The following is a 72,089-nucleotide window of genomic DNA, read 5'->3' on the forward strand; positions in this document are numbered from 1 at the left end:
AGAATCAGCTACTACTAAAGTTTCCCCATAATTTCCCACTTGCAGGCCCTATTTTCAGTAGCGTATAATGTTTCTGAATGCTTCATTTGGACAAAATTTTCCATGTCTAGTGTCTGCTTTAGGCTGCTTTGTTTGTGGAAAAACTCAGCCAAAATGATTCATTGGTTTCCAAGTAAGAGTTTAGTTAAAAATACATTGTTTTTCATGCAGTAAAAGTGTTCTGATCCCTTTTCCCTGAAGGCACTGAAGCACCCCTCTCATTTGAAACCTGGGGGCTTGGCACAAAAGCTGAAAGGAGGGAGGTACTCGGGTAGTGCAGGTGAGCCTAGAGCACACTAATGAATAGCTACTAAATCAGCAAGCCCTGTAGTCTCACTGGGGTCCACATCCGGCAGATGTCTGAGAAATCTGTTGGTGGGTCATTCCTCCTTTTCCACTCTTACATATCTATTTCTCCTGTGTGAGTGCTGTGCAGCTGTGTGAAAGACACCAGGAAGCTTTGGACTGTGTGCTTGGAATGCTTCCTGGCTGACAAAAAATTGTGGATGCTTCTCTCTCCTTGTCCAGGAGAAACTGAATTGTGGGCATTTGGCAGCAGCTGAATGCCCACAATTCAGTTTCTCAATTGTCAACACCTGGGAAAAGCAGCTGGCATGTCCATGGGCAGCCCCTAGCAGCTTCTGTCTGATTTTCTTGTCTTGCTATTTTTAAAGATTAAATTGCAGGGCGGGAAAAAAATGACATCTTCCAGGTTGCTAAGTCCAGCCTTTTCATCTTTGGTTTGTGCAAGGTGTCTGCCTTATCAGATGCAGAGAATAAATACAGGGAAATATGGATAATGCTAAGAACTGGCTGGCAGGTTTTAAGCAATTCACCAGCTGCTTATTCAGCATATAAAATACATAGTGTGATGTGTCTCATCTCTTTGCACAGAGGGAGTACAGAGGTGTGGTGCTGGTGGAGAATCCTCATAATGCATCAAGGAAATGGGGCACTCCTGGGAGACTGCTGCTCTGTGTGCTTGTATGGCCATACCCTGCACTTCATCAGCACATCCTGTCCTGGCTTCTCACTCAGCTCCATTTTGAATTATTTCCTTCTGTACGTATGTAGGTAAGGGGGTATAAGTGTCAGGAGCTGGGGCAGGACCTTGGGTCAGGTGTCCAGGTACCAGCATCTGGACTGGCAGAGAGTTTGTGTGTCAGTGTGCACCTGTCAGACAGTATCACACTGGTTTAGCTGCTGAGCAGGACAAGGGGCTTCCCTGGGAGTTGAGGGGAGGTGTCTCTGTGTGTTTTTGAACAGCAGCAAATGAAGCAGGGTGGTGGGACTTGGGGGCTTGTCCATCCAGGGGACAACTATCAGAGAGATTCCCATTAGATCTATGCAAATATTTCCCACTGATGGGTCTCCATCACGAACTTCTGGGAGAGGGAACAGGGTTAGGCTGTTTGTGGTGCGTATGGGTTAAGTGTCACTGTTGGTGCTGCTTTATGGGATCAGTCTGTGCATTTGCATGTAATGCATGCCTCGTGTTTGTGCACGTGTTCCTGTTAGGGATACACACCCAATCTTGCCACTGGCTGGACCTGGGGACATGCAGCAGCCCCTCTTGGGATGCCAGATGCAGCAATCCCAAATAGTTATGGTATTTCTAAATGCACAGTAAGCACCCTGTGTGCTAATGGGAAGGTGAAATGGACAAATAAAATATGCACATAAAACTGATAAAAGTATTTTAGTAGTTCCCATTTGGTGACAACTGAAATGTGTTTTAATCCCTCCCTTTCCCACAGCCTACGATTTTTCAAACAGTGATGGGTGTTTGAGGCACTGCTGTCTGTCAGAGAAGCAAGACAGGGAGGGCTGCAGAGCTGGAGTAATTCTCCCTCCGTACCACAAGATGGCAGGACCTTAGTTTTAAATCTTTTATCTTTTCTATTTCTGCCTTATTCATTCTGCTTGGGTTTTTTAATTATTTTTTTTTATTTTTATTTTTTTAATTTTCCTGCCATTTTTGGGTAGCCTGACACTCTCAGATACTGCTATTTACACTGTTAAACTTAGAAAGTGAGTATAAATGATGCATCTTTGGTGAGGAGGTTTTTTCTGCCTAGCAGCTTTGCTTTAGCTGTGGAGGGAATTAAACACTTTAAAAATAATTCTGCTTTATAAGTATAACTTGGTGTAGGTAAGCGCACCTTTCTGATTCTGTTTTTGTACTAATTTTTCTCTTTTTTTCTGGGAATAGGCCAGCCACTGTGAATATCTTTAAACTGATATGAATTACAGATGTAGCAGTTTTCACTTAAAATGTCCCAGGTTTTGTCCCTGGACAACACCTTAGTAAAATGACTTTTTTGAAGAAGGAAGATGCTTAGTGGTTGTTTGGGGAGTTTCTACTTTTGTTAAGGTATTTTCCAAAGTGCACTGAGGTTGCCTGATTTCAGCTCTTCCCCTCTGACCTCTGCACCTGACACTGCATCAGCAGGCAATAAACCAGATGGGGGCTGAGGATGGGGTTCTAATGGCTGAATGTACTTTGGGTCTTCCCTCATTCCTTTCCTACACTGCCAGTGTGTTCCCTCTCTTACCTGGGAGGGCCAACAGCAGGGTTTAGGGCCAGCACAAAAGGGTGTTTAACACCAGCTCTTTGTTTCTTCCAGAGTATTGAAGTGTCCCTTTTATTGAAAAGCTTAGAGCTGATACCATGTGCAGATCTCTCAGAGGGCAGCAGAGAGTGCTATTCAATAAGCAGTTATTTTTTCAGTCTGGTTCTCTGTTTTCCAGGTTTTAAAGCAAAATCAAAGAGGAAACTATGAAAGCAGGGCGGGGCAGAGGTGGGGAGAGAAATATTTTACTCCTTCTGCTTGCAGGAAAGAGCTCTCCCTCCTCTGCAAATTAAGCAGTGTAATAACTACAAGCTGGATGTGATAAAAAAAGAAGATCCTCACAAGTTTGGCAAGTCCATTTCTCCTGCCTGGGTATCTTAGCTGTCCATTGCTTCAAGGCTAGTGGGTGGGCAGGGGGGTGGGTCCACAGCATATTGTGGGGAAACTGGCAATTACCTGCTACCATTCCAGAAATCAACACTTAAAAATTCCTCCTCTGCTGTTATCCCATCCTGTAGGCAGGAGCAGCAGAGAATACTTCAAGTATTCATCACGGCCAAGGAAGCAAAATAACAGTTCCTTTGTGCCAGACAGAGTAAAATCTGTGGCTAAAAAAAAAAAAAAAAAAAAAAAAAAAAAAAAAAGGACAAAAGAAAAGTAAAAACCTTAAAAACCTTGGTAGTAACACCATCATTAGCTGAGATCTTGTGTTACATGTTTTAAGGTAGCAGAGGAATAGAAGGAAAAAATCTACCTATGGCTAGACCAGGAATAATGGAAGAGAAGCCAGAGAAAGGAAATTATAGTGGTAAACCAGCTGGGAACTAAATCCAAAGAAATGAAGATAATGAAGAAATTAAGATACTCCTAGTCCAACAACTACTAATGGAAGGAGAACAGCAATATTTGAAAATTGAGTTTTCAGTGAAAATTAAACTTTGAAGAGGATACTGTATAGATGGATCTATTTTACTCTCCCTGCTGGGTTTGAGGCTGACTAGAGAATACAACGTATTTTTCTAATATGAAATCTTTTCCTCACCTTGTAATTTCCAAAATTTTTAACCAGTTACAATGTCATATGAACATTTTTTTACAGAAAAGTAGAGACACATCCTTAAAAACCCAGTCTGGTTTAAGAAAATCAACCAAACGAACAAAAAACCCAGAAAAGAACAGTTTCTAAGAATCAATTTTGGCAGACAGATATTAGGCCTTTAACATGGTTAGATAGTTACAGAAAAAGGAGGTCCTTGGAAAAGACATGTTTTATCTTTCTATTTACAAGGCAAAGATCTTGCTTAGTTACTAGACTACCTTCTGCCAAGACAGGAATGTCCTTCAAAGTGGACAGTTTTTGCTGAATCTAAGATTACTGTCCCAGATAAAAAATTTCTAGGACATCATATGGGAGATGAAAAACAAGATGGACAGACTTCACATTCTGAAACTCTGGCTACTTGTCTTTTCCAGCCTTCCATAATTTTGTGCTGCCTAATTGTCCTCCCAAAAAAAATCTTTTTAATAATTTCTTCACTTCAGCACCAGTAGACTCTCTGTACTTTTCTGGCAGTTCTCTGTCTCCCTGTGGCATCCATTTTCACAGATTTATCCATCATCACCCTGTCTTGAATGGTTTGAAGATGTATTTCTGGTGATGGCATGGATACACTACTGAACTTGGGACTCCTAAGCTCGGTTCAACACATTAACTGTGAACTCAATTGTTCTTTCTATCCATCATGCTTTTCAACAATACCTGATTTTGAAAATTTCTTAATTCAATGATCTTCTCTCTGTAGCTCAGTTCTTCCACACCCTAGTTAAAAAGCACTAACCTTTGGAGGTGTGTTCAATTGGACACATCTATCTTTAATTTTTTCCCCACGGTCTGGTTCCTGAGATGCCTTTCTCAACTTTCTGACCTGCTTTCTTCTCTGTCTTGACAGGCTTAGAACACTAACTCCTCTACTGCTGAAGGAGGAGGTAGACTCATATAGCTCTATAATGGATTTGTGTCACCTCACATCAGCAGCAAATCCAACCTGTCAAGTCTAAAAATGTTGTCCAGGTTCAGTATTTCACTTACAGTCTCCCAGAGAGGCACAACCCAGGAATAGCTTCTCCCAGATTTATTACATGATGCCACAAATAATGGCCAACACTCAAGCAGCTTCTATGGTTTGCAGAGAATAGTGCAGACTTGTTATATATAAGTTTACTGTATTCCCCAGAAATGCTTTACAAGGTTTTGCACAGGTTATGAAGAAGTTTTCAAACTTTATCCCCTTAAATATCTTAAGATATCTTCTGAAGACAAACTAGTCATGCAAACTCAAGGCAACCTGTGAGAAAGAAAAATATACTGCACAACATCCTTTTTTAGAACTAAGGACATAAACTCTCCATGAAACCAACAGGAGACCCACAGAAATGCTATTTGTCTTAACAAAGTAGGCATTTTAAACATATTTTCTCTTATATTGAGAATGTGTGCTGATAGGTATTTGAGATTGTCACATTATTTTTATTCCTTCATAATACAAAATGTTTCACAGTATCCAGTCAAGCTGAAAGAACCTTTTATTCTCTAGTTCACAGGTTAGAGTAGGGGGAGGAGTTAGCAGCTTGGATTTTGCCAAGTTTTCTCTCTAGAGATGGGAAATTTTTAGTGAAAAAATACTGTTATGTTTCTTAAAAATCACCACAAACAGGGGAATTTAAATCATTATTTAACAATGACGATGTGCTCAGGAAATATTTGCTCAAGCCTCTAAAACTAAATGACAGAGTAATCTTTTTTTTTTTTTTTTCTTTGCCATTATTTTGTAAGAGTTGTAAACTGCAACTAGTCTGTTCTGATGTCTGCAATAAGAGAAGCACATTCAGCTCCCAGATGGTTTCTTGCTTGCTAGGATGCAAGAAGCATTGGAAGCATTTACAAGGTGATATATATGCAACCCATGGGAGGCATCCATAGGAAACGAGAGAGCAGCCTCACAAAAGGCAATTTACTTTGCCAATAACTCTCTGAGTCTCCAGGAGTATTTGCACAATCTGTTTGTGTTTCACAAGAAGAGGTTTCTGTCTCTCAGAGCTCACCTCCACACCACAGTGTTAGTTGCCATTGGTAGTGAAATTGCAATTTGTTGTCCTAGAGCAGATGCAAAGCCCCAAGTTTCCTGTTACATGAGTCTGTTGCATGCAGAGCAAAAAGACATTTGCTTGAAGTAAATATTTTGCTCCTATGCCCAGAAGCAGACTGTAAGTCACATTTTTGTCATCTTAATTTTTTCTAATGTTTGCCTGGTACCTTGCAGTTTTCCTGTAAACTAGAGACACCACAAAACTAAAAATTCAGGTAAATAATCTACTTTGCTCAATTTGACGTACAAACATAAATTGGGTTCATACCTTTTCCCTAGGTGAGTACTCTAAGCACCAGGCCTTAGGTTTTGGCAGATGGGGCAACTGCACTTGCACCATGAGCACTTTGCAGAGGCTGAAGTAGAGAAACTTCATGGCTGTAGCCACCCCCTTTGGCACACTGTGCCTGTCCTAGTGCACCTGCAAGACTGGTGTGGGGATGGCAAATGCTTGTGAGGGCACCTATGACCTAGAGAGACCTCTTTGGGGGTGGAGGAAGTGGGCAAGAGGAGCTCTCTGTGTCACAGCTATCATTTTCTTTTCCCAGCTTTACCCTCTGCTAAAAGGCTCTCTCTCTCTCTCTCTCATCCTTATGAAAGACACAGATGTACCGAAAATCAGAAATGAGAGGCAAAGGGCAGAAAGAATGAAAATTCTTTAGCATTCCCTAGTAATAATTAGTCTAAAAATAGTCACTTTCTGCTTGATGGGAGGAAAGAGGAGAATAAGACCAGTGTTTCTGCTGGATTTTGTCTGTTAAATTTGTGCCCCCATAGCATCTGGGCTAATATGGCCAAACAGGCCTCTTTTAAGTAAGCCAGACCTCCCTGGTGGAAGGAATTAAGCCCAATACAGTTGCATTCCCACCAGCTGGGGCTCTGCCTCTCACCCTTGCACTGGTGCACACTTGCATCCAGCCTAGATGTCACTCTGTGCAGCCAAGGAATGGGCTGACACAGGGTTTGTATGATGGGCCTCTAGGATGGGATATGAGATCAGAGAATGACATTCTCCTCTACAGGGACAAATATTAGAGCTACGTAAATGCCAATGTTCCCGTCTCAGACGTCCTGCATCCTGTTTTTCTACACAGGCAAAATCCCAAATGGCTGTTGATTTAGCTAAGAGGAATATTTGAGGAGAGCCACATGTTTAAATGGAAGTTCTGCAACGGATAAATAATAGACCCAAAAGGGATTAAACATAAATAGTACATCTATAGATAGTCTGCAGGTGACAGGTGACTGGACCATTTTGTGGGAAAAATGATTAAAGCAGAATGGGATTTTCAGCACTTCTTGGAGAATTCAACCTACTAAATATTTAATCCCACTAAAATATTTATGTATATATCTTCTCATTAGAAACCTTCAATGCATATTTTTCACACAAAGAAAAGCATGAATGACATAATAGTTAAAATAACATATTATGCATAATCATTTTTGGGCTCATCGTCTACAAGTCATAGATTTTCTAGTGTACACACATCTTTTCCACCATGGTTTGCTTGATAATAGTATGTACTGTATATGCTTTTAACTGTAACTATTATGAATGCTTTGAGCAGAAACACAAAGAATATATGCTTTACTAGAGCTCAATAATGAGCAAAAACTACAGAGATCTGTGTCTGAGAGCTTTTTCATGTGCAGTGTGACTAGATGTGTGCCTGCTACATGTTTTTCATTCAGTGATACAGACTTGGCTGGTGGCATTTCTCACTTTTATCCTTGTTCGAATTTTCAACAATTTCAGACTGTTCTTTTTACTTGTTTTCTGGTTTAAAGTTTCTTTAACAATGTGCTCACATCTGTCTTGGATTCTTTTATTTAGAAATATCCCAGAAGTTTATCACCAGTTCGTTTTTTACTTACCTGTGAAGCAAAATTTTCCTTTCCATTCCTCCAGAAATCATAAAACACTTGTGGGTTAAACGTGAGTGTTTAGTGTATATGACAGGTCTGCCTGATACGCTGGCAGCTATCTCTCACAGACATCCTTTCTGAGCCAGCTTTGCTTTACATCATCTTGTGCCATACTGGATGGCAAAAACAAACACCCATCTGTTCACGTGTTCTTAGGATGGGTGCCCATGGAAAGGAAATCCCTGCAGATAAGAAACTGCATCAAATCAGAGAACAGACAAAATGGAAAATATTCCTAGGTCTGCTTAATGTTTGTTGCAAATCAAATCAACCTAGGATGGATGCCAGTAATGGCAAATGAGACACAACACTGCATGTGAAAGGGCTCCCCTGTCCAACACAAAAGCTCTTTTCTCATTTCATTCCCTGTTTTTTTCCCTTTGATCCCTGAGGAAAAGCTGTTAAAACATGCCCATCCTAGGGATGGGTTTGAGCATAAGAAAGGCCAAAGACCCTGCCAATTGCGTCCTAGACTCCATGTTATCTTAAATGGAGGATGCCCCTCACTTTTCACATTCAGAACAGATCTGTACAAATAATCACTCAGAAGATTTTTCTGCCTGTAGTTTACCATGATTACTCTTTGTTTTTCAACCAATTCTATTTGGGAGCACAAAACAGAAGAACATACTTCTGCTGGCAGGAAGAAGACACCTACATAGTTACGTTTCTTTATTGAAACTTCAGGAGTTTTATCCCAAAAAACCCATATGCTATTTGGAATACAGTATTTCCTTACCTTATGCAGGACCAAAGGGAAGAATGACAGAATATATCACTGTCCAGGTATATTTAGAACAAATAGCTGCCCAAGAGTGGTAAAGAATTTTCCTACATAGGAGTTTTTCCTAGCCAAGTATAGATACAGCACCAAGAGGATAAAACAGACCCTGTGAACGTTTACCTTCATGGCTCATTTTGAACTCCCTTTATGCATAAGTTCTCTAATGAGGTTTTTATACGTCCTAGAAAATTAATCTATCCTTGATTAAATCTTTCATTTCTACTTGAGACAGTAGCTGCTTCAGTGCCTCTCTCATGTCAGCTATCACATGCATTGTAATGTTGGCTACATGCAGAGGAGCCCTACCAGCTCTGTGATGCTTTCCTTTTCAATTCTCAAATTCAGAGAAGACAACTCCCAAATCCTCTCCTAATCATCCTTCATATGTGCTATTTCTTTGAGTAAAAGCCTGCTCTCCTTAAGAGGAGGAACTGCACAAAGAGCTGGTATCAGTCGCTAACAGTCAATGAACAAAAATGGACACAAAATCATTTTGTCACAGCTCAGGTTCTCAATATGCTCTGGACTCACCACACTGCACAGAAGTGCTCAGTGATATAAAATGTACATAACAAAGGCTGCATGTAACTAAGTCTGCAGAGGTGAGTTGTAGAGCAGGTGTTGCAGCGATCAGGGGAGCACTCTCGGCATCCAGACTAGCTTATTTTTACAGCTATACTCCATTATGCAATACTGAAAAAATTATAGCTTACTGTAACTGCAGTGTGGCAACAAAAACGAACATTTTTTTTTTAAATGTTCAAAGTCCTTTTCTACTGTGTGGCATAATTTCACTGGGGAGCAATAAATTGTGTCTCTTTCAGGAATCTTTCCTACCCAACACCATCTGAGTTGAAAAGTCACCAATTCCCGAATATAAATAAAACAGTTTACATATGAGACAGAAAGGCAACCTCTTCATCAGCAGTTTGGCCTATTGCAATGTTTAGCATGTGCTAACAATAGCTCCTGGCAGGCTCAGATCCCTGTGCATGCTAGAGCCTAAATGTGAGATAAATCTTTATTGCTCCTGCTGTCCAGATCAAACTTTACAAACTGTCCAAATCTAGAAAAGGAGTGCCTACTTCTCACCCAAGCTTTATTCACTGTGCAAATATCTTAAGACAGAAGGAATGCCCTAAGTACGTGGGATTGGGAAAAAGAAATTCCAACCAAGCCAAAGGACTTGTATAGGATTCACTATGGGGAGATTTGGGGTTCTGCCTGTGTTTTCATCCTTTTAACACCCATAGCTCCCATGTCTCTCATGATTTTGCAGTGTGTTGCTCCCAGAAATGTCCCCACTCAGTGAGTCCTTCCGGTAGCTTTATGGCACATGTCAGCCAGACATGCCCAAATAAAAGTTTGCAAGGCCTGTCCATACAGCAGTAATTTCGTTACCTGCAGATATCAAGAACCAAGGCAAAATAATACAACACAGACCAGGCTGAATGTGGTTAACTAAGCTGCTTAGTTAACAAGCTGCTTTTAGTTTATTAATTTTACCCATATATATAAATGACTTCGAAAGCACCATGTGAAAGAGGCGGGACAAAGTATAAGAAAATGGTACAGGAAAATATTTCAATATGCAATGTGTCAGTGTACCTACTGCATTTCATACATATTTTACATTGATAACAAAAAACTCCACAGTTTCCAGAGGATGTACACATTTTGTTTTGATCTGGCAGATTTAGTTCATTAATAAGTAAAAAAATAAATCTACAATAGCAACAGTGCAAACACATCAGAACTTGCATGGCATACAGAACACAGATGAATAAAAATTATTATACAAAGGGCCCAGTGTTTCCTATGGTACTGGCTGTGATGCATACAATACACAACAGGGTAAGGAATAAACCGCAACTTAAACACGAAGATGAACTGCATATTACTGGCTCTGTCTTGTATGGTCGCTCTATTTCAGGAGGTAAAGCTGTCATGCCTTGGATCTGAAATTAAAATAACAAAAAATTATCAGAGCTTTGTCACATAAGATTTTTGCTCTCAAGATAATTGGCAGCTTGCCTGATAGTCTATTGATAGTTTTGTACTTGGGTTGTGACTCTCACTGTGGAACATCAAGCTCAGTAAAAACATGAATATACTGTGTGCCAAATGATCAGTCTGTGTGCATGTCCAACGTTCTCAGCTCAAGAGCAGCAGTACACACTGGCATCCTCTCCAGTAAAGCAAGGTTAGACTTTGGTTGGTTGATTTGAATAAACTTATTTTGCTTTGTGGGGTTGTTTGGCAAGTTTGGTTCTTGTTTTCATCCTTCTGTCAAATAAAAATGGAAATTGGCAGTCTCACTCTGCCATGGGGATATAGGATAATATTTGAATGCATTCATTTCTGTGTGCAAGGCTCACATTTGCACATACAAACCAGCTAAAACTGTGTACATGTTGTTCCACGGAATCACAGAATGGTTGTGGTTGGAAGGGATCTCTGGAGGTCATTTGGTCCCATGTCCCTGCTCAAGCAGTGTCACATACAGCAGTGTCATATTGCTATATACTGAGAATTTTTCACTCTTCCCATAAAACTCAGTGCAATTTCATGGGATTTGATGCAACTACATGTTTGCTGTGGTTTTGACATGAAATTAGAGACATTTGTGTACACTGCTCAGATTGCTTTTCCTAAATTTTCTCCTTACATGTTAAAGAAAAGAAGCTCTGCAGAAAGTAAGCTCCTGGGCACATTTTGTAAAGTTTGAATGCCCACCTGTACAGCATATGCTTGCTTTGGGGACTTCATCAGTGTTGTCATTATTCTGCACTGTAGAAAGAAACCCCAGCTGAATATTGGCTTAATCTTAGCAAACACAACACAAAACTAAAACTGAAATAGAGACCAACTGTATAGAGGGATGAAGGTATTTTCAACTCAGTTCTTCTGCTAAAATTTTTTTCAGCCTTGTAACAACTCAGGAATTGTTTGGCCATTCAATTAAATCTGTTCCCGATTTTGATGAGGATGGTCATTTAAGTGTAATATCACTAACAAGGGAAGGGAAAGGAAAGGGTCCTAATCTTAGCTTTGAAGAGTATGCCCATGTCCTTTGCAAAAGGAAACTATGATTAAGGAAGAACTAAGAACTCCCAGCTCCAGTGAGGTCATTCTTTGACTACATTCTTTAAGTTGTAAGTATTGTTCCTTCATCCTGTAAGATAAAGGGGAACAGCATTTTCCAGAAAGTGTACCATTTAAAAAACCTCAGTCTATCCCCTCTTGATAAAATTTCTGTACTTTTCATCATCTTGTCCTCTGACAAATAATCAGTGAAAGGGTGGTTATGCAACTGCTACTAGCCAGCAGCTGTAAAGGTAAAGAAGTTTAACCAAAACTGGTGAATAGTCACATGTACTGTCTGTCTACAACTATTTTTCACAGGAGGCCTACAATGGGAAAAATAACTCTAGAAAAAACCAGAACCTCTTCGATTACTTATAGCATACAATATTCCTTTGACATCCAATGGGCAGAACAGGCTGACCTATGTAGGAAAAACCCAAGAAAGAACACTGCTGCAGGAGGAGCAATTTCTTCACCACCTGAAAGGACTGTGTGATACACTCTGAGGAAGCATGGGCTATCTTCTAAGATGAGGAGAACAGGGCAGAAGTCCCCTAGAAGGTGTCTCAGAGAGGAAGCCTGATTTAGGGATTTTGAATCATCTATTGCAAGACCCTAATGTAAGTCCCTGACCATGGAGGTAGCCAAGGTAGAACAGATTCCTGGCGTGGTCACTTAACCTGGACACAAATGGCTGCTCTCTGATCAGTCCCAGACCCGCCAAAAGACTCCATCCTCCTATTACTGATGCCAAGTGCTGATTAAAGCTCCAACTTTTCTATTCCTTTTTAAATGCTTCTAGAACTCATGTTATGTGAAAGCACTGGTAAAACATTCTTAGCTTTTGTTATTGTATGTAAATGAAATATAACTGTGTAAACATCCTGAACATGTATAATCAGATATTTATTCATATGCATTGAAACACAGTCAATCAAATTAGTTTCATGGCATCATTGCCTCCTTTTCAACACTCAGACTTACCGACCATTCCGCGTTATCTGTTTTTGAACATCTCACATTCACAGGCAGTTTAAGCACAAGTTGATTATAGGAGAGACCCTCTGATCTGGACCATTTGAATTTGTTCATTGCATCCATAAAAGACAGGTTTTTATATTGCTTAGGACTCTTGATAATGAAAGGCCAAGTCCTAAAGAAAAATAAACAATTAGATTTAAAAAAAAATAGATAAAAACTATCAAGTTGAAATGTGTGAGGAAAACTTTTGGAGAAACTAATCAGAAAAATAAATGCACTACCTACTCTGTATATTATGCCTAGCTCACATTCTCAACTAAGTTCTTTTCTACTGAAAATTGACAGTTTCATTGACTTTGACAGACTAATTAAAGGCTGTCAGCAGGTTAGTACTTGCTGCAAGATGCTTTTAGAAATTAAGGACTTCAAGAGTAATGTTCTCTGATCTACAAACTGAATGCACAGGCAATACAAAACAGATCTTCTGCTGTAAATTCTCCAAAAAAAAAAAAACAAAACCAAAACCAAAAGAAAGCCACTCCCTCTCATAGGTTTGGCAGGCCAGGCTGCCAAGAAACTTTTGCCTTTAGAAAGCTGCTTCCAGATGGCTCTGCCAAGCTCAGGTCAAAACTGTGGTTAGCACAGGAGTTGTTCTGTTATGCACTGGCTGGCAGTAGCAGATAATAACTGGTGTTGTGGACATTCCCTTTGGCATATTCCCACAAGCTGGCTGTAAGGGCACTTTTGGCCAGGGGTGGTTTAGAGACCTGCTGTGCTGCTCTGAAAGATTTATCTGCCCAAGTTTGGGAATCCTTCCCATGAACAATTGGGGAATATCTCATTTACCACCAGCTGAAAACGTGGAAAGAGAATGAACGAGATTTCATGTCTTTCATTTAGTAAAGAAAACTAAAAAAAAGGTAACAAAGGAAAATAATAATAAAAAAACCTATTGTTTCTGCTTTCTCCTTGTTTGACTTTACTGCAATGACCGGAAACAACATGGTGGAGAGATCAAACTTTTAGAAACCCAAAGTCAATACAGTTATTGGAAGAACAAAAGTATGTAAAACTTTATCAAGTAACCTAATTAATACTGTGGTGAGCATAAGTTATCTTTTCAGAACCTTTAGACGGATCTGTATTATCTTGCAGTAGGCTGTCTCCCATTTGCTTTGGAGAAGTTGCCTATGCCAGAGTTCTGCTCCACTTAACATCTAGGCATGGAGACTGCAATTTTGACCTAGTATTTTGGTACTTGGGCCACAGTAGTGGTCCAATCACTTTCATCTCTGCTCCTCATGATTTAAAGCATTGTCTGTGCCACCAGACAGAGGAAGAATGTTTTAAAGTGAGCCACAATGCCATGATCCTACTCCCAGTTTGCATTTGTGTGTAAGTCAAGAGAGACTTTGGAAGAGTCAGTGAAGCAATTCTAGTGTTAGACTGACACAAGAGAGATGAGGATCAGGTCACATATCCTTAGGCTGACAGAGTTTAATGAAACAAGAATTGTGGATTAGGTCATAAATACTAGAGGCATTAATAATCTCCTCTTCTAATTACTATTCCATTTGTGGCAGACAGTCTGCATACTTACTCTATTCAGAACATCTTTATTTCCCCAGGCTAAATGTGCATTTTTTTCCTTAAGTACAGTTATCATGAATGAACACTCAAGAGAGCATACATTTGTTAGAATATTTTCTTTCTAAGCTCAGAAAGACTCTTTTAGATAGGACTTATTTAGAAACTCTGTTCTCCCTGTATTAAAAAGAGATTGTAAATGGAAATAGTGTGGAAAATTATGTAGACATTGATTGCACTGTGACTTCTTTCAAACTCTTCTTCCATGAATATAAATTTTAGAACTAAGACCACTAAGCCTGTATGTAAAATTATTTTGCAATTATAGCTTTATATGGTTTGTTAAGATAAACTGTATAAGCAAAGACAACTTTTAAAATTTGTGATAACACGCTATCATTCTAATCATTTGATTTTAAAATCTTACTATTACCTTAGCTTACTGCAACCAACAATACAAATGTAATTCCCCTTTCACCACAAAATGTGCATTCACTTTTTTTAAAAATTATTTTTCTATATTTCATTCATTTGGGAACTTTCCACTTTTGACTGTTCTCGCTGTTTAAAATTTGCCATTAAGATGCTTTAATTTTAAGCACTATAAGGAACACATTTTGTCCCCAGAATTCCTGTTGACAAATCTACGCAGTGAAATTCAATAACCATGCTCACAAAATCCTTTTCAAAATTATTTCTCTATATATGAAACATTGACATATTTTAATAAATTGATAGAATTAAAGTATTGATATATAGCTTTTTACAGATGTATGTGGTGAAAAAAAGCCCAAAACAATGTGAACAGTATTATTTCCTTAAAAGAAGAAACTTCTTTTCTATCAGAAGAAAAAAAGATGCAAAATAATTTGGCAGGAGAAATATCAGCACAGCATATTGACAAAAAAGTGGCATGAGTGAGCTTATTTCTTTCCTTTCTACCAAAAAGAATGAAAAGTTGTATAAAAATGATGCAAGAATCCAACAGACAGAAACAGAGTTGCTGCACAAATTCATAAACATTTTGCATACCTGACTGGTCTATAGATTTCCTTAACGCCAATGAACTGGAGCTGTTCCATTATATCAGGAATACTCGCACACCGGGTGAGGTTGATTCTCGGGTAATAGAGTAGATATGACAGGCACATCTCATTCCTGGTGCTCAGACCACCCTGAAAATGGGATTTTTCTTTAATCAGGGTAGCATTGGAATCCCACAGATTAAATCACTGACTAGCATTTATATGCTAATGAATGGTGTATCAGGAGGCCAAATCTGACAAGTTTATCTCGTACATGAGGTTATCAAGCAGCAAGAGGTTATTTCAAAATTAATCAATAGGTTCTTAAGTTAAGAGACATCAGAAAGAACAACTGAGAATAAAAGAAGACATATATTATATCGAAGTATACCATCTGAGAAGTTCAGGTTGGCTTTCAGTTACCCCTGAGGTAGTTAGATTTACCATGTTTCAGAAAAGTGGAATAGATGAATGAAAAAAACCTTGTAGGATAATTAATCTGTTTAATAAGAAATTAAGTGAGCTTTGCCTAGTGAAATGGAGGCAGGGATGGAATATGAATCTATATGAACTCAGGTTGTGAGTACATATGCCAATAAAGAGGAAGAAGAAAAAGAATTATTTATGTTAACAGATAATGTTGACTTAAAAAAAAATGAGCATGAATTATAAAATCAGTAATTAGAATAAGATTTCTAGCTAACAGAAGAAACAGATTTTCAAACAGTCCTCCATTGAGAATCATGGGGCAAACAACTAACTTAAAATTAATCTTGGTAAACATCAACAAGATTATAAACTGCATGTTCCTAAATCCTGGATTGGAACAGTTCCACAAGTCTCACAGAACCACAGGAACAGGAATAGAGAAAACAAAACATATAAGCAAGAGTTAGTGTGGTCACCACACAGGAAAACAGGACAAAACCTCAAAAGCCTTCATTCTTGCTCTTTTGCTTTTCATTAAGTAAGTACTGCATGTGCCTACATGCAAGCCATGATTCAGGGAGAAGTGCCCCTTTGCACTCTGGATGCCAGGAACAGTTCTTCCCTCCAAAACAGACACTCCTCAGGTCTCACGTCCCAGAGGCCTGGATCCAGCCACTCCCCAGGAGTAGAATCAGACCCTGGCACAGGCAGCTATTTCCCTCCCATAGACATAGTGGGTTTGGCATCACTCTGTGTGTTCCTAGCCAACTGGCACAGTCCAGCTCATGTCCAAGTAACCAAATTTACTTCACCTCCAAACCCCAGTGACTGCATTGCAATGGCCAATGTCTGGCCACTGTTACCCTTTCAAGCTGCTTCTGGGAGACTCTGCACTGCCATGTGCCAAACCAGAGCTAGACACCCTCGGTAGGGAGGGGTGGTTTCTCAGCTCCTCTTCCCAACCCAAAGGACCTTCATTCTGCCTCGATTCTATGTTAGGCACAAAACTAAACAGTTGTAACACATCCTGGTCACAGCTTATCTAAAAATCAATACATAGGAACTGGCAATTACAACTTCAGAGAAAAATGTGTAACAAGTTCATAAAAATAATTCACTAGAGTATGGAGAATTTGCATGTTAATGCATATTGTGAAGAAAGCACTCCTTATACTAGAAAAGTTTGACTTCTAAGGATTTTTTATGAGGTGACCTGCTTATTTTTATAAACTAATCATATGAATGCCTTATGCAAGAGGTCAGACTAAGATCACAATAGTCCAGATGAATTTAAAAGAATCTATGAAAGGAAAGACAGTACATAATTATGTGTACACAGGCATGAACAAGTAAATTCACTTTTTTTAAAATAATGTTCCATGAAAAAGGTTTTAGTCTCTAATATTATCTGTGTACTTATTTTGATCCACCAAAATATTGCTTACCCATGTCATGCGAATTCGGTCCACAGTACTGTAGTGGCATTCTGTGACCAAATTATCCCCCTGAAATATGAAATTTAGGAATTTCACAGCTCTGAAGTTTATCAACCAGCTTCAGGTAACCACAGATGACAGCAAGCACTTATGAAATAAATATCAGAGAAGTGGATATGACTGTTTCAAAGAGTGAAAGATTAAGTAACTGCTGTATGTTAAGGCCTTGGTATTCAGCATTCATATTATCCCAAATCCTCAGGGATCCCCCACAGATCTAAACAGTCTTATTAAGAGTGTTGTCTGGATTCCTTTTAAAATAGCAATGAAGGTATCCAGTTATCATCTAACTCTCTGGAAAATTATATAGAAGATAATGTATACAAATGATCCTTGCTCCAAAACTCATCCAGTGCTGCTTTACCCAGGCTAATTTACACTGCCAACTTCAATAGAAATATTTGGCAAATGAGGAAAAGAAGGCTTTCCACATCACAAAAACAACTATATCTCTGCCAAGCCTGGGAGTAGAGGAGTGGCAGGTAAAGACTTCACTGCATTGACAGATATGTGTGGGAAAGGCTGAATACTTACCTTCTCAAGCACATACAATTGACTTTTTGGTGTCTTGACAAACTGACCTACTATTTGGTAATACTTTCACTCCATGTACCTAGTCAAGTACAAATCTGAAAATCACCATGATAATCAAGTGGACTTTTTTTTTTTTTTTTTTTTTTTTTTTTTTTTGGTATCATCATCTTCCCTTATCAACCTTTATTATTCTCTAAAAAAAAAAAAAAAACAAAAAAAAAACAGATCACCCTTCAAAGGCTGAGAATTTCTCCTTCCCTACAGGCTATTTCTCCAGATCAAGGCTAGCACAATCTGTACTCCAGACTGCTGGAAGGAGGTGCGTCAGCCTCATGTCAGCCAAATGGAGACAGAGGTTTCTGAAGTAGTGTGAACTGGCACAGCATCACTGCTTCCAGTGGGAATATGCTGTTCCCACCCATGAGGTCTCTGGCTCTCGTATCTCATAGACTGGATAACATTCACTAAAATGGTTCCGTCTGTGAGACTAGATCTGCTGCTTCCAAATGGAGAAGAGAGTGCTACTAGGTGAAGAAAACAAATAACCTGGACTCCACAAGCTGAAAGAATGATATTCTCTCTTTCTATAAGCCCTCCCAAGAGTGTAACAAGAACTCACATGAAAAATCATACTATTAGTTAACTGATTAAATGGTTCTCTGAATTACACCAGAAGATGTATGTAAAGCTTCACTGGTAGTTTTGCATAAGATGAAAACAATGGAAGGCATAAAAAAATGATTCTCTTCAGAGAAAGAATTCCATCTTCTACTCAAGCTGGCTTTTTTTGTCAAGTTGCTGTTACTATCAAATACCCTTTATAGTTTTACTGTTGTCCATCCCCTTATGTTCTTGAATTTTAAGAGGCCTTCTGCTGGAATTGCACGGATTTTCCTAAAAATATTACAGGCTTTCTCTGCAAACCTGTCATCTTCTGCTAGCCCTCTTCCTAAAACCTTCAACCTTCTTTCCTGAAGGAGGTAACACCTGTTTGTCTTTGAAGCCCCAAGACTACAAATTGACTGCAAAGAGTAAATGCTGCACTTGAACATCCAGGTTTTACTGTAGAAATTAAATCATAAAGTTAGCATTTTAGCTTCTTGTCTTTTAAGTACAAATATCAAAGTCTCACAGTGTGGAAGAGGGAGAGAGAAGGGGGCTTGAAGAGAAGCCCCTGAAGGGGGCTCCTGACCATACTTGAAGTTCAGTCATTTCAATGGTCTTTTCAGATCTGTCTCCCTTAGTGGTTCCAATTGTAAACAAATTCCATTTTCTGACATTTTGCATCTGGCAATTTAATAACATGCTTTTTCACATGCACCAGCACATGCTGCTTTGCTGGCCAGATCTGGATCACCCAGACTTTCAGCACTACAATTTCTGTCATCATGTCAAAACTTAAAAAAGATACTGGGTGGAACTAAAGAGTGAATAATGTTTAAATGAGAGACACACAAAAAAATACAGATTCTTCTCATGCAATACCTATACATAACTACAGCTTTATAATTGTAGTCGAAATACTTCTACAAGTTATGTTGCATTATTTTCAGGAATACAGTAGATAGAGTTGTATGGTTTCTTCTTTCAAAGGGTTTTGTTTACAAGTGAAACATCAGGTGGAACATGAGCATGGAGTTTTACTCCCAACAGCAAAAACTGTGAAACAAACAGAAGATTTGGCTGATTTTTAAACATGTTTCTAAGGCTGGATACTTGCTGTGTGTTAATACTGAAGATATGCTACTTGGTCCCACAGCTCTGTAAAGCCATGTGGTGGCATTTCCATTACTCATCTTTCTGGATGCATGAAGATGGCACAGCCAGGCACACAAGCGATTTTCTAATCTGCTTTGTTCAAATATTTGCAATAGCAAAGTTCAAATCAAGTTATTATGGATATCAAACACATCCAAAGAATAGTTTGATTTGGTGAACCAAGCCCGTTCTGTGATGACTCATGTGGACACTGAAACTTTAATGCAATAGTGACTATGTGATAAGTGGAAAAACTACCAGAACATCCAAGAATTCTATGATGCTACTCCAAGAAATTCTGTAGCAAATTTAATCATAAAGGTGAGAAAATGTTAGGCACACGATCTCTTAAACATTTTCAGGAAAAGAATTAAGACTGTCTTACTGGCAAGATGGTTCTCTCTTCTTTCAGGTACTGAAACTCCTGGAAGTTGAAGTCAAACTCATCGTCATAAGCAAGTAGCTTCTGCTCCTCGCCGTTGTGGAAGTGGCGCATCCTGATAGCTCTGCCAGCAAGGTGAGCGTGGAGAAGAACTGCAAACACCTGAATCCCAGCAGGTCTCTCAGCACCTAGAGCCTGGCCAAGAGAAACCAACACCATCAGTGCTCCCAAGTAATGTAATGTAATGCCACCTGCAAACAGAATGAAAATACATTCATTAATGCGTTTTGAATTCACTCAGTTTACTGAAAAATGAGGTCTGGAGCAAAACCAAAACTGTAAGTGAAATTCAGGGTTTATGTACAAAAAAGGCTAGAGTTTTTTCTGTGATTATTTACTCCTAACACACACATTTTTTTAAATGAAAATCAACTGGACTGCAAATAATTCTCAATAGTTTTAAGACTTTAAAGGGAATTGTACTTAAACCTGCACATTATTTTGGTGCTAATGGCTGATAGTAATGAAAGTGGATGTTTATCGTGAAAAAGAATTTCTATGCACTTATGAATGATGCCAAGAGGTGCACTTTAAACTGAGAGATCCTCTACTTTCCATCTTTGAGTGAACTGGTAGTGAAATACTGTAAGTTTACATCTATAACTTTTTCCAGGTAGAAAACATTTACAAATTAACTTTTCCAAATTGACAAAAATCTGAATTCACTCCCATTCTAACTGAGATCCACTGATCTAAACTTTGCACTGAGTATGCTCAACTTTAATTCTTGCTCAGAGCTCAAGGTAGAAATAATCTGTTATCACAATACCTTTCAAGAACAGCCCTATGGTCAGAAACCTCATGATAATGGGTTACTCAAGACTTCTAAGGCTGAAAAATGCCAGGACAATACATAACATTTAACACCGCCAAGAACAAATCTGATTTTTTTTATCTAATTTGGCCTTCACTGTAAACCTTGTTATTAATTCCACCTTTCTCTATAAATGACAAAGTATATGAGACTCTCCCATTATAGAGTCACTACAGATCTTAGACTTCTATTACCTGCAGAGATATTTAAGTTATTTTAATGAAACCAAGTACGTGATAAATGTAAAACCTGTTCATGTCTTCAGTTTCTGTCGTTGGTGTAAGAATACCTTTCAGGCTTTCACTTCATCATTAGAAGCCTTTTTCACATACACAGGTCTGAATTAGCCTCAATTTTTTTATTTTTTTTTTTTTCTCATCTAGCTATTCAGAGTTATTAATAGCTTTGCCATGGAAAGCTGCGCATGCTTACATACTGAACTCAAAATTAAAACATTGCAAGCCCTGTGTCATCCATTACTACTGAAATAAGTAACGCAGCCTGAGTAGTGAGCATGCCAAGTACCCAGTTTAAAAAGACAAAATTTTGGAAGATAACATGTACCACCACATGCCTTTGCTCACATCTTTTGACTGTAACTATCAATCCACCCAAGAAGTTCAAGTGACTCTTCCAGTTATGTCCATGAAGGAAAACCAGTGGATTTAGGCAAGAGACATACCTCTTCCAGACATTCCAGTGTGCAATGACCCTCTGACACAAATTCAGGCATGCCTGGTGGGATATTGTGGAAGAGGCTCACCCAAAGACCAGCTTCAATAACCCCAGCATCATATTTCCTTAAAACTGGAGTATAAATTAGCCTCAAACCAGAGTTATCTATCAAGCCTGCAACAAAAGAACACAGTTAGCCATGGCTAAAACCCACTTTTTTAAAAGAGGAAAAAACCCCAAACCAAATTGCTTCCTTTTCTTCATGCTATGTCATAAGTTTTCTACATGAAAATCAAGGAATCAACAGGAATCAACCTCAATAACATGGAAATGAGTGAAACCATAGGCAGGATGTGTTTTTTTCTCCTTAAGATTTTCAAGCCACATGCTGTCTTCTAGTTGAGAATTTTAGCTATTTCTTCATCTGGGGTAATACCATTAATTAAATTTTCCTTTTGCTTTGGATTGCCTGTTACATTATAGCCTACCTGAGATTAAAAATTACATCCCTTTTACAATTTCTCCAATTAAGGGAGCATCAATTAAACATGAAAATTGCCTTACTAAATCTCAGATTGGTAGACAATACACCCACCTTAAGCGAAGCAGACAAGACAATTACAGAGTACTATGTACTCTGACTCAAGGACTTATCTTGATTTCAAAAATTAATTGAAAGAACCAAAGCCCGCTGTTTGGAAGCTGTGTCAAAATAATACAAACCTATTTTGTTCACCCACATATGTTTAGCCATATGTGTTTATTTGTGCATCTATTAATAATTTATGTTGCCTTTATAATCTAAATGCTTTGAATATTTTTATTAGTCAAGATACACACAAAAAAAGGGTTAATTTTTGTTTGCACAGGAACTACATTCTATTAGTTCATCTATTCATTTTTTGTATTTTTGAATAGTAACTGAAATAATTTCAATTTTGAGACTGAAAAATGCAAAAAACATATGAAATATCTCAGAGAAGGTAAGATGCTTCCTAGTGACCTATATTAGTCTTCTGAAAAACAAAACAGACATAGCAGTGCCTGAAGCCAAATTTTACATCAATATGATATCAGCAGTCTATTTTAAGATAAGCAAATGGCAGAGGGACAGAGCAGGGACTGTTACCCAGTCACTAAAACACCTAAGATGGAGTAGTGCATAGAATTATTAAGGAATAAAGAAACTATGCATAGCCAATTAAGAATGGTAATCAGCCATGTTCTGCCGCATAAAAGGCACATTTAAGGTGATACATCATGTCCCACAACATCCCAACTTTAGCATTTGGGAACCCATAATCATGTCCTTCCTGGAAATATTTGTACAACCTCATCAACTTAAATTTTTCCTTTGTGGTATTTCTGCTTCAGAAATTGTTAGACATTGTTAAGGTCTAAATGTCAGACACTCTTATGTATGACATAACTCTGGTATGTCAGAGTTTCTGATAAACAGTCTCAAAAGAGGCCACCTTTCAAATGAGAAGTGAATGTTAATGACTACAAAACCAGAAACAGTGAAACCCATCCATAAAAAATGTTTGAACTCCTCCTGACTGTGAGCCAAGAGTCACTACCAATCTGAGTCACTTAGGAAAACATTACCCCAGGTCACAATGTGAGGCAAACAGTGCAGCCTTTCACCACAAGACCCAAGCTGGGAAAATGCAGGTGCCAAAACACACAAATGAAGGTGACCCAGTGGCAGGTTTGCTGTCGTGTCAGGAGAACTCATTTGTCCCCACCTGAAGCAGATGGAGCACCCAGGTCTACACTCCTGATCTGGCACAATCTTACACTATGTATTTTGCCAGGGAGGAGAAGAAGCATGGCCTGGATTACAAACACCCTGCTCTGCCTACACTATCCGAATTTTCCCAGGTCTTTTGGGACCATCTGAGCAACGTAAAATTGTTCCTATTGCTTAAAAGAAAACAAAACATTATCAATGTCCAGTTTTTTTGTGCTACTTGAGCTAAACCAACACTATCATACAGCACAGTCAATTCAAACAAAATGATGGATTTAGGGACACAATCAAATCTGACACAATTTTTCAGCATGTGACTTCTTAGGCTTTCATGCAACATTTGATGAAAAAGCATACAATACCAATGACACAAATGAAGTTTATTGTATCCCACACATTGAAAGCAGAGAGTCTGTCACTAAATTAAAAAAAAATTAACTTAAAAGATGAAGATGGAAAATGATGGTAAGGCAGAATGCCATAGCCCACATAGCAAATTTTATTTTAATACATGGGGGTGTAAAGAAAGTCAGTATACTATGCTGCATTGGATTTTACTCAGTTCATATGTAGCAACCACCACAATATTCTCAGGTACAGTGGGTTAATAAACTTCTCTTTCAGAACAAAAAAAGTATCTTTCCCAAAGGCATCTTCAAAATTTCCCTGATTTTCCTGGGATCCTTGGTTTCTCCCTTTTACTTCTTCCAAATATAATTAAATTCAGGAAGAACAATTTTAAAACACTATTATAAATTAAAAGCTTACCTTTTAAGATAAACCGACATTACCCTGTCAATGGTCTAAAACCAGAGCATATGCTTTACAAACTGTTCACAGTTCATGTAGATGTCTATCTAAAAAAATACTACAAAAAAAAAAATATTCAAGGGCAGTGGGAAAAACACAGTGAACCAGGAACTATTGATCAGGAAAAAATAACCCTCAGCTTTTATTTGCTCTGTTTGTCATGCAGTGGAGGGATGAGCACTTGTGTGTAGTACATTCTCTAGTCTGGCATGTTTTAAAGAGTGTGAGGCTACCGACCTTCTGTGAATGATGGATTGTCATAATGCACCTCCATAAGGACGAACAGAGGGTCGGCTGCTGTGCCAATGGATAAGCCAACATGAGGAGGGTAGGTGAAGCCCTAGCAATAAATACACACAGAAATCAATGAAGAGTTAAGGTATTTTCTGCCACAGTTAAAGTTAATTTCTCTTTGTTAGTACATTGACTCCTTCTTGCAATGACACGACCACATTAATGATAAAATTTACAAATATAACTTCTTTTACAGCTTTCTGAACATGGCATTGTGATAAAATTTACCTGTTATGTACTCAATAAACTTAATAACTACGTCAATATAAAATAGAAGATTCCCATGATTCCCAGAGGACAAGGCTCTGAGCAAACTAGTCTAATCTCACCTCTGACCCGGCTTTGAGTAGGAGGCTGAATTAGAGACTTCCTGAGGTCCTTTCCAACCTGCATTATCCTGTGATCTTATGATTATTTATTCTGTATTTATTGTTTGAGCAGAAAAGGAAAAATTCCATTTAAAACTTATAAACATTGCATCATCAAGCAATTAGTCTGACAATAAAACCTTTATGAAAAAGTGAATCAACATTTTAAATGTTCCCAGCTTCTAAAAGCAGTAACTTCCAGGGAATATTGAGGTTGCATGCAATTAACTGGCTTTTTGTGCACAAGTAACTGTATTCTAAGTAAAACGATCTGAACAATAAAGGTGATCTTCATGGCTATGCTTCCACTACCAAGCCGACAGTCCAAAAGAAGTAGCTCTGCATGATGCAACATCTTGTGCTGGACCCACTTGCCCCAAATGATGCTCCTCTAGACAAGCTCTGGTCAGGTCTCATGCACTAAACCCCTATTAATGCTAAAGGTCCTGGGTTCACCCCTGCACATTTATTTTAACTTCATCCCAGGGAGGCCTGTGGAAATTCTCAAACCACTCATGATGATAAACAAAGTGCAGATAACTGGGAGACTTGCTTCAAAAGCTCACTACCGATTCAAACCAAAATACCAGTATCTCCTAAGTGAACTCATCTACCAAATTCACTTCAACTGGAATCAATCTGTACCATTTCATTGTATATAGTTAATATTATAATATTCATTTGACATTCTAACTTTCTGAAATGTGCAATTTAAGATTCCAGTTTTCTGATGCTTGATGGACATTAATGAGTTAATTGTAGTATACAGTAAAAATTATTATCACCTTCATTCTACCTAAGGATAAGCTAAAGTTAGTGAAATGGGTACTTAGGCAAACCTGAATGCAACCCAGATCTGTCAGATTCCTCTCTGCAGACCTTTAACAACAGGATCAGCCTTGCAAAAACCTCCATAGGGCTTGTCAAATAATAATTTATTTATATGAATTCTTAATTTCACTTAGATTAAGATAGTTGAAAGTACAAATACTAGGTCAGAACATAGCTGATGGCAAAAATGCACAAAGCATACACCAGGGATAATGCTCGTAGTGGATTAAACTTCTTTCAATGGGTCCAAGTAGCAGCTCCTGCTTCCTCACACAGCAGCATTTGCAGATGGTTTTGGTCTGCAGGCTGGTAAATTAAGGTTCTAGAAAGTAGCATCACCTCAGCCCCTCTCTGTGCCCAAACCATCATTTGGGTGGGCACACAGTGAATCAAGGGCATAAAGAGCTGGGATTCCTTTGGCAGTCATGTTGTGTTATGTCAGCTGAAAGCATTAACTGAAGTCTAAATTAACATGAAATAAGCTGCAAACACAGCCTGGGGTGAGCATGGAATCACAGCCTGTATTTTCTGTAGATATGCCCCACTGCCATAGCAAAGCAGTCCTTATGCTGTCTCTGCACTAACACAGCATCTCTCCTACACTGAAATGATGTTTCTTTGGACAGGTAGAAAACTTCAGAATGATAAGCCTGAACGGGGCAACAATGAAACCAAGTCCTGGTGAGTCACAAAACTAAATAAATTTATGTACAACTTCATTTGGAGGGTTTTGCCTCTGTCTTTTTTGAAGTCATACACAGATACTGCTTTTCTTTCTGTCATTATCCATAGGTAGCACATACTGGTCATTGCTGGAGGCAAAGTATTTCCACATCAGATGGGACAAGCTGATACAGTGACAGATTTCCATTCTCCACAGCTATTTTTCTCCCCTAGGGCATCAACTCCCTTTCTACTATTTTCATTGTTTTGAGTTGTCACTCAGGATGCCCACTGCATTACACACTTGAAAGGCCAAGAGGAGGTTGAGGACTTACTGATGAGACATTTACGTGATCCTGTACCCTTAAAAACAGACAGATTAAGTAATCACTAATATACTAGGAAGAAATTTCATGATGATACGCTCCCTTACAATGCCCCATGGATGAACCATGCTAGGCAGACATTCATCCTACCTCTCCTCCAATGGCCCATGCAAAAATGACCGTCTCACATGTAAGAAAAGAGTCCGGCATGTTGGGGTGGTAACACTCATGCCCATAGTCCAGAACACTGTCATTCAAATTGCTGCTGCACTGGTAGAGCAGGATATGGTGCACCAGATTCTCGTGGCCTTTCTGGATCAATGGCTCAACCTGTCAATGATAAAATGAAAAGAAAAAAAAGGAAAACATATCTCAGTGTGACTATTTCAACACAGGTGTGAAGACAGGACTAAAAGTTCTATGGTACTTCTATTTTTAAAGGGGAGACTCAATGTTAGATTGTACTTAGCTTGAGATGAAATCTCAGCACTCTGAAAACTCAAGGAATAAAGTTTCCAAAACTTTTATTTTGCCCAAGTGCATTAATAAGGAGCAGGGAAAAAATTCTGCATCTGGACAAAATCTCTTGCTTGTTTTATCCCATCCTAGTCTTGCACTGTCACTTTTATTTCTCCCTGCCCAATCTTGTTTAGCCACATTCCAGCAGGAGAGGGGATATAAACTACTCAGAGGTTTTCATTCCTGTTTCTGTCTCTTTTGTACTATTTCAAATTACAGCTGCCTATAAATTCTGTACATCTAGGGTGAGCCTAGAGGTATACCCCACATTCCTCAGCAGCTCAAAACAGACTTAAAATTTTTTTTGACATCTACAAGAAATTAGAACTACTTTTTTTTTTTTTTTTTACTCTGCTTGGTTGTAAAGACTTTATTAACATGATGTAGTTCTCGAGAGGTTGGGTGCTCCTGCCTGTTTATGGCAGTGATGAGCTGGAGGGCTCTCAGTGGTGCACCAGTGCCCTCAGTTTAATTAGACCACAGAACTTCTGCGTAGGCTAAAATTATTTAATTTCCATGTAAGTGTTCACTCTCTGGTTGGATGGGTGATGTTAAACCATCTCTGTCAGAGATGATGGCCCTGGGGTGAGAATTATTTTGCATTCCATAAAAATCATATTACACAAAATATCAGCATATAGAAGACAGCATTAAAATCAAAGAAGTTTTTCCCTCACTTTTGCTTTCAAAGATTTCATCCCATTTTATCATATCTACCTTCAAGTTCAGTAAGATAAAGATTAATATTTTCACAAGAAAAGTAAAGTTTTGATGATACAGGGTGCCATGCAGTATTGCCTTTCAGTATTACGAAAAAGAAGGTTACTTTAAACAGGAATAGAATATATATGCATCCTAAATTTGCATCCATTTCATTTTGCAAGCACATTCATGTGCTACTGGAGGACAAGAACACGGTAAGCAAGAGCAGTTTATTACATTATTAAAATATTGTCAACACGATTTCTTTCTCTGCATATTGTTCAAACCACTAGATCAATTACAAAAGAGGAAGGGCAGGAGGAAGTAGCCAGAGCCTGTGCGCATCAACGCCACCCTTGCTGACATGAATCTGCAAAGTTCATTGAAGTTGTGCTCTTGAGGAGCTCAGATGCTGCTGAGTACCTGCATGTCCACGCAAGAAGAGCACAAACCACTTCCCTGCACTTAGAAGTCAGTGGAAGGATGCCAATTGATTCAGATGGACCCAAGTTTTATTCTGGAGGCAAGACTGAAATACTCCATAAGGGTTCATCTGTACTCTTCTCAGTAATCCTTGTTTCAGTTAGCATTATTGTCACTGTGAATTACTGAACTACGGAAGTAAAACGTATTTTTGAAGAAGATAAGTCAGTTTTCCCAAGAAATAAGAATATATTCCCCAATATATCAGACTAAATGACAAAGACTCAGAAATCCATTTCAGCTTGATGTTGCTTCTTCCCTCTGCTCCATCATACACCTGCATATTTACCCAAGTACTGCAGAAGCCAAACACAGTCATAACATGGCAGCTTATACATTAAATACCAGAATGTATCTCAAGAATTTTGGAACTCTGCATACTGTATATGTTAGTCAAGAAAATGGTTATGGGAATATTATCCCTATATCTACCCAAAAAACTCATGACTTTTGTCCCAACAAAAAAACTATGTGATAGTTCTGCCTGCTGCTACAAGATCCCAGCACCTGCTGTGCTTTTAATCACTACTTCAAAACCAGCTTCCCCTCAAAACCATGGGACATCACCAAAATTAGAAACTCACATCCTGTCATTGGTTTTTAGTGTCAGTTACCTAAATAATTACAGCACTTCAAAAAGCAGTTTTGTTTGGCTTTCCTAAGTGAGGAAAAGAAAAACAAAAACTAGAACAAATCCTTACACATCTTTCCAATGTATCTTGTAGGAAAACTTAAACTCTTCAGATGCAGAAATAAATAATGAAGAGCAGCAGTGAAGTTATGCCTTTCATACAGTTTTACTACAACTTAATTAAAGAGAAATTCCACTTTCCCCTTCTAAACAGCATAAAAATAAGTTAGAAAGAAAATATTAGAATGATCAAAATTCTATTAAAAAAACTTAGGGAAAATCTCATTAATCCTGCGTTGTTCCAAAGTGTATGGAAATATTTTAATGGCTATTTCCCTAAGGCTCACAGCATTATTTCTTGTTTCATAATATGAAACAAGAGAAGGAAGATGACCAGAGCCCTTAGACACTTCTCTGATCTGAAGAATAACTAACTGTATTTACTTACTAGAATAACTTCAGAAGAAAATTTAAAAATACAATCCCATGCTCTTACTGTAATGTTAAACTGAAGCAGAGGTTTAAATGTGCCATTCTACACCCCAGGTGAGTGCTGCCCTATTTACTCAACTATTAGTCATTTTAGCTTATAGAATAGGTTAGTTATTTAGGATGCCTCGTACTTCCTCTCTGACTTTCCACAAAGAACATCTGTACAGATTACTTTGTTCCAAGCCAAAAATAAATTCCCAAACCTCATTTTTTCTCAAATAAACAAGGCTTTGTTTGCTCTGGTCTCTTACTACATGAGGACACTAAAATGACACTTTGAGCCAAGCAGTAAGATAAGCAATAACTGAATAATTTAGATGGGTTGTAGTGAAAAAGAGAATCCACCTTCATTATGAAGGAACCTGTGACTTTGAAATGTATTTCCTTCCTCTGTCCTTGCCACTTCCTACCAACCTCTTGTTAGCCAAAGAAATAAAGAAGGAAACTGAAGGAAGACTAAAAAGGAATATGCATATAACTACCTATCTTCCCCATTTTACCTCATTCTTTGAGGTTGTTCTGTGGAATTTTCACTGCTGCTGACATGCAAGGAAGACCCATCTGTCAGGGCCCATCTCTCTGCTGTGTTGTGAATAAGCCTGCAGAGATACTGCCCCACCCGGCACCTCGGTGACTTCTTCCCCTGCAGGCAAAGTGCATTTTCTGCTTGACATTTCCTAACTGCCAGAGGCATGGAGAACAAAAGCCCTACATCCACCCCACATCAAAATGCCCAAAGTGTTTGGGATTGCAAAATGTAAGTGCATGCAACAAGAAAAAAACCTCTCCTGTTTTTCATAAAACCTGCAGGAAGAAGATCATGGTTTATTATTCATGATCATTTGCTTTATGCTTCTTCCTCTGCACATTTCTTGAAAGCTTGGACAAAAAGTCTTTCAAACTGAGCATTCTGAAACACATGAACCTGACTTCCACTAACAGAAAAAAGAAATAACAGATGTACTATAAACCTCAAGCACTTCAAAACAGGGTTCCCATGGAAGGAAGCATTTAAAATATATCACATTCAAATGTAAGTGAAGGCACTTCCTTCTGCAACCAAAAGTATGGGTTATGGTCATGGTGCTTGGCTTGTAGTCATCAGGCAGGCTGAGAGACTTTAAAGAGCTCCCTTCATCCAGTCTCTTAGGACTTGTGAAAATGCTGACTTCCAAAAAATAGACAATAAAAAAATTTCTAGTCATTAGAATGTTAAACAAGATGACATGTACTGTTCACCTCTCATTTTAACAAAAGCCCTTATTTTAGTCAACAGGCTGCTATCACATGAATAAAGAAAATGTTTTTATCTGCCAGGGCCAGCTTACTCATCCTCAATTTTGCTTCCTCTCTTCTCTGTTTCCTATTATCACTTTATCTATTGCACAATCTGAACACTGTCATATGTTTTGGTGGTTGTTTTTTTTTTTCCCCCTTATAAAGGAAGCCAAAATTTTAACACAACAGTGCCTTGCATCTCAAGTTGATGATAAGCAGGATCAAGATATTAATGTGTGATGTATTAAATAGGAGGAAAATGAAAACAGTTCAAGTGTTACAAGAAGTTAGATTTCCTACAAGTTCAAAACATCTCCAGAAACCTGGAAGTCTTTCTTGCTTATTCTTGCTTTTCTATTTTTTATTTGTTATGATTTCTTTGATGGTAATAAACATAGTTTGTTCTTTATGCCTGCTTGTGCAAATGATGAAAGTTATTCAAATATATCCATAATCTCACTATAGTGTCCCTACTTAGAAAATATGGCCCACAAAATATCAGAAAATCAAAATCTGACTTTATTCTCATATATAGAAATAACAACAAGTTTCTGATGTGTTTGCAGCAATGTTTCTACACTAAAATGTCAAACAAAATCATGACTTTTTTTTTTTCTGGCTCAAACAGGTAGTTCCATATTAATCTTACATTTAAAAGACACAATGGTACAGTGTATTGCCATGTAAATGATTCTGAATAAGACTGCAGACTTACACAACACCTCATGTGGGTAGACAGTGGTGACACAGGGAAGAAAATGTAATTTTTTTAGTCTCAAAATGGAGAGTAAAAATTTGATTTTTATACTAGCACTGCTACATCTAGGAGAGTTTCTAGTCTGTGGTTGGTTAATTCATTTATATGAAATTGCCATGTCTCTGATTAACTCAGAACAAAAAGTGATGGATGTGAAATTGAGTACTGGCTGATTTCACTTGAAAACTTTGCAGAAGACCAAGTTATAGGGTCTCTGATATCTGTACTCCTCATCAGGAAGAACTATTACATTCTTACTGATTACTTTGGTCTTTGTACTTATTTTGAAAATGTGCACCAAGCACATATATTAAAAAATTATCTTAGAATTTTTTTTCAAATTGTGACATGATTTCTTCTCATTAAAATTCATAAAGATTTTTTCTGAGATTTTTTAAAAATGTAATTGTGAAATGATCAAATATTTATCCAAACCATCATTTTTAGGGTTTTAGATTTTTCTTCACAAAAGCAAACACTTAAAATATTTGGCTTTATAAAGTTGGGTCTTTTTCAGAAAAAAAATAAATCCATGTATTCCAGAAAAAAAATCTCAGTAATATGGCTTTGTTTTCTTATAAATATTCTGAAAGAAAACCACCAGACGTTTGCTGCCTAACACTGCTTCTTGCACAAAACCTGGAGGTGTGCTGAGCTAAAACAAGAGCTGGAAACATGCTCTAAGCTGGGGTAGATGTTGAAGTCCATGACTCCAGGGCAGACCAGGATTTGAAGACTAACAACCAAACAGCTCTCTCATGTTACTAGAAGAGCCTGCCTACACCAGTGTCACATCTGGGACACAGATCTGCGGCAGACTTTCAGCCCAGAGTTAAGGCACTCTGGGGTCAGGCAGGGACCACCCTCCCCATGCCTCCACCCTACCCCATCTGTCAGAAAGCATTAAATTAATGCCACAGAATAGTTTGAGCTGAAAGAGACACTTCCACTGCTCAGCTGGCTGCAGTCTAGCATGGACTAGCTGCTGTAATCTTTCCTGAGATCATTCGCACATACACAGCTTAGTGCTCATTCCTGTTTTCCTCACTGTACAGTCCACATCCTAAATTCAGTCATCACCTCTAACAAATCCCTGTAAATCATCTCTATTCCAACTCCTTCTGAGTTTATACTGTGCCACTTAGAAAGGTGTATATTTTGCTGAATTAACTGCAGGAACTCTGAGGTACCACAAGCATCATAACTGCATAATATAATTATTCTCATACACATTTTTCATACCTTCCAGATGGAGAAAAATATAATCTGAGCATTTAGTGACAGCCCTTGGTTTTTTAAATTCAAATTTAAAAAGAGATGTAGACAAGAAAAAGGCCCAGGAAACAGAAACCATCTCCAGCCCTAATCTTATAATGTGATTAGGTAAGATTTCCCTGGAGGATGGAAATTTTCCAGACTGAAACTTCCATGCAATTTAAGGCATTGAAATTTGTGTGATTTGTACTTAATATGTGTGGAGGGTTGGGTTGTTTTTTTTTTTTTTTTTTTTCCTATAGTGAGATTAAAATATCAGATATCATTTTAGTTTGAAATAAAAATATTACCTGATTGATTGATTTAAGCCATATTGTTGGCATTTGGGCTTAACTGGTTTGGGGTATTCTTCTAAATGTAGAACAAAAATTCTAACATCACTGAGGAGGAAAGGTCCTTACTACATGAATGAAAAATCTTATTCAAAGCACAGATAATTCCTGTTCTTGGTGTAAAAACGAGGATTTGTTTAGTCTGTGACTGAGTTGTTCAACAAAGGCTCTTGTTTAGGTTTTATTAGTATACAGCATTAAGAAGTAATTAACAAACCTCTGTTTTAAGGTTTAGAATTTTTATTGGAAAAGAATATGTACTTTCAGGTAAAATTAAAATGTTGCTGTGCTTTTAGCTTGGAGAGAAGTCTATATATCTAAATTTACACAAATTCTTCTACCCCCATAGAGTGCTACTCATAGTACATCCAGATTTCTGCAGGTCACTCTGCTGAACAACTTAAATATTTTAACTAAGAAAGAGGAATCAAAAACATTATAAACAATAAGCTCAAACATTTAAAAACAAGAGTTAGAGATGGGTTTAGGACTTCTTGTTCTCTCTGCCATCAAGTCCATTCTTAAGTTCTTATTCCTAATTAATTACCTGGAACTCTGCCACTCATAAGGAATTTCAGACTTTAAAGACTTATAGTAATTTAGACTAAATCCAAAGGAAGGATACCTCAAAGAAATAACAACAAAACACTGTTTCTGCCTGACGTATGCCTAAAGATTTAAGATAATGCATTTAGTAATAGTTAAAAAGTATAACCCTGAGGAGAAATCTCAGAAAAAGCTCAGGTCAAGCAAAAACATGTTTCATTTGGTTATGCATCCTGGCAGTACACTCATTGTATTCCCAAGCAGCAGAGCCACTGGCAGTGGTTGTGGTCTTCAGGATGGCCATAGTTTTGCAGCACAGCTGACACACTTCAAGCAGAATTAATTGGCAATTAATCATGAACATCATTACTTCCTTATGAAAACAATATCATAATAAAGTAATATGTAACCAAATATGTTTCAGGCCTAAGTCCATAACAGGTAGCCAATAAAGAGTTTATATTTATTCAAGAGGAACATATAATTTGAATAGTACAAATAAAGTCAGTGGAGGTACTCCCGTTTGTTCATGGAATCACCATTCTTGCACAGCAACATCTATTTCTTTGAGGCACAATGGAAGAGGTTTAAATTCTATTGTAGAACTGCAAAACAATTGCCTTGCTCGTGCAGCTAAATAACATTACACTTTTTCTCCTCCTGCTGGGGAGTGAGTGGGCAGCTTTGCCTGAAGACAGAACACATGAGACTTGAAGCGTGTCCCTTTCTTGTTTTGCACATAAAAAAGGACACTACTAGGAAACACGTTTTCTGAAAATGACATGCTGACTTCTGCGAGGGGCTACCAAAAGGGACTACATGTGAGAAAGACCTTAGGCATTCAGATACTGAGCTCTTAGAGCAGCCACCGACCTGCACACCATGGCACCTTCAGTTTAAAAGGAAAGCAGATGATAAAATAAGAACAAGGCTCATGATTTTGACATGACAGTCTACAGAGCAACTTTCAGGAACTATCGCTCCTAACTCTCTAAAAATTTATATCCACAGAGTTAATATACAAACATAAGACAGCTTACAAAATAAATGCAGTTAAGTAACAATCACATTAATACTATTTCCACATTTTCTCACCCAGAGTCAGATCCTGGTATATCCTTCTGCAGGACTTCATCACCCATCAACACACGAAGGAAGTCACACAACAAAGGCTATTTTCAGACTGCGTGGTTCTTTTAAAGTCTGTATTAAAATTATACCAGAGCAATTATCTAGAAACCAAAACTGTGATTGGCACTTCATAAAAAAGAAAGAAAGAAAGACAGTTTTCTTTCTTCTTTCTTTTCTTTCTTCAGAAAGACACAGTTTTAGTCCCAGCAGCTTAAGACACAGTAATGGAAAGGACACAGCAGTGCAGAGAGATGGGGAAAAGGGGTTATGGTCAATTCATCACACCTTGTTCTTCCCAGTGCTCAGGGAGAGGAGTCTTTCTTCTGCTCCAGAGTAGGATCCTTCTCATGGGTGACACTTCTCCATGAGCTTCTCCAATGTGAGTCCATCCCATGGGCAACAGTTCTCCACAAACTGCTCCAGTGTGGGTCACTCTTCCACAGGGTGCAGTCCTTCAGGCACAGCCTGCTCCAACATGGGTGCTCCACAGCATGGAAACCTGCTCCAGAGAGGGCTCCTCTCTCCACTGGTCTGCAGGCCCCTGCCAGGACCCTGCTTCAGCATGTCTCCCACAGGCTCACAGCCTCCTCTCAGGCATCCACCTGCTCCAGGCTATGCCCCTCCATGGGCTGCAGGTGGATCTCTGCATCCCTGTGATCCTCCGTGGGCTGCAGGGGCACGGCTGCCTCACCATGGTCTGCACCACGAGCTGCAGGGGAATCTCAGCTCCAGTGCCTGGAGTAGCTCCTGTCCCTCCTTCTGCACTGACCTTGGGGTCTGGATAGCTGTTCCCCTTGCATGTTCTCACTCTGCTATTCACTGGCCACAATTACATCTCAACAATAACTCTTTCTTCTTTGTCTTAAATCTGTTATCCCAGAGGCATTGCCACCATTCCTGATTGGCCCAGCCTTGGCTGGCAGCACATGCATCCTGGAGCCACCTGGGACTGGCTCTGCTGGACATGGAGGAAGCTTCTGGTGGCTTCTCACAGAAGTCACCCTGTAGCCCCCCCATCATCAAAACAAAGCCATACAAACTCAGTACAGTCTCCTATGTGTGGAGAGGCCTTTTCTGACCATTGTCTATTTTTCCACTGTGACTAATGTGGAGTTTATGAATCTATGCTTTGTTCATAGATGTGACTACTGTGCATTGCAAGTGAAAGCAAAGATGGAGAAAGTCATAATATCATCTTCTGAAAACTACAACCAGTAGCTGGAGTTGCAGATTAAAAGATGGTACTGAAGAGATACTCCAATTAGATCAGAATAGACAGTTCTGCTCCACTTAAATACCATTGGAGCACTTTAATTTGCCTTATTGAAAATTTGTTTAAGATGCTGCTACAGTGTGATTTTTCTGAATTAGAAGGTTGATCTTCAAAACCAATGCCAAGATGCTAGCAGGACCAAGCTGGGTTTGTTCTGTGACCCATCCAGACAAGCCCCATCAAGAGAGATTTTACTACCTATGAGCCTGCTGTTCTTGCACAAAAGACACTTTTTGTGCTTATTTGCACAAAAGACACTTCGTAACTGCTCATCTAAGGCCCAGTGCTGCTCTGAAGTGCTTTGTTGCCTTCTATGATAAGGAGTGCTAGATGCTTGGGTGTGGACAATTTTCTTATCTTTTCAGTGCATCACCTAGTAATAGGTTTACTTGAAAATCATATATAAAGCTATGGATGATGAAGAAAAAGTCATGACACAAGACAAAATGGGGTTAATCAACAGCAAGGGTCTCCTGAAGATCACCCCACAGATCCTCTCAGAATTGGGAGGTAAAACTCCCAAAAAATTGTACTCTTTACAAAAAATTGTACTTTCCCCTTTTCCATGATTACTTTTGGTCACATTTTAAATTAGAGCTGCTGTCATTTGACTTTCATTTAACCAAAAAAATCACACAGTACATATATTTTCCTAGCACCTGCTGGCATGGTCAATACATTGCCCTAATGGATGGATACTGTTTTTATTTAGAAAGCAAAAATGGAAGAAAATTAATTAAATTAACTTTGACATTCAACTTTGCTGGTGACAGAAATGAAGTTGGTTGTTTTTGCATGCCAAGTATGGAATAAATAAATTATGCAATAACTGCATAATTTAAGAATTCTTATAGTTCAGATTCACAAGTGAAATGAAAGAAAACCTCTGCAAAATAAAAATATGTAAGAAATATAAAGTTTGGTAGGACAGTAAAATCTGTGGTCATATATAATTTAACCTGTGATCACAGAATGGAATAATACCTTAAACAATTTTGCATATGAAATAATTTAGCAGAATATGAAACATTAATGTATTTCTGTTATTTCCTCGGACAGTGCTTGGGAAACTTTTAATTTTCAGCCTGTTCAGTTACATGAATGTTGAGCACTGCAAAGCCTAATGGGCCAATTCAGGCTTGCACCAAAGAGCCAGCCCTGCAGATCAAAGGGCAGATAGCTTACAAGCTCTGCAGCGTAAGACGATTGTTTGGTTGCCAATCTAATTTACTGGGGCTGAAATTGCTTTGTAGGGGAATGCATGGGAAAATATAGAACATTTGTTTATGTCAGGCTGCATGATGCAATCTGCTAGAGTTATCACATTTAGCAAAATGTAAAAGTTCAGGCCAGAGAGTAACAAGCAGTTACTGTCTGGTATCACTCAAGTTAAAAATCAGTGCCCTCATTTAGGTACTGCAGGCTACAAGCTGCCCTTCTGGCTTCCAATCAATCAGTCTCTTAAACTGGAGTCCCTTTGTATTTTCACACTGGGGTCTTTGGTATTACTAAAGCATTCCACTGTCAAAAAGCAGAGTTACCCTTGGCAACAAGTTTTTTGGAGTTTTTACTTCCTTATCAGTTTGCCTCAAAACAGAACATGAAGATTAACTGGCAGCTGCTGGTGTGTTCTAATACATCCCTTTCTTTAATTGAAAAGAGTCTCCCTCTTCTAAGGAGATCAGCAATGGAAAACTTTAGTGCTGATATAAAAATATGTCTAATGTAGCACTTCTCAGCTAATGCTAAATAATTAAGTATTTTTCTAGTTATATGATTAGCCTGTTTCACTAGTCACATTGTAAGCTTAGTGCCAAAAAATTTACACAGGGCTGTGGTTGAGAAAAGATAATTTTTCCCATAGGCAAATTTTTTTTAAAAAGTATTATTTCACAATTTTTGCTTTTATCACAGTCTCTTCTCTCCCCTTACTTTTTTAGTTGGGATATGTCTCCCCTAATTCACTCATCTGGGAGTTACTTATCTAATACAGGCTGGCAGTCTGGGTTCTCTCATCCATCAGTGGAGAGAGATTGAACCATATGTGGGATGCTTGAGCTCATACATTTCTGACAAATCCCCTAGGATGATACAAATAGCTAGTTTTGCCACTGTAAGGTCAATTATGCAGCTGGCTCAGACCCAGAGATAACTCAAGTTAGATGAGAGGAAGTCCATCTCTATGGCTAAAAATTTACTGTCTTTAATATGTTGCCTGAGTATTCATCAGCTGTACTGAAGAGATACTGAATTTTGACCACACAACTTAATCCCCAGTAAGGGGCTTCTTCCCCATTTCATCAGAGCTAAAACCGCTCACACTATTCTCATAAGCAGGTTCAAATAATACATGTGGAAGGATTGCTTTATACAAGAACCAAAACTTCTAAGAGCTTACAAAATGCAACTACTATCCTCCTTCCAATGCCAAATGCCCTCTAAAATTGGACGCCCTACTTAAAAAGTTCTTTTCCAGAATCAGAAATATTTTATGCTCTTGGGCACAGCCACATCACAGCATTTCTGCTGGCATTTCTGACTATACTGGTTTTGAAACAACCTATAAAGTTTAGAAATACAGAAAAACGACTTATTCTTAGAGAAAAGACATGCAGATACAGCTAAGTGACCATAACACCCAATTTGGGGTTTATTTTACATAGAATGTTTTTCCTAGTCTTGGAGTAAAAGTCAATATTTAACATGTTTTTGACTAGAGGATTATTACTAATGCAGCCTGAGGAACTACTTTTCCTGAGGAAAACACAATGTTTTTAAAAGAAATTAAGAAAATATAGGGGGGGAAATTTACAGTGTTGGAACTAGCACAGGCATGCTATGCTGAAAAGCTTCATACACAAATATATTATGGCACGTCTGGCATGTAGGATATACATACCAGTCTTTCACCAGTATATACTCCAAATTTGCAGTTTACACACAGCATTAAACAATTTGTCGGGTGGAGAGGGAGACCACAGGTCTCGAGGATTCACAGAAAATCTAGAGACAGTAGAAGAAACACTGTATCTTAAGGTCTTTCCATTGCAGCAGAAAAAAGTCAAGCACATGGAAGACCTGATGTAAAAGTGAAGACAGAGTAAACGAATCCTTAGCAGATGCAGTTATTTGAATAAGCAATACAGTTATTTTGAAGTGACAGAAGACATGGAGTACTGAAACCTAGAGATAGCAATAAAAAAGAGCTGCATCTATAGAACTACAAGTAGAAAAAGCAGTTAAGAACAAGCCTTGAATATAAAGCAAGAGCTGTATTTACTGAAACACTGGGAAGTATTCCTCATGAATGTGAAACTAATTTTCACTTTCTTGCTGCTGGTAAACATCTTCATGATGCCTGCTCACAGCGAGGAAAAAATTAAATTCAGCAAATAGTCAGAAAAAAACTATCAGCAAATAGTCTTAAACTTGTCAAAATAGAGAGTGTGTCAGCACCCACATATCCACACACAGTGACAAATCATGAAAATCAGACACCTCAACAGTACAAAAATGATAAGATTTCAAAACATCCAGTCTGCTACCACTGAAAAACTAACTTTCTTTTAATTGAATGAACAAAAAGAAATAGAAAACCAGGTAATTTACAAGGGAGAGGATGCTGCAGAGACCCATTTTCGCGGTGTGCTTCCTGGGATGATCACCTGTTTCTGTCAGCCCTGCTCCCATCCCTGGTGCAGTGGTGTCTCTGCGTGTGTTGGCTCTCCACACCCACAGACTTGCACTCAGCATGGCTTTAGCAGAGAGACAAACATTTTCATGCAGAGGTAGGTGTGTGGACCTGCCTGTGTGTCTGCTCTACCAGTGGATCCCACTCTCCCTCCTTCTGAGAGGTCCTGCTGGAGGGGTGTTTCTTCCTGAGGTGTAGTTGGTGAAACCAGAGACTTTTCTTTAGGAATATGATTAAAAGTTACATTCAGCACCAGTCAGAATAATGACATTTACAGAGAACTGCAAATAATCCGAACAAGACATAGTCTTAAACCCATCGCCAGAAAGTCTGGGCTAATAAGCAAAATGCTTTTTTCTACAAAACCTACTCCTGAGAAAGCTGCTGGCTAACTTCTGCATGTGAGAAAAGTGAAAATCCCTTGGGTAGTGAGCCTGAGGCACACACCACTGCCTGAAGCTCAGAGCAGCAGAACAGGCCAATGCACACATAGCTGCAGGAGGAGTTTGCAGACAGGCAGCAGTGTGCTCTCCTGTGTGAAGAGCAGCCAAAGCCCACGACTCTGGGACCACTGCAGGGCCATCCTGCAGACATCTGATTTGAATGCCTGAATGCTTATTACCTCCAAGCAATCCCTTTCATCATTATATTATTTTCAAAATTTACCTATTACACTTATAATTGCTTCTGTTAATAGAAAATGCCCTGGGGGGAAATCCTATAGAAGTTTAATAAATTTTCAAGGAGACACAACTCAGCCAGGTATGCAGCTTAAATCAGTGGAGCAATGTAAACCATTAGGGTCACAAAACCAGCTCAGTGCCTGGTTTTGTTCTTGGATAACTATTGTCACTATTATGCCCGGCTATTGAGAAACTGTCTTATTGTGTTTTACTTCTTAGCTGGCATGTCATTATGAGTTGTCTCTCCAGAAGTTCCTGGAGGCATTAGAAACAGAAGGCATTGTAGGGACATGTAGGAAGACACAATCTCTTCCCTGAAGAGAATGTTGCAAGAAATTTGAAACAAAAGAAGATTTAACAGAGAAGTTCTAAACCTGGCTGCGTGCCCCTTTATTGCAGTGAAGATCTGTTCTCTATTGGTAAATACAGCATAAAGAGAAATTACTTACCCATGTCCTTATTCTACCTATGAGATGAACAGAAGATTACAATTTTATCTCTTGCACAATTTACATATCATGTAGAGCAGCTTGATCAATGAAAATATTCCATTTCCCCTTACCTGTGATTCCTAGAAAGTAACTTGAATATTAGGTAAAGAGAAAAAAAAAGACCTAAGGTCTTACATAATTTATCTTTGATTAATATTGAGATCTCTTGTTTCAGTAATTTCTTCACTTTGTGCAAAGAGAAGAAACTAAAACACCACTGCAGGTGAACCCTAAGACCCAAGTATTATCAGTTAGCCACCTGTGGCACCATTAGATTGTATTTACAAAACATATTTGTAAATAGCTTAAATATTTGCTGTCTTAAAGCACAATATTTTTAAAATAATGCATCTTTTTAGGCATTAAAAATCCTTTTAAATTCAGAATATGAATTCAGAATCTGGTATTTGTTTATCAGAGACAATTAAAAGTCTTGACATCTATCTTTAATGACAGGTGATTTTTTTTTGTTTCCTTCATTAAAACATCATGCTTTCCTGATGAGACAGATATTTAAAAAGTGCTTTATTATAAAGTGCTCAGAGCAATTTTCAAGAGGAAGAAATGACAGAGAACAGTGGAATGTAGGAAAAAATTCCAACTGTGGCTGTTGCACCTACTTGAGACCCCAGATCACCAGCAGATTTACACTTCAGCACAGCTAAACACACACTGTTGATGGCACACATTGTCCAGCAAGTGCCAAACTAAGCAGTTCAGCACTCCACAAAATCATACAGGAGCACAGAAATGGCCAAAGCCAGCTCACATGTACACTACTAAAGTAGATTAAATTATGCCACAGACAAATTTGGACCATGTCTACACTGGTTTTTTCTGTCTGTAAAAATGACATGTGTAAGTTTGTGTGAAAACCATGCTACAGAAGGAATCCAGAATCAACATCCATATAAGTATTTATCTAACCCAGACAGTTTGATCAGGCCAAAGAGTTCATCCACCCTCCCCTTTGTGCAACTCAAACTCTGTTTGCACAGCTAATATCTTCCCCAGTAGCCATAAGCCACATCCTTTGTGTATCAGTAGGCTTTAGGAAATGTTTAATCAGTTTGCAAGAGCACATAGATACAATTCCTCAACAACTCTCTATGTGGCATCTAAAAACATCCCTTATTGGAAAATACTAGTGCCCCTGAAAAGAAAGACTAAGTAAGTGTTTCCACTTAAATCTACTCTCTTTCTGTATTTATTTTTCTTACTCTAAAAAATTTTAAGCAACAATATGAAATTTTCTTGCTTTTCTGAAGATGGAAGATCACTGAGGATTCTACTCTAATTTTTAACTTCATAAAAAATATGCTGATTTGAAAATACGATTTCTAAAATTTTAATATTCTTTATACATTATTGTAAAAAATAAAGAATATAAAATTATTCTGAAAAAAACAGCCAGTGTATTTCTGAGCTAAAATCTTGTTTTAGCTTCAACCCAATACTATCTTTTAAAGACTTAGCAACTGTATGCACAGCCAGGCAAAGCATTTAGAAAATAAATTCAGAAATTATAAATAATGAATACTTCTAGGGAACTTTTTAGCAGAACAGCAAGTATCTACAACTTCCACCAAATTTAACATGGAAAGCTTGATTCTGATACAATCGTTTTGAAGGTCTCTCACTTGAAAGCAGAAAACGAGGGATCTTGACACAAATATTATAACACAATCAAATTCTCCATTTCATACAGTGAAATCTGTCACAGATTTCAAATGTGATTAAAGAATCACATGCACCCAAAGGCAGAAATTTGGGCTTTGCAATTGTTCATTCTGATAAAGTGCAGAAACATAATATTTCAGAGCAATTATAGGTATTTATCAAACAGACACTGAAATCATATGTTTAAGTTCTTTGAATTAATTTAAGATTTCAGTCATACTGAATGCACTGAAAAAACATGACTGACAATTTTAACAAAAAAGAAGAAATAGAATTCTACATTTAATGCATTTGTGGGTTCAAAGAAAGATAAAAACGAAGGCCAGAACTATCTCACTGTGCTATCTTCAGCACATTAGAAAAATAAGCATTTGTTGTTTTATAAGATCTTCAGTATATTGTTTTTGAGGAGAAATGTGAGAACCATCCTTCCCTCAGCACTCTTTAGCTTTAAATTTAAAACAGTTTAAATTTAAAATGCATTATAGGAAAACATGCTTATGCATGTGGGTTTTCAAATCACCTAGGATCCTGCTGAGCATTGTGTGAATGTTTATTCACACATTTTCATTATTTTTAAAATAAACTACAATGTTCATCTCTCTCTCTCTTTTTTTTTTTTTTTTTTTTTTTTTTTTTTTTTTTTTTTTTTTTTTTTAATAATATTTAGCTTTAAACTGCTGAAAATACTGGTATGTGTAACCTGGCTCCACACTGGTCATAACAAGAAAAGTGAATGGAATCAAAGAAGAACCTGGCCCTTTATTTGAACAAACATCACCATTTAATTATTTTTTAATTTAAAATTACTATCTGTTAAAAGAAATTCATTAAATTCCTATATAAAAGTAGAAACTTGATGTAACATGCTTTTAGACAATTGTGCTTAGACCTTGCCAGAAATATTTACAGACAGAAATCATTTTCAACCTTGTTTTCTTAAGGGAGAGAGGATGAAGTAGAAAAGAACTGTAAGAAAGAGGGTCTTTCACTGTGCATGCCAGTTGTCAGGGCACACCTGAGCCACGTTTTGAGCACACATACACAAACATTTGATCCATATTTGTGAATACAAAGAAGAGGTCTTGTTTTCCCTCCAGTTAACAGCAAAAAAAAACCTTCAAAAGTGCAAGAACTGATTTCAAGTGTAATTTTTATATAAATTCCTCCAGATTTTCTGAGTCTTAATCACTCACCTTTGTCACGTGATGCTTTTCATGCTGTACCGGAATCTTAAACATTTGGCACCAATATGTTGTGTCCTTGTCTGGTACAGGCACCTGTCTTAATAAAAAGGGCAAGGACACAGTATTATCATAGAATCACAAAGTGGTTTGGGTTGGAAGGGACCTTAGAGATCATCCAGTTCCAATCCCCTTGCTTTGGGCAGGGACAACTTCCACTAGACCAGGTTGCTCAAAGCCCGTGCCTTGATAACTTCCAGGGATAAGGCATCCACAGCTTCTCTGGGCAGCGTGTTTCAATGCCTCATCAACTTCATAGTGAAGAATTTCTTCCTTATATTTAATATATACATAAAAGTCACACTACCCATTGTGGAAGCCCAAGGCTTTGGCTACCACCTTATTCCCATCTCCACAGAAACCCACAACATGGAGTAACTTACGTCTTTGTTTGTCAAGTCGAAGTACTGCAGGGAGGCAGATGAGACTTCCTCTCTCTCAGGGTTCAGCAAACGCAGACTCTTTGTACCACGATTAGATCCATGGTAATTTTTACCTGCTTCTCCCATATCTTTGTGGTGGTAGGCCCATATTATCCTCACTGTGCTCTCCTGAAAAAACAAAGCAAAATGTGCACAAGGGATAGGAGCAACATCTTCCTTACACAGTTCCTATAATTCCTACAATAGCTGTGACGTAGGTGCATTTAAGCAATGACAATGTATTCCAGAGGAGTCATCTACCTACACAATTTGGCCTTTGAAATAAAAAATGTTTTATACTCAGTGGGTTAATTGGAAATACACAGAAATTAAATTGTTCTCTGATAGATTCCTCCACTAATGCTGTGAACTGAAATCATGTCTTCAAATGGCAGAGCAGACTCATAAAGAAGTGACCGACTAAATACATTACAAACATTTTTACTTATTTTATCAGCAACAAGAATGTTTACCCCTTGAACATTTTCCAGGCTCAGGTCTGCGAAGATGTGAATACCTTCACTGAATTGCTATCCTTAGATACGATGGAAAATTAACATTCAATTGCAGAACAGATTTACATCTTAAAAATCAATCTACAGCCACTGCACAGATCAGTTCTCTGTAAACCTCAGATTCTCAGATTACAATAATGACCCTTCAGACAAAGTGCTACAATAAATCCTGAAATGTCTCAAAATGCTAAATTATACTGAGAATTTGGAGCAGGTGTGCAAACCAGAGATAACTGACTGCCTGGAAAACTGGTGGTTTATACAGGTGGGGTTTGCTTCCTGCATTTTCGGCCTCTCATGTTGCTATAATTGCATATATTGTAAAAACAGGGATAATGAATATAGTATTTTACTCTTGTAGTAATGTTTCCAAAAGAAGGAGTAAACAAGCCAAAGCATAGAAAACCTTGCAAATCTCTCTAACCTATGTGTCATTTCCAATACTGAAGTAATCAGCTTCATGTAATTTAAAACTATGCTTAGAAAATAGTACAGCAATGTCTAGGGCAACAGAAGAATTTACCATGAAAATTATTTTAACATGGAAAACTTCACCATAAAATTTTTTCACTTTTAGTTTTGAATAAAGAAACAAAACAAACAGACCCTTTAAATATATCTTCTCCAAATTGTTTTAAAAATCTGTTTTGAAGATCTATTACAAGTTAGTGCAGAATCTTAAAAGTATTTCTCAATTTGGTCTCTCTTGAATGGTTATAACAACGGCATATAGGACTCGATGGCCCAGAGGTACCTATTTCAATCCTGTGGACACTTGTTAAAAATTACAGAACATAATGCATTAAAGCAGACAAACAAAGAAAGATGAAATTTAAACATAATAGTTTAATAAAACTAGCACAAATATTTTACCAGGTTAATTTGAGCAAACAGATATTTTGGAAAGTGAATTTCTCTAATTTTGTTCTTTCACTAAAAAGAGATTCTAATTACCAGCTTAATAACCACATATACATTTATTCTGTATAAATTACTTCATCTGTCTACATATAGTCTGAGACTCTTACCGTTATGCTCTTATCATTTGTGTCACAAGTGTGCAGCTCCCTGCTAAAAGCCAGTATTGTATGTGTACTGTTTTCCATGGCATACTCCAGATGGTAATCCTGTTGAGGGTCCTTTTTAAGTACTCTATTTTCATCTGTAAAATAATCCTATAATAAAAGAAAGGTAGCCCATTATTAAAATCTAATATGAAAAATGAAACTCTTATGCCTGGTACTGAAGCATTTTTCAAAACATGTAAAATTCTGCAGTGTCAGTTTTGAATCAAACAATAAATTTGAGGTGCGGCCTGAACTATTTTTTACACAAAATCTCCAAGAAAGCAACCCTCCTCATTAGACAGTTTAAAGAATGCCTTAAGTAATTTTAGCAATGTGCTGCCTGTATGTAACTGCAGAAATAAAGGTTGGACCCAGCAACCAAGAAGCTTTATTTATCATAACTGGGATGTCATGAACTCCAGCAGAAATTAGAGAGAGAATGAAATTTGCTTAATATTTGCATCAACAGTAGTGTCACTCCTTTTTTCCACAACTTTTTCCTATGTTTTTTCCCTTTCCCACAAGAAACAAACCTCTTGAATGCACATTGACTGGAACCAGAAACCCTACGGCTTAACTAGCACGAGAAGTGCTCATTTCATACAAAAGCTGCAGGGATTAGGTTGAGGTTTTGGAAGAGGCAAGGGAGCTGTTTGGAAGAAAGATGCTTCCCATCCAGGTTTCTGCAGAGGCCCGGCACAAAGGAGTAGCATGGCAGCAATGTCAGGTCATTAACCTCCTCACCCCGGATTCCTGCAGCCCTGTGCAGCTGGGACCCGTCCCTCCCTCTCCTCCCACCCTAGGAAGGGCTGGCCACTGCTTCAGATGCACCTCCTCTGGTCACCCTCCTTTGAATTTTAGGCTGTTTCTTCCTGGTTTGGGGTGTGGAAGGCTTTAACGAACCAATGTATTTCTCATGCTTAACAGGCTACTGGCAGACACCATTAATTGTGTGGTGTCTTTGCAAAATAAGGCAGCACTGTCTGGTCCTGGCTGGCATTCATTTTTGTAGCTATTTGGACCTCTGTTCACTTTTGGAGAGATTTCTAGACTTCTCCATTTGTTAAGGTTGAGGTAACCAATCTGAAGCATAGTAAAAATTATGCCCAAGTATTTTTGATACAAGTAAAAAATAACTGAAACTTCATTAATTCACCAAAGGGTCATTTAGGAGCTGTAATCTTAAACTTAATTCCACCCTAGAAATCTGTGTGTGGGCAAGACACCAGAGAGTTCTTCTTTTCCTGTCACCACTTCTTAGAAGTACAAATGATTAAGTACATACATGAGAGAATAGGCAAATGGAAAAATAATCACTAAAAACAGCAAAACACAGGCCTGGGACCTGAAAGAAAGTGAACTGATGAGTTGTACTTGTTTAAAGAAATAACTCAGATTTGCTGTTTTCCAGACAGAAATAAGACTTGTTTTGCGATGGTTCTTTGAAGATAGATACTTTATGAGATCAAAATACTCCACTTTAGCCCTGCATTAGAGCTTGGAAAGAGGCGGGGTATTGCCTATACATTCGTGCTCCGAAAACACTCTTCTGTGGAATCTCCGCTTCCATCTTTTAAGTTGGTAAGCGTTTGTCTGGACAAGAAATGTAACCTTGTGAACATCAGTTTTTATTGAAGTGTGATATCTTTGCTTAAATGTTACCCTAAATTGGAAGAAGACATTCTTAGTGAAAGCACCCACACTTTGAAATATTGAGGAATATAAATTCAAGAGCAGCTCTTGCTCATGTGAACAGACTCGAAGTCTCTGCCTGAAACCAGTGTAAAAGGAAGTTGGGAAATGTGAGGAAAAGGTGTGCACACTCAAATGCTCTGTGGTGAACTCCACCATTTCATCACAAGTCTAGAGGACACAGCTCTAACCAGAAAAAAACCCCTCGTGATATAGTCCTGATTTCCATGAGCCTGAGGCAAGAATGCAAAAATAATGCACAGAAGTTCTGTAATTAAGGTATAAGCTCAGATATGCCTTGATAACGTGGTTGTCAGTGTAATTATCTCACCTGCCTGGATGACAGTCAAAGACAGGTCACAGCCCTGGCTCACCACCAGGGGCTCATTTTGTGAAGTCTGTGGTGAAGGTGGCCAAAGTCCAGGCCCTCAGAGAGGACCATGCTGCTCCCCTTGGGATGAGAGCTGGACTGGACATCCACATTGCTGCTTGCTTGGGCACTGGCTGCCTACCCCTGCTGTCAAAAATGAACAGAACCTTGCTGATTTCAGTGATTTCACCTGAAGTTATTTTGTGGCTAAATGTAGCCAATGCTATTTTTACTTCCTTTGTTGAAAATTATCCAGGTGTTCACCATAAAAATAAAATCAAATAATGTGACACACACACACACACACCAACCCCCCCCCCCCCCCAAAAAAAAAAAAAAACAAACCCCAAAACAAAACAAAACCAGGCAAAACCAAAATACCCTGAACAACTCAAAATTTCATTGCTCAACCTCTCACATGAAAATGGTTTGCTTTCCGGTTTTAAAACCAAATAATGCCACATTGTCCAGGAACTATATAAATCTCTCTCTGTTCACACAGAAGATTTTAAGTCAAACTATGTAGACTCAGATCAATTTACTCATCAGAAATTAAAAGCCTTTAAGATGTGTTTGTGTACAAAAGAGAATCAACAAAAGGTTTTCAAAAATGATGACACAATGACAATCTGTGATGCCACATCTTTTTCAGCCACAATTTGGAAAAATTTGCAATCTGGAAAAGTAAAAATGTGTTAAATCTATCTATGTAGATACATGTCTGTACCTTTATACATATTTTATACTTCCTTTCAAAGCAGAAAAATAAAAATAAAGTCCTGCTGCCAAAAGTCCTGGTGCAAAGGCAATCAAAACCATGACATTTGGACTGCCTACACTCCACTCTTTTGTCTAGTCAAATGAGAAAGCTGAAGGCCTTTGAAAAGTGGTGGAACAGAGGATCTACTAGAGGCCAGAGAGGGTAAGCTGAGCATTTGGGCTTCAGCTAAACCAAGGAAATATAAATTTAATTGGAAATTCTCCCAAGTTTAGATTACTGTAACATAGAGCTCAACCAAATTCACAAGTTTCACTTATTTAATTCTGTAAAGAAAGGAGTGGGATGTTTTAATCCATGCTTTGATATCTATCACAGATAGTTCTAAAATGGGCGTCGTACTGGAACAGTTTATTCTTTCCAACAAGCAGGAAAAGCCTCTAACACGGTACAATCTTTTTTTTACACAGATCTGGTTTTGCTAACCCACACAGTTAGCTAGAAAACCTGTGCCTTTTGTAGGATAGATTATACTGATACAAGTCCCCTGAATTTCATGGAGTCCTGTTGGGGGTTAGGTTTCTTTCATTTTGCTCCTTTTTACTTAGAGAATTTTTCCCCATAAGTTGCTAGGAAACATTAACTACGGGGTATTTAAGAAAATAAAAGATGTGATCAAGCTCAGGGGAGGAGGGCACCTGGTTGCATTTCTCTTATCCAGGAGTTCATCTCTGAGGCAGAGATACTGTGAGAATTGGACAGGTGAAGGATGGGCTGGGGCAGCTGCTGGGCTCTCTCTTGGCTTTGGAGGATGGTCGGAGCTGCTGCTTGGGGAGAGAACTCACTGCTGCCACCAGAGCCCAGCCCAGAGCTGCTGCTTCTGCCGTGGGGTGAGTCTCTGCTCATGAGAGGTCCACTGAACTGGCACCTTGTTAACACCCACCTCACTAAAAGAGGGCCTTGTCCCCACCTGCTTGGGTGCCCGGAATCCTGAGCTCGCCCTGCCCCGCTGAGAGTCAGGCTGCCATTGTCCTGCTCTCGCTGCTTCTTCAGCCCTGCTCCAAGCTTTCCCTGCACTGTAGCCCCGCACCCCCTGCCTGCTGAGACATCCTGCTGGCCCATCTTGGTGCTTCCGAGAGTCCTGCTGGGGCACCAGATCAACAGTCCCAGGGCTGTGTGCAGCACAGCCTCTCCAGCCCTTCCCCTCAGCCTGGCCGCCATTACCGGGCTCCCGAGCCCCGCCACAGCGCCCCCTGCAGGCGGGGAGGAATCCCCGCCCCCGCCCTGCCCGCCGGGAGCCAGCAGCGCCCCCGCTGGCTGTGACCGGAACTGCACCGATGGGGAAAGGCCGGCACTGGGTTTCTGGTTCTGTTTATTGTTAATGCCATGGTGGTTATTGCTTTATTGCAATATTGCTTTATTATACACACTAGTAAAATACTGTTATTCCTAGTCTCATAGCTTTGCCTGAGAGCCCCCTAATTTCAAAACTATAATAATTCTGAGGGAGGGGGTTTACGTTTTCCATTCCAAGGGAGGCTCCTGCCTTCCTTAGCAGATACCTGTCTTTCAAACCAAGACAAGTCCCAACAGATCTACAACAATTGTCAAGTCCTGAAAACTGGATTTCTGAAACGCTCACATGGGTGTGGATAAATCCACAATATGGATTTATGTACTGATTCAGTACCTGCATCTAGATTCTCCGGTTTCTTATACACAGAAAAAATATATATCAAATGTTTAATGAAGAGAAATTTTTCAAATTACACATCAGTTTTACAGAAGTATAAGAACCAGTGAAAGAGAAGGGTGAAGGGACTGTGTACTTCTAGTATGAACATCTGAGGTTATTTAAAGACTAAATGTTTAAAAAAGCTTCAGAAGTGTTATTGGTCATGCTACATGATAACAAAGATGTCTATTTCAGCATTTACTTTTGTAAATTGTTTACATGTGAAACATTCAAAATTTTTGTACTCCCTTTGATAATATTGCGTAAAATGGCATATTGAACTCTGGACTAAATTGTGCAATCCATCAACTAATTAAGTACCTCCTTCCTCACATTACCTAGAAGTTGAAACAACATATGGAAAATGAAAAATCTTCCTGACATTACAAGCTATTTTATGCTCTTTTCCAGATGTGAGGCAGATCATGTTATACTGTTTTTCAGATACCATTAACCTCTCTTCTTCTTAAAAAAATTGTTTTGTGGTATATATGGTTTCTGATTTCTTTTCCACAAACAGTCATCAGGGAGAGTAATTTCTTGAGGATGTGAAAAGACACTGGTTTCTCCTTAGAGAACGCAAGCACAGCTGCAGAGGGAAGCCTGACCCCAAAAGCCCTACCAGCTGTCATCACAGACTGAAACAGGTGTTTATGGGACTCCCTCCCCAGATCTTTACAATGTACAAGATTGTTTTGCTTATGATATCCATTTCCCATCCTAAATTATATATATCACCTTTCAACCTCATGGAGCATAAAATAATTCTCAGATTGTGGCCCCATCCAGTAATCGCCTTGTGGGCTCAGCTTGTGGGAAACTCAGCCACCCCAATTCATGTGTGCTGCCTTTTACTAACTAGGCCATCATGTTGTTACAGCAGCAGTCTAACACTTGAAAGTGAAAAAAGGGACAAGTCAGGAATGGGAAACTACAGGAAAAGAAGCTGTGTTCCAACTTGTCCTCACTGGTGTTCTGTAGCCAACCCAGGGAGTTTGAAATATCCCTGTCCTGGTTTAGGGCAAATTTAGGAGGAAACTTCCAAAGCGATACCTCTAGAAAGCAGATTCAGGTGGCCTCTCCTCCCCTTTGGTCTGGAAAAATATTTCCTTGGAGAAAAGTGGAAAAAACTGTTTATTTAACAAACAGAGTATTCACAAGAATTAAAAAACTGAATAATATTAAACAATAAAACCTCTTGATGTCCTGAAAAGATGGCAGATTCATCAAGTCCTTGTCATGGGGTGTAGCTCAGCTCGCTCAATCCCTTATCAGTCCCTCCTCTACTGGAAAATGCCACATCCCAGCCCTGGTGGGCCACAGGTGTGAGCTCCTGGTGCTCTCCTGGGCTTTCAGTCCAGAGCAGGCTGAGCAGTTCCAAGAAAAAGAAAAATCACAGTCCGAGAAACTTCTCTGTCTCAGCTAGCTAAGAACTAACTAAAAGCAATGGAGATCTCTCTCCTGCTGTTCATGCTGCAGACAACATATGCTGCAGAAGTTCTTATCTTCATGTTTTTGAATACATCCACCTTAGACAATCCACTGCTTCTCCTTCTTCCCCCTTTGACTCTCAGATCTAGTTTTAAAAGTGCAGAATTTAATATCCAGCATAAACAGAACAGATGACTGGGGATACAAGCATCATAAAGTCACCTTAAGACAATTCCCAAATTACCAAGTTGATGCCAATGACCAAAGCGAAGCTTAGCAGAAAGGATCATGAAGCTTTAACAAAGATGAAAGCTGGCACAGGACAGGATTTATCTTAGTATAAACAGGGTGGATAAACAGCTACGGTAAAGAAAAGAACTGAATGAAACATTTGTTTGAAATAAGCACCAAGTTATGCCATTCTGGGTTTCCAGAAAAATAACTGTGGTTAACATTTCTCTTTTTTTTATTGTTGCATTCAACTTAAATGGAATCCTGCTGCTCAAGGTTCCAGTACACACTAGATGTTACCACCTAAAAGAAGCTGGTTTTACACTGTATTTGGCAAGAATCAAACATGGCATGAGTTTACAAATAAGCAAACCAAACTGTTTTGAAACCTCAAATAAATTTCAGATTGAGTTTCAGGCAAATATCTTACTATGCTCTCATGTGGAGAAAAGCAGAGCCCACTCACTGCAACCTAACACAAAACAGGAGCCTGAAAGCATCACTGTGCTGTATAAGAACACCTTGAGAGCATTCCAGTTGACTGAACCAATCTTGAGATTGATTGCAAATGAAAAAAGAACCATAAAAAGGGTACAGTAAGCAACTGCAGTAAGTTCCAAAATTAACTGGGATCAGTAAGATCACAGCCACTGTCCCATGAGCAGTCTGTTTATAATTAATTTACTAGTTTGAAGGGGGTGGGGGCATGTTGCATTGGTTTTTTGTTCAGGGTTTTTTTGTTTGCTTCTGGTTGTTTGGGTGAGGGGGTTTTTGGGGGGTTAAGGGGGTTGTGGGGTTGGGGTTTTTTTGTTGTTGTTTTGCTCTTTTACCTACAGAGCAGATTAGCATGAAGTGATTCAGTCCTTGCTAGGAAGCTTGGATGTCTCTCGAATGTACACGATTCCTAGTACAACTCCAGTTAAACTGGCTGACATACACTAGCATGTGGATTATTTACTTCAGGTGCACTACTAACTCTGACAAGGACAGGAAATTTATCTCTAACAAATAATAGTGTGTGTGTGTGTCTGTACTTTAAATGCAGACCTACACAAAGATGCACATTTCCATTTGTGTATTTACAGAAACAGAGAATGCCTGTATATGTGTGTGTATATGTTCATGCATTTTCTTTACAAAAAGAGAGTTTGTATTTTTTACACATGAAACTTATTTACTTAGAAATATGCCTTTTCTCATTCAGATTGGGTCACTTGAATACACTGCTGTGTATTTTTTACGTACAGTTAAATGCTGCCCAGAGTGGCCTACAGCTGGCAGTGGCATCCCTTTGTTTCTGTGACATGCTTGAGAAGTAAAACATACCACTTTCTCTGCACACAAATGAACACATTAAAGTGTGGAAATCTGTCTAACTTAGGACAAGAAGGTGTAAGAGGCACTAGTGGATAGAGGTTGAAATATGACATTGCATATTGACATGGAAAACTTGACATTGCAGTGGAATCCCAAGGCCCTATACAAGTCTTTACATCAAGAATAAATGTTAATTTAAGAGTTTATATTCCATTTATATCAGAAGATATAAAGCTAGATTAAAGGCTGTCCTAACACAAGGAGACTAGACAAAACATGTAGCAAAGTGTTTTAAGGGAAAGAAAATCAGTGAGGAGGAGATACTGCATGATACAATCTTAAAACTGCATTTTATCACACGGAACATTCCTTACACAGGAGCCACATTCATCCAGTCCAAGTTTTCTGGGTTTAATTATTTTAATTACTTCAATTATGAGGAAGATTAAAAACACTTAGGGGATTTTCAAGCACAACATTTAAGGGTACTTGTTCCCAAAATTTCTGTATCTGCCTTAGAAAATCTCCTTTCTCCCCTTTCCTGCTTTGGTGATACTTGTTTATATTGTGATTTAAATCATCCACTCATTATTTTAAGCCTTTCCATCACTCACTGTGGCTAAAATTCCATATTTTTGAGGAGATGTGAGAAATTTTCACTTTCTTGGTGTTTCCAAAATCCAAAGGAGAACACAAAAAATTTGAGGAAGAAAAAGAGAAGGAAAAGAGAAGGGAAAGAGAAGGGAAAGAGAAGGGAAAGAGAAGGGAAAGGAAAAGAGAAGGGAAAAAGAAGAAAAAGAGAAGAAAAGAAAAACAATCCAAACCAAACTCGTGAAAACAGTTCCCTGAAGGCCTGCAAATTACAAGCTTCAGAATTCTTCTCATCTTTTGTTCACCAACTGTTGCTTCCTTGTCCTAACTATTGTACCTCTCAAAGGGAACTACAAAGCACCCAGCCAGTGGAGATGTACACTGGAGTGTCTCTTTATGCCCCACATTGAAGCCAAGAGGGAGACATTAGTCATCTGGAGATTTTGCCCCAATGCCCAAAGGCATGAAATACCTCCAACAAAACACCGACTGAGATATGTCAGTGTGGCACTCGCTTCGCATCTCTCTCTTGGTGCCTTTCAAGTTGTTTTCTAAACACTTCTTTTGTTGCTGTTGGCATGAGTGCACTTAAAAGCGGCATATCGTTAAGTACTGAAAATGCTCACTGTTTTCTGTCCTTTAAAATCTCTTCCAAGTACTTCCCTGTGAGCAATTAAGCTAACTCTATGGGATACATTTGATAACAGATATTCTTTAGTTTGGGTGACAGTTAACAAGCAAGGCTCTAATGAATAATAAAGTACTTTTTAGTGACACACAGTCCCTATTCACCGTGAGTAGGGACTATTTTTGTGCAAGTTCAACAGAAGATTCTAACAATGCAACCCTCTTGTATAACTTGCACAAAATAGGCATTCATCAAGGAGGATTACTCTCCCCAAAATGGGGCTCTCAGCAGCTACGTGCTGTGGGTGGGGATGCACAATTCCAGACAGGGGTGGAGACCAAGGAAAAGGCATGGGTCTAGCAAGAAAATGCATGCTGTGTCAATTCATAAGCACAAAAGAGATGCATTAGGAAAAAAAAAGAAAGAAGAAAAAAGAAGGGAAAAAAAAAAAAAAGAGAAAGAAAATAATGAAAAAGCTAGATGCAAAATCTAAGGCTGCCTCAAGATCTTATATGAAGAGTAACACATGCTGCAAATGACCATGGAAATATTTGAAGGTACCATTATGCTAAGAATGAACTCTCCTTAGTCCAGCTCCTCCCCATAGAGACAAAGGCAGCTCCCAGCTTTCCAATACCGACCCCCATTGGTATCTTCTTGTTCTCAAATATGCTCAGCCAAACACCACACAATCTGCTGCTCTGACACCACAGGCTCTCAGTAATGTGCGAGAATAGTCTGTTCACTGATCTCCTTTTTCTCCCTCTGCTTAGTGGAGGTGCCCCCCTCATGACAAAACACTAAGTCATGCATGTATGTATACACATATCCATGCTACGTCCTCTGCATCCACCCAAAATATGTTTAGGTTCCCATTTTACGTAACAAACTTCTGAAATGTTAGGACAGTAAATGCAAAATTCCCTATTCATTCCAACACTCTTCAAAAAACTACTCTGGTACATCCTGAAGGTTTGTTCTCCTTCTTTCATGACATCGTAACACTTTTCATCTTGATATATTTGGACAAAACTAAGCCACAGACTTCCAAATTGTTTTGGCCTTTCCTTATGTCAGACACACTTTCAGATTAAATACAGCTCAAACATGGAAAAGGAAACCAAAACAAACAGCTCATTCCACCCAAGTTCGGGATACACTAAAAACTGAGAAAGTAAAAGCCAACCCTAGATATCCAGGACTTTGAGTCACCAGGTTTTCTCAAAGCAAACACTGCCTGCTGATGGTGGGATTAGCATTTACTTGCTCTGAGAGGATGAGGAATAAATGCCAGAGGAAACATTTTCTCTCTTTTCTCTGAAAACTATCTGGCAGCTTTCCCCAATACATGGATCTTCCATAGACAGGAGTATGTGCTTTTACCCTAACTGGCAGCTGTAGTCTAACTATATTTACATGTTTGTTCCCAGAAGAGAACTCTTACCTCTGAGAACACTTTCTATTTTTAAAGAAGGAGAGAGAATTTGGGGGGGGAAAAAGCAAAACTGACCCAAGGGACTAGCAATTTCAATGCCCACTTGAAAGGCTTTAAAGGTGTTTCAGAACATCTGAACGTCAGGCCACTAACAAGCATCTCAAAACTTTCAAAGAAACTAAAAAATGACCCCTCTAAGAGTTAAGACCACGATGCACATTTTCCAACAGATGGTCATGGAATAAAAACATATTTCTAAAACCAAAAAGAAAAGTAGGTTCATTCATTATAGGGTGTACATATTTCATGGAGTGCAGCTAGGCATAAAACCACATACTTTCAAGGGTGCTATCTATGAAAAAATCTTTTTCAGTAGTAAATAATCTAAATTATGATGATATACACTTAACACATGATGTATTTTTAAAATATTAACTGTATTTGTTTGTCCAGTAAAGGGAAGAATTAGATATTATTGAAACAACATCCTACAACAATTTGCTCATTTTCTAGCACTCCCTGCTGCCTCACCAGAAAAAGGCTCTGGATGAATTTTGTTTATCATCTTTGTTTCTGGCTGTTCCTTGTTGGTGCAAGTATGGAAAAATTTTAACTGAGTAACTTTAAAAAAACCTCAGTTCAGTTTAGAAAGAAACCATGCTACCTAGAACTGAAGAAGGTATGGGGATGGAGCAAGCCTCAAGTGGCAAGCAAGCATAACAAAAGTATTTCTTCTGTGTCTTACCTATTCAAAAGTGCAACAAGATAACTCATAGCTCTTAGTATAACAATTTATGCGCTAAATTAGTGTTTCAGAAAAAATGTCAGTAGGTTTGTATCGCCAGGCATTTGCTACAGTCCTTCTCTATTTGTAACAGAACGTTGGTGGATAAAATCTGTGGAAGAATGGAGTTAGCATGGGGCCATTTATAAGGATGTTGAAAACCTGTGAAGGGTGCTGCAAAGAGCCACAAAAGTGCTTTGAGTGCTGGGGGAAATGTCCTGTGATGCTAAAGAGCTCAATCTATTTATTTAACAAAAAAGAAAATTGAGGAGTCACTTGATTGCCTCAACTGCAGCATATAAATAACTTTATGAAGGCGGTATGAAGGGGGAGTAGAGTTTTTAATATAGTAGAGAAAATACATAGCTGAAAGCTAAACCAAGACAAACTAATCCTACCAACCAGGAACATCTGAGACTCGTTATTGCCACAAACTATCAAGGGAAGTGATGGATTCTCCACCACTGGATGTCTTTACACTAGGTTTGGATGCTGTTCTAAAAGATTTGCTTTACCCTAGCAGGATCTGCGAACTAACCAGGAAAAAATCTTGGGTTTCTTTTAATGGTTAATAGGTGTGCCTTCTGAATTGCAAAGCCTTTCAGAAAGCCTTTCATTCTGTGAGTGAAGAGCTCACTGTTCAATGAGCAGACTAGAGTGGTTTTATTTTAAACTATTATTAGTCTTTTATTTATGCTTCAAGAAAAATTTTCTTCATTTTGAAATACGGAGAAAGCAATATTCTGAAAATCACTGGTCTGAAGTCAAGGAAGACAAATATTTGCCTAAACTTCATACAGCAAACTAATAGAGGAAAGAAAAAGTATAAGAAATTTTTAAAAGGAAAATATTGGTACTAAAATATTTATACTAAAAGCTCAATTCGTCTGGAAAAGTTTTAATTTTATAAAACCTTGACAAATAGTAGGGAGATCATATCATGCATTTTGTTTTCTTACGGTGAATTGTTAATAGAAAATCCATATTCTTAAGGAAAAAATCTCTTAAAATTTAGGCAGCAGCTTCAAAGATCAACTAGGTCTAACATAATGAAGGAAAGACAGATGACTTCTCCTAGACCATACTCTAATAACCCCTCTGCTCTTACACTGCAACTCTGAGTTATTGTTCAAGCAGCTGGGGGTGACACCATGTCCTTCCAGGCCAGATTCCCTTTTCAGTCATCCGTGGGACAAGCTGTCCCTGCTCCCTGGATCCCGGAGCAAGTTCTGCCTGCTGGATCTCAGGTTGATGAGAGGGGACCAAAGGTGTGGGTCCCCTCCCCTCTCATGGCTCCTACTCCACGAGCCACCAGTGCCTTTTGGAGGGAATGACTCACTGTAAGCACCAGCAAGGCCTCAGTTCCACACTCCTGCTCCCAGACGGAGCCCTGACAATATCAAGACTACTAGAGAAACATCCCATGAAAACTATGCCAATAGAGTTGGGCACCTCTGAGGCTGCTTTACCAGACCAAGGACATGTACCGGGAGTCCTCCAGTGTTTACTCTGCAAATCCTTTCCAACATCTGGGTCAAAACATTTCCAGGTGAGGAGAGGAGGAACACCAAGAACAGGACCAGCGCCGGCTGTGTGCCAGCAGAAGGGGACGTCAGCAGGCTTGGACGCTGGTGGGATGCTGTCCTCATGCCAGTGGGAGATTAGAAAGAGCAAGTTCAGGCGGCACCAGCACGGCCAAGCTTCGCCAGCTGTTGGCAGGGGGAGAGGAAAGGTGCCACACCTCCCTGGGAGAGACTCTGCCCTCCCACTCCTCTCCTCCGCGGGTCTGCTCAGCGGGCAGGCAGGAGAGAGTGCCCAAAGGAGAGAGAATGGGGCTGTTACATCTTCTGGATAAAGAGGAAAGAAATCTGACACCTTTACGAAAGCCATGTCGAAGTTTAGAGGGCAGGTTGGCAGGGAGCAGATCGAAAAGAAGTGTCTCCTACAAGGGAAAGGAACGTAGAAGACTAGGGATAACCTGAAGGGTAGAAGGAAGAAGTAAAGAGGTACAGGGATGCAGGGCAAGAAGGCTGCAGAAGAAGCGTGGGGCAGAGAAAGAAGGGCGTCCCGAGAGAGGGACAGCGGGGGAAAGGTGGGCGGACAAAGAGGACCCGGGTCGGCGCTCGAGGGGAAGGAGCAGGACCTTACCTGCAGGTAGGGCTGGCCCCTCTCCACGCCCCCCACCACGATGTCTGCCGAGGCCATGCCGCCGCTGGCCGAGAGCCCGAAGCCCACGTAGCCGCGGGTGCGCACCTCCAGGCGGAGGGCGAGGGCGCTGCCGCGGCGGCCCCAGCGCAGGCGGTAAGCGCCCGCGCCGTCCAGCACCGCGCTGTGCGGGTAGCTCCGCAGCGCCGGCCCGGCCCCGGCCCCGGCCCCGGCACAGGCACAGGCACACAGGAGCCCGCCCAGCACCAGCGCCCAGGGGCGCACCCGCCGCATCCTCTCGCCGCGCACCAGCGGCCGCCTGCGCGTCTCGGCGTGTGCCCGGGCGCGGTGTGCGTGTGCGAGGGCTGTGTGTCTGTGTCTGTGTGTCTGTGCGTGCGTGTGTGTGTGGGGAGAAGGGGGGCCGGGTGCCCCGGTCACCCCGCCCCCGCTGCGGGCGGCACCGCGCCGGCCCCGTCGGGGCAGCGCGCCCTCGGCAGCGCTTTGTTCGCTCCCGCCCCGGCCCCGCGGCCGCCCCCCGCTCCCCCCGTCGGGCCGGGCCCGACCCGCCGTGCCCCGAGCACCTGCCGTGCGCTGGCCCGGGGGCTGCTCGCCGAGATGCTCGGGGTTCGCGTTAGCCGCGCAAAAGCCTCCTCCTGACCAGGGAAGCGGAGGGAAGGCGGTGGACGGGAGACCTGCCGGTCCCTGGGCAACTTTAACTCCGGTGGAAGAATTCCAACGGAGGGAAGCCTGGAGGCAAACGGGCGCTTCTCCTCTCTCGGCCGCCTCCCCACTTAATGCGAGCGCACGGTGCTGCGGACGGATGGGGCTAAGCGGGAGATTCCCCGTCGGGAGAGTTCTTTTTGCATTATAAGTGGAAAACGAGGACCTCCCGAGTGCATTGCACTGAGGCGGGTACAAAATCGCACTCGCGCCCCTTGGCACCCCCGCAGCCGTACCCGGCCCTCGGCCAGTCCTTCCCTTCCCTTCCCTTCCCTTCCCTTCCCTTCCCTTCCCTTCCCTTCCCTTCCCTTCCCTTCCCTTCCTCACGGCACCACCGCCATGGCGGGGCGAGAACAGCAGCAGAAAGAGGCTTTTGGAGGAACGTTCCCCAGCCCTCCGCAAATCTGGATGGAAACGAAAATTAGCATGGCACACAAAACGGCAAAGTTAGGACCCGCAAGAAGTCCTGTTTGTTGACCCTTGAAAGCTCCGAGCTGTATGAAATCGGTTTTAAGAGGAAGTTATGCTGTTTGCAATGTGTTTTCTTCATATTAATTCAGTAAAAAAAAAAAAACACTCTAGTATGTAAAGGAAATGCTTCCTAAAGCTTTTTTTTTTTTTTTTTTTTTTTTTTTTTTTTTTTTTTTTTTTTTTTTGGCTTTTGCTTGACAATATTCTACAAGTGTCACTGGGGTTTCCAGAATACAACCACCCACTGTGATGTGAGGGATGTATGAAACTACAAAACAAGTTATAGGAAAAAAAAATTCCTTATGAAAGGATAAGCACCAAAAATTACTTTTACCTAAGGCATCATAAGAAATGAGAGAAAAAAATAATTAGATGCTGGTGAAATGAAAGCAATCTTTAGAAGGAATAGATTAGTGTGACCTTTCTTCCAGTTATAGCAGTAACTTCAAAGGTACAGACTAAGATGACTGACAAAACAGAAAATTGTGAGAGGCTGAGTGTTTAGATTTTCTTCTACAACATTGTTAACACCTGCAGGTGGATATGGATTAATTTAAGGAGCAATTGCAGGTGTGCAATAGGCCAAAGGTGTGACCTCAGGGACACTCAACCTTTGTAAAATTGTGTTCTAAAGGAGGGATCCTTAGAACAGTTCCAAAAGTGCACTTTTATCTTTTCTGAGGGCAAGGATGATGAAGAAATGAAGAATGTTTCTTAAATTCATGTTTTTTCTTAAAAGATTGCATTATGTTCTCAGATGACAGAATCTCCTGGATAAAGTTTCAATCACATGGAGATGACAAACTCACTCTTCAAAAGAATGATTGAATTACACATCTAGTACAAAATTGCTGCCTTTAAAGCACACTGGTGCCACTGAAGTCAACTAGTGCTTCCCAGAGCATACATTGTATAAGCATTTGTATAAAAGAGTGCAAAATGCTCACTTTGAAATACTCCAGCACTTATCAATTTGGTAAGGGTGGTGCTGAAGACATTTTAGGAGCCTGTACACAACATGGGATGTTGTAGTACGGGGAGGGATGATAGATTATCCTACACAGCACGCTGTGCTGCACAGCACAGCAGACAGAAATAAGGTTTCCCAGCTAGCCTGGGTGCAGATGCCATGAGGGAAGCAAAGCTGGAGATAGGTGTGCACTGTAGAGACTGTCAGAGAAACAGCTGCACAGCCTCCCCATAAACAACCTGCTCCCTGCACGTCCAGATCCCTGCTCTTCTCACAGTAAGCAGGCACAGAAAGGAAACTCCAATTCACACAAACTTGTGGTTGGCTGGGATCTTCCCAGTCATTCAGCCAAGACTCAAAGCAGCAGGACCATCTAGTGCCTTGGACACGCTGCAGTATGTCCAAGGACAGGCAGGACAAGCCAGAGTTTTGTTATAGTAGGTCTGGTAGAAGTGCTAACACTCATGGGAAACAGCTCTGCTATTTCTGGTGAGCTGCAGCAGCCCTGGAGGGTGGACAGTTCCACCCAGCCCAGCGTGGCAGTCCTGTGCTGGCAGAGCCTATGGCCAGGACATCCCTATTCCGTGGCTCTGGAGCTAGCACCAAATTTCTCCTGAGATTTACTTAGCTTATGTGGAGAAAATTGGCATTTTGGAGGCTGAGAGTTGGAATAGAAACAATACTTGAATTCTTGAAATCTCCTGTGGGAGTAAATGATTTTGTCTGTGCAAAGCTCAATGTGTAAGGTCAGTCTGCAGCTCTGAAGTCTGTACATCCCAAGTCCTTGTGACTTTCTACCAAAACATGGGGGTGGTGTTATCCAGTCTTCCAGCAATATACCACATTCAGCAGCGCTGCTTATGCCATTGTGATGGCAAGGTTTAGACTAGTAGAAGAGCAGGAATAGCAGTCCTATTCCTTTCCAATTTCCAGCAAATATTTTTCCCATTAAAATAAATCATCTAAACAGTTTTACAGAACTGCACACTTGATCTACAAATACTGTGAAAAAAACCAACCTTTTTCAACTTGCTGCTATTTATAATCCCAAGAACAATACTCATGTAATAAAACTTTTCTAGTAGAAGAGGCACTTTGTGGGCAAGGCTGTACAATTCCCAAAACTCACATTAAGAGACTTCATCAATTTCACCAGAATTTTTTTGCATCATTAGAAGACCAAACATATGAAGAAAACACAGTCTAAATTAGTCTAAATCTGATCTTAGCCTTCAAGTAATGCTGCTGGCAGGAGTACAGGGAGACATCAGGTTACCCCATTCTCTGAACTGAACTCAATTTCACTGCTTCTTTTCTGGAGTAAGACAGTCACCTAACCAAGCCCAGAGAGATTCAGCAAGTGTTTTTTCTTTGTAAAAACTCTTCCTACCATTACTGAATATTGGCTTGTCCACTGCTCCATCACACCACTGCATTCCATGGTTCATATACTGAAGTACTGATTAAAAAGTTGTAGAATCATAGAATGTTCTGTGTTAAAGATTGGCTAGTTCCAACCCTCCTGCCATGGGCAGAGACACCTGCCACTAGATCAGGTTGCTCAAGGCCCCATCCAACCTGGCCTTGAACATATCCAAGGATGGGGCATCCACAGCATCTCTGGGCAAGCTATTTCAGTGCCTCACCATCCTCACAGGGAAGAATTTTTTCTGATATTTATCTAAACTTTCTATTTCAGATTGAAGCTATTCTCCCTTGTCCTGTCACCACATACCCTTGTAAGAGGTCTCTCTTCTTCATTGTAGCCTCCCCTGATGTACTGGAAAGGCAAAATTATTCCTAAGGTGTTTCTTCTCCAGCCTGAATAATCCCAATTCTCCCAGCTTTTTTTTTCTCATAGGAGAGGTTCTCCCTCCCCTGAATCAACTTGGTGGTGTGCTCTGGACTTGCTCAAACAGATTGATGCCCCTCCTGTGCTGGGACTCCCGAGCTGGATGCAGCACTGCAGGTGGGCTCTCACCAGAGCAGAGGGACAGAATCCCCTCCCTTGCCCTGCTGGCCACGCTGCTCTGGATGCAGCCCAGGATACGACTGGATGTCTGGGCTGCAAGTGCACATTGCTGGGTCATGTCCAGTCTCTTATCCACCAGCACCCCAAGTCCTTCTCAGCAGGGCAGGGCAGCTCTCAGTCTTTTCATCCCCCAAACTGTGTTGATAGCTGGTGCTGCCTCAAGCCAGATGTAGCATTCTGCACCTGGGATTGTTAAACCACATGAGATTCCCTTGAGCCCACTTAAACTTGACCAGATCTCTCTGGATGGCATCCTGTTTTCAAGTGTGTGCTCCTCTACTGTTCCTTAATGAGTCAATTAATTATGAAGATTTGGCCTTCATGGTTTATCCCTGCTGGTGTATTGAGATGTTCTTGCTAGAGAGCAGCCCAGCAGAGCTGTGTGTCCTCTCCATCTGCAGGCAGCAAGATTTCTCAGAGGCATAAAAAGGTTTGGTTTCAGCCTATTTCTAATGTATCCTGTACTCTGTGGCATGCTTTAACTTAGTTGCCTGCTGGCTTTTCTCTTATGCAATTTAGCTTCCATGCAGGGAATTAATAAATATTGAATATTGATTTTGTACTAATGATTAATGGAAAGTCTTATATAAACTTTTATTAAAGTAGATAGCCAATAGCTACACCATCTTTCTAATAGAGGGCAAAAAAAAATTCTGCTCTCACCTATGGAATGTAAATTAGTCACTTTTTTTTTTACCCTTTAATGTAATTATTTTTATCATTGGAATGACCTCCATGAACCCAGATTTTGACATCAATGCAATGCCAAAGGGTTAAGAGAAGCACCTTGCAGATCCAGCTGGAAGCTTTTTACAGTGGAGTAATGCCTATGCGGAATGAAACCAGCTTCACTGACAATCCAGTTTGTGTTCCATATGGGTGGGAACTGAGAGCAGGAAAGGTCTTGGGTTGAACCGGGTGTTGTCTTTGGAATGCTGAGCCAGCAGGAGGGGTCCCTAGGGAACATTGTTGCCAGCACAGGTAGAAGAAGTTGGGAAACTTTTCTGTCTTGATCCAAGTCCATTGCTTCAAGGAGAGCAAGGTGAACACATTCCACCCATGCCTCTGTTAGCATCAAACATTTCCTCAGGCACAAATGATAACCTGGCTGCTCTTAAACATGTTTTAAAGTATATATCTTAACGAAAAAAACCCTTCGAATTTTATTGGTTGTCTTAACCTCCTTAACTAAGGTGAGAGGACAAAGCATCATGCTTATTTTTTTTAATGTTGATTAAAGATGTACTGGGGAATATAGCAATATAGCCATGCAAATGTAGCATAAGTTGTATAATGCTTTTCAAAGTTTTATTCTCCTCTTGTTCTTCCCCTACTCCATTTCCCAAATACTTGAAATTTATGTTTACATTTCAAAGTGGAAAATGCCTACAATTTAGCTGAACAGAGTAATTGTATGTAGGTTTTCAGAAATTTTTAATTCTCATTCTATGCATTTTATGTTTTGAATTTTTCTTTTTTTTTGCAGGGAGTAGTAGAGAAGAGATGATTGATTTTGCTTTCAGATAGGCATACCAAGAAAATGCAAATTCTTCTTATGAAGTAATATACATTAATACCAGAGCTGGAAGCAAAGTTTGGGACCAGTGAGTACAGAGGTGAGCCATTTGTACCTTTCTTTCTTGATGCAGCCTGATTTTAGCTCAAGTTAGGATAGTTTTGAAGCTCTGGTGTGCTACCTACACATTCTATAAGTTCTGTTACTAGTATAAATAAAGACTAGTATGCTTTCAGCTATGCTTATGATGAGTTTGGACTCATGTCTGTTGATGTTTTAAATTACTTGCCTGAGGAGACACACATAAAATCATTGTTAGAAAAAGAATATTTATCCAGCCCTGTGCTCAGGGCAAAAGCAGAATGATTTAGCTTACTTTTCCTCATCAGCAGGCTGGTTTCTGCAGACGTTGCCAAATTTCATAATACCTTGACTCAAGTTCATAAAAACTTCTTACTTCTCCTGGGAGAGAAAACTGGAGGGAAAGAGTTTTATTAGACCAGTTGGAAAAGCCAGAAGGCTTTACAGCAAAGAGTTTTTCATTTCCCTTGGTTGTGGTTGTTGTCTTTTCTCCTCTTTTACGAGCATCTCTGCAAAAGGAGGCACTTAGGTGCAGTGTAATCCTGGGCACTGGGATACCTCAGCAATGGCATTTCTACACAGTCATGTCTCCTCAGGTGTGGGGAAGAATTAATTCCCTTTCATTTGAATTTAACCTCATTTCAGGTTTTTTACTGTTTGCTGAGTGTATCTGGTCTGGTGCTGATGTTCTGTGAAGAGGAGTAGCTTTTAACATATGCACTTTTAAGGACAAGTACCATTTTAAAATGGTTGCTTATGCTTCATATATATCTTTGTTAAGGTATTTACAATTCTAGCTGTCTGTCCATCTATCTGTCACACAGGACATAGTTTAAATGCTTTTTGGCATTAGATATTAAATATACAGATATAGATATAAACTACTTACATATTAGGAAAAAATCTTTACTGTGAGAATGCTGAAGCACTGAAACAGGTTGTTCAGAGAAGTGGTGGATGCCCCATCCCTGGAAGTGTTCAAGACTGGGATGGATGGGACTTTGAGTAAACTGGTCTAGTGGCAAGTGTCCCTGCCCATGACAGGGGGGTTGAAACTGGATGTTTCTTTAAGGTCCCTTCTAACCCAAACCATTCTCTGAATCTATGATCTTTGCTGTTCTCTCCTCAGCTCAAATCAATATCTGGGAGCATCCTCAATAAGGTAAAACCAGGAAGCTAAGTGCATCTCTCATTTCCAGAACTTTCAGAAAAGTCTTCATCGGAGCAATATACTTCCCAGACGACAATTAACTTTCTGATACCACCTAAGCCAAACCCTGTCTCATGAGTGGGATCCCCTTTTTTCTGTATCAGTCCTGAGAGCTGTCTGTCTAGCCTTCCAATTATGTCTATCAGTGCAATCTTTTTTCTCTTCTCCTTTCTCCCTGTTCCGTTGGGTAGAATCAACCTGATCCATCATCATTTATTCTGTTAGAAAACTGTGTTAGATGGCTGATCTTGGAAGCAGCAGTTTAGGCCCATAACTGCTGTTCTTCACCTTATGTATTTATTTGACTGTGTGGAAGGCAACACAGCTGCTTTTGGAGGGGAGGAAGACACTTCCTGGTCTCTACCTCTCACTGCCTTGTTTTCTGTCTTGATCTCATTCAGAAAGCAGCTGGTGATATAGGTTTTCAGCCTGTATGATTTTTGTAAGAAAATGAAGAGCATCCCTCCTGTGCAGCCTTCACAAAGCTCAATAGGCATCCAGTATACTAAATTTAGATGAACAATCTCTACTTTTTTCCTAATTGGACAGATGGATTCAGAGAGCATAATTGACCTCTGGGTTTAGTTTCCCCCTGTTATTTATAATGTTAAAATTAGCAGAACAAACACAAAACAGAAGGAGAGCAGCAGGAGGAACTTGGTGCCTTTGGGGACTTGTGTTGCTCTGCAGAAAGGGAGAGCATCCCCATGCCCTACCCTCTGTGCAAACATCCTGCATAGCCAGTCAAGGCTATAAATGCACACAAAAACCCAAAAATGTAGCAGTAAAAGCTCTGCATCTTCTGGACAACCACAGTAACATCTGTCTTTCCCACACATTAAGATTAGCTCGCAGTTACTCCATCTAACGAAAATGTCTCCAGAATTTTTCAACATAGCAAAATATTGAATCCAAACCTGTTTTCACTGAAGTCAGTGGTCCTAATGCACTGAAGTCCTAATGCAAACAGGAGAAGTAACCTTTCTTTTGAGAAGGAAGTCATTTTTTGGTGGGAAAAAATACCCATCTTTAAAACTTTTAAGAATTTTGATGAGCTTTTTTTACTTTGAACTGATGTAATACATTTTGCTCTTGCATATCTAAAACTCCCATCCCTGCCCTAAGGACATGCACACACACACATACAGGATGACTTGTTTTGAAGCAAATAAAATTCTGTTGAAATGTGGAGTTTATAAATAAAGTGTGTGCATATAAACTGCACACAGGTTCAGGGATGAGATTCAATGGTAAGTTTAATGTAAGATTTCCAAGAGATGATGTTCAACATGGCCATCATGAAAGTGTCTGAACTTCCTTCTGAATTTGTTGAGTTGCTTGTCATGGCCATGGATGTTTTAGTCAAGTTTACAACCTAGAATGACAAGCAGTCTTACTCTGAAAGTGAAAGGAATATGACAAGAAGCAATGAAATTAAAATCCCTAAAATTACAAATGACATCGCCTATTGACATTGTCATCAATGGATGAATAACATCCAGGGATACAACAGCTTTAAAGAAGGAACAAAAAAATGCAGGACCACATGAGCAAGTGTCAAAGAAATGAAGCCACAGGTATATGATAGAAAAAGTAGCCTGAAAGCTGTGATGCTGGAAGAGACTGAGCCTTAGTACTAACCCTTGGTAAACAAACTACTGGGCAGGAACTTGTACTGTGAAACAAGGAGACAAAGTAGAACTGGCTCTGCCACCAGGGAAGAAGAAAAGCATTGCTACACTGTGTCCCCCCTGCCAGGAATCATCCACTGAAAAGGCAGTTTGATGCTCAATTTGGTTATTTAAGAATTACTCTAATATAATTATTTATACAATTGTGTTCTTATTCTTTTGAAAGACAGCTATGTTGAGGATACAGTGTTGCCAATTCATATTATTTTACACATCCCTGACATTTTTTTAAAGACACTATGCAAGTCCTGCAGAAAAATAGTAGGTATGATGGACAGATTCTTGGAGTTTTTGAGAAAGCTGAACTCCAGACTAATGCAGATTTTTCTTCGAAATATCACAAGAGAAGCAGCTGTCTGATGTTCCTGTACGAGCACTGCAGTAGAGATTTGCAGCTGGCTAACATTCCTAGGCATAAACTTTTTCAAATTAGGGCTCACTTCACCAAAGTTGGAGTATTCCAAACATAACTAAACAAATCATTGCTTGGAGCACACAGTATGAATCCAAAGCATGAATACATACTATTCCAATTTCTGGTGATGACAGGTTTGTTAATATACCCATGAGACTGTAGCCTGGAACTCAGACTTATATAAGCAACCTTTGGACATGTGACTGTACCAGCTGAACTCAATTACCACAGACTATTTCTGGGGACTTCTGGGAGAAGCTGTAGTTAACACTTTCTGCAGGTGATGCCAGTTTGGGTCCTTGCTTGCTTTATAAGCTGTAGGATGCTAAGCTGTTTGGGTAGGAGGGGAGAATAAACATTATCTAGAGGCATAGGCCTGTTTGCTGTTTTTTGTTTTAACCAAAGCTTTAATTGCTTTTGTATGATGTCATGATATGAACAAAATACAACAATAATCCTATTTTGACAAAATATTGATGGGCCGTAGAAAAAAGAAACTCTGTCTTCAGGTAACCTAATTTGCTTTGAACTTCCAGGAACTGCAGCTCTTTAATATGAAAAGGTGACCAAAAAAACTCCCCAATTATCTTAAATGTTAATTTTAATTTATGTAAACATTTACTTTGAATACGAGGACCAAGACTGATTTCTTGATTCCTAAGTTTACTTCAGTTCAGATTCTGTGATTATCTTGTGATTGGGATGGGGAAAGCAGAGGGAGAGGTTGCACAAAAAGCAAGGGAGCCCCCCCTGTTCCACACCTACTCCTCTACAGAAACACCAGAGCAGGAGTTGTGTTTTCCTGCTGCTAAAAACCAAGAAGTTCTCTGAGAGAAAAACCCCATAAACATAGGAAAATAGCTCTCTCCTATGCCTCCAGGATTGCGGGGTCAGATCTAGTCTACAAGCTGTAAGTTAATAGGGGTGCTCCTTTGGCAAATCCAGTGGCTCTGGTGTATTCAAAGCAGACTTTTGCAGCAATTTCACATACAAACAATTAACAGTGAAAATATCAGAGCAGTGGCTTTTGTGCAACCCAGATATGTGAACACAGATGCACAAAACATCCTTCTCAAATGTCCCTCCCAAGGGAAGTCAGAGGCCTTCCCATACTACGTTTTTGCAAAGGATTTGGGGATTTTGCCTTAAATCCTCTGTGCTGGTACCAAGATTTCAAGCAGCTGACTTGGGCATTGCTGTGTGATGATGGAGTCTGTGAAACACCTAGTAAACAGAAAATTCTTCCCCAGTCTATGATTTCTTTGATACAGCATTTTGAAGAGAAGTGATGTTTTCATACACTACTCTACCAGGAAAAGAAGCTTTTCTTCTTATTATTATTATATTTTCCCTTTTCCTTCTATCAGCAGAAGAAAAATATCAGCATAGTGAGATCAATATTTTCTTCTGGCAGCACAGACTCTAGAGGTCACATATCTGAACCTGTAATGGTTCAGCTTTAGAAAGGGAGCTCCTCAAGGAAAAAGTGAATTCAGCATCTTTCCCAGACACTCTGGAAGCTGGAGAAAGTGGTCACAGTACACATCCATCTGTGGTCACATCCTCAGAAGGCTCATTTGATACCAATGCTGTTGTTGATCTCCTCTTTCCAACCTAGATACGTAATGTGTCATTTTCAGTAAGTAGTGGCATTTAAATCAGAGACTAATCACAGACTTTAAATCATAATGATTTTTTTTGTTTGTTGAGCTTCATTCTCTCTCTCTATTCTTACAAGTCTGACATTGCAATAGCTGAACTCTCAGTTTTCAATTAAATAGAAGGTCTACATATGATGAATTTTAGTTTGTTGGTGCTGTACTGCAATTTCATGGTGCTAAGTATAGACCAGAGTCTGACTCCTCAGCATTTTCAGGAGCATCTGTGTTATTTTAGCACCATACTCTTGTTATCCCTGGTAGGATGTGAGGTTGCAGTCCAAACCCAGACTTCCCTGCAAATTACTAGTTTATTGCTCACAGCTTCTTGTCCGAGTTTTCTCTGTGAACTACATTTATGCCAGCTCAAGGGATATCCACAGTCACCTGTTTATTCTTCCAGGAAATGTGCATCTGGACTAATAATTTAAAACAAAAGTTCTTGAGGGTTTTCCAGATAACATCTGCAGATCTTGTGCAGATCTTGCTCTATGTGTCACCAAACTCTTACATCTGGTGGCAAAAAAAGCTGCCAATAGGGTGATGGATATGGAGCTTGTACAGGTTGCTCTGATCCTCTTTGAGTGAGAAGATAGCCTAAATAGCAATGCCACAGCATCTCAGGTTTCAGACTCTACTGCTAGGCTGTTGCCTGAGTTTCAAGCCTACACCTTGAGTTTGTTGATTTGCCTTGTTGGTTTGTTGGATTTTTTAAAAAATTATTTCCCTATCACTACCTCAGAAACAGCACAATCCAGAGGTGCAGCTGTCACATAATCGTTCTCATCCAAGATGACTCCCATGCAGCAGCCCAGACTAGCCCCAGTCCTGTGTCATCCTGTTAAGTCTTCCTCATCCCCCTGCCCAAAGCATCTTTCATGGAATAAACACTCAAGTTACCTTGGTGTCCATTAAAAGCAAATCAGTACTATTAGCACCATAATGACTAACAGTCATTAGGCCCTACTCAGCACAGTGGGAAGTATTCTGTAATGAGTATCCATGGAAATTTTTGCAACCCTTCATAAGTAGAAAAAACAAAACAAGCAACTCTTAAAAGGAGCTTGTGTTAGAACCAAGTTAAATGATTTTTTAAACAATTTGCATTCTCCTTTCTCATTTTGATTTACAAACCCCATACAACTTTTTTTTCTTTATCAGTGAGATAAGAAAATTTTATCAGACAAATGGTTTCCCAATAAAGCATTTGATAATGTTGTACTATTTGCCTTCCTTAAATGCTTTTGGTCTGCTTTTGTTAAGGACCTCATCAAAAGATCCTTGTGTACCTACATGGCAAAACCTAATGGGGAAAGACACAGCACTTAGCTGAAGAATCTCTTCCCTTCTCCTTCTAGAAACAATTTCTGAAGGCCAGCCCAAATTTGTGTCTCAAAAAAGTTTAGTTTAGTTGCCAGATGAAAATATTCAAGGTGTCCTTAGCATCAAAGAGGAGCAAGTCAGATTAGCATAAGATTTTACTACGTCTTCCATACCAGCCCTAGTATTTTGTACACACCTTTCAAATTGTATGAATCTTGAAGAGTCATGTCCTTGCATTCCTTTGGGGATTGCTGCACACAAGCAGAGAACACAGTTGGGGCAGAGTTCTTGATAGAAACGTCCCAGCAGAATGGAACAGGAGTATTTGGGATATGATTTTGGTGCAAAGGAGTCACGCTGAAAAGCACAAATGAACAAACTTGCATAGGGAACACCTCGTATTTCAACAGCACCTTCTTGGCAGAATGGCAGAGATGACACATAAAAGTAACAATGAACAAAAAATAATTGAAATACAACACCCTCTGACTTTGCAACCTCAAAGATGTTATCAAGCCAAAATATTTATGCCCGCTTGAAATTTTGAATATGATTTAATAAAACATCTGACTTAAGTGTTTAAATTTTTGAGATTGACATACATTTGTCTCATAACAACTCATGCATAGCCAAACTGAATTATGGCTGTATATCTCAATTTCTTCATATTGCTACAATGCCATTACTTTCTTAATCCTTTTGTAAAGCTTCCTAAAGCATCCTGCTTCTGCTCCAGCCCTCCTTGCATTTTTACTCCAAATGCAGCCTTCCCAGAAAACAAGAAAATAACTGGCAATTCAATAAAAGTTCAGGGAATTGACCACTTCCCTAGAGTCATAGCCAAAATGACTCCACCAAACTACTGAATTCTCAGGAATCAAATGAAACACAACATGCAGAACAGCTCCTGTTTTTCCTCTCCCAAAGCTGTAAAACAACAACAGCAAAGATGGTTTTTCTGGCTGTACAGAAGGCCAGATTCAGAAGGCTATTCATAGAAGAGTAATTTCCAAAATTTGAGACATCTGTACAGGGTGACAGTCTGCCACCATTTATTGCTCAGAACAATATCGCATAGTGTAATTCAGTACAACCCCCCAAACACCTTCAGTTTCTCAGACCTACAGTTGTTACATTTGTTTCTGCCCTTCTCTGTAGCACAAGCTATAGAAAGGTCCTTTTCTATCTCCCCTACCTCATCTTCTCTTCTCAAATATTTTTCTTACTTTCATTTAGTCTTGTGGTCTTTTTGTAATATTTCTGGCTTTTCAGAACTCTTCCAGTCTATGTGCATGGTTTACAAAATATCCCTTTAGCCATTTTTTTGTAGAGCTGTGTTTGCAAATGGATGAATCATAAACCTCATGAT

The 72,089-nt window shown here is 39.5% G+C and overlaps 1 protein-coding gene across 1 annotated transcript; it reads right to left on the reverse strand.

The window, feature by feature from the left end:
• Positions 1-9,944: 9,944 nt before the first annotated feature.
• MOXD1 (monooxygenase DBH like 1) lies at positions 9,945-58,944 on the reverse strand. The gene is made up of 12 exons (XM_066314341.1): positions 58,637-58,944; positions 45,518-45,664; positions 43,936-44,103; positions 43,505-43,588; positions 26,495-26,674; positions 24,100-24,202; positions 21,307-21,473; positions 19,754-19,945; positions 17,026-17,085; positions 15,159-15,301; positions 12,543-12,711; positions 9,945-10,429 (listed from the first exon to the last, which is right to left on the reverse strand). Exons 1-12 carry the CDS (start codon positions 58,925-58,927, stop codon positions 10,265-10,267), a joined length of 1,869 nt encoding a protein of 622 aa, XP_066170438.1. The 5' UTR covers positions 58,928-58,944; the 3' UTR covers positions 9,945-10,264.
• Positions 58,945-72,089: the final 13,145 nt, after the last annotated feature.

This window comes from Sylvia atricapilla, chromosome 3 (assembly GCF_009819655.1).
Source record: "Sylvia atricapilla isolate bSylAtr1 chromosome 3, bSylAtr1.pri, whole genome shotgun sequence".
NCBI classification, from domain to species: domain Eukaryota; kingdom Metazoa; phylum Chordata; class Aves; order Passeriformes; family Sylviidae; genus Sylvia; species Sylvia atricapilla.

Excerpts from the sequence above, each read along its gene's own strand:
- MOXD1 (XM_066314341.1), bottom strand. The coding sequence starts at position 58,927 with ATGCGGCGGGTGCGCCCCTGGGCGCTGGTGCTGGGCGGGCTCCTGTGT. Across the intron at positions 43,589-43,935 it reads TCGACTTGACAAACAAAGAC|GTGCCTGTACCAGACAAGGA; the intron begins GTAAGTTACTCC and ends TTATTAAGACAG. Across the intron at positions 15,302-17,025 it reads ACCGAATTCGCATGACATGG|GGTGGTCTGAGCACCAGGAA; the intron begins GTAAGCAATATT and ends TCCCATTTTCAG.